Source organism: Salvelinus namaycush, chromosome 8 (genome assembly GCF_016432855.1).
Source record: "Salvelinus namaycush isolate Seneca chromosome 8, SaNama_1.0, whole genome shotgun sequence".
Taxonomy (NCBI): Eukaryota; Metazoa; Chordata; class Actinopteri; order Salmoniformes; family Salmonidae; genus Salvelinus; species Salvelinus namaycush.
In genome coordinates, this window is record NC_052314.1 from 5,278,812 (window position 1) to 5,350,900 (window position 72,089).

Here is a 72,089-nt window from a genome sequence, read left to right on the forward strand (position 1 = left end):
TTAATTGTCTAAATATGGCAACTCCTCTCTTGCTGTGACAAAAAATTGGGGTAGTTTTCAAGCCTTTTGGGCGGGGTTTGAGCCGACAAGAACCAAAGATTTTGCCTCACTACACTGGCTACCAACATGTTTCAAGCAGACCACCGTAGTCCCTATGCCCAAGAACACTAAGGTAACCTGCCTAAATGACTACCAACCCGTATCACTCACATCTGTAGCCATGAAGTGCTTAGAAAGGCTGGTCATAGCTAACATCAACACCATTATCCCAGAAACCCTAGACCCACTCCAATTTGCATACCGCCCCAACAGATCCACAGATGATGCAATCTATATTGCACTCCACACTGCCATTTCCCACCTGGACAAAAGGAACACCTACGTGAGAATGCTATTCATTGACTACAGCTCAGCGTTCAACACCATAGTGCCTCAAAGCTCATAACTAAGCTAAGGACCCTGGGACTAAACACCTCCCTCTGCAACTGTATCCTGCACTTCCTGAAGGGCCGCCCCCAGGTGGTAAGGGTAGGTAACAACACATCTGCCACTCTGATCCTCAACATGGGGGCCCCTCTGGGGGGCGTGCTCAGTCCCCTCCTGTACTCCCTGTTCACTCATGACTGCACGGCCAGACTCCAACACCATCATTAAGTTTGCCGATGACACAACAGTGGTAGGCCTGATCACCAACAACGACGAGACAGCATTAAATGAGGAGGTCAGAGACCTGGCCATGTGGTGCCAGGACAACAACCTCTCCCTCAACGTGATCAAGACTAAGGAGATGATTGTGGACTACAGGAAAAGGAGGACCGAGCACATCCCCATTCTCATCAACTGGGCTGTAAGTGGAGCAGGTTGAGAGCTTCAAGTTCCTTGGTGTCCACATCACCAACAAACTAACATGGTCCAAGCACACAAAGACAGTCGTGAATGACTAAACCTATTCCCCCTCAGGAGACTGAAAAGATTTGGCATGGGTACTCAGATCCTCAAAAGGTTCTACAGCTGCACCAAGGCACTACAGAGGGTAGTGCGAACGGCCCAGTACATCACTGGGGCCAAGCTTCCTGCCATCCCGGACCTCTATACCAGGCGGTGTCAGAGGAAGGCCCTACAAATTGTCATAGACTCCAGCTCCCTAGTCATAGACTGTTCTCTCTGCTACCGCACGGCAAGCTGTACCAGAGCGCAAAGTCTAGGTCCAAGAGGCTTCTAAACAGCTTCTACCCACAAGCCATAAGACTACTGAACATCTAATCAAATGGCTACCCAGACTATTTGCATTGCCCCCTCCTCTTTTATGCTGCTGCTACTCTCTGGTATTATCTATGCAAAAGTGACTTTAATATCTCTACCTACATGTATATATTACCGCAATTACCTCGACTAACCGGTGCCCCCACACATTGACTCTGTACACCGGTACCCCCTGTATATAGCCACGGCAAGGCACTGGAGTGACGAACCACCCTTGTTGCATCTGCCTGGCCAGCTCCTCTCTCTCCACTGGGATTCTCTACCTCTGACCCTATTACGGGGGTTGAGTCACTGGCTTACTAGTGCTCTTCCATGCCGCCCCTAGGAGGGGTGTGTCACGTCCTGCCAGGCTTTTTTTCACTATACTCCACTTGAGTGGGTCGAGTCACTGACGTGATCTTCCTGTCTGGTTCTGCGCCCCCTCAGGCTCGTGCGGTGGAGGAGATCTTCGTGGGCTATACTCAGCCTTGTCTCAGGGTAGTAAGTTGATGGTCTGTTGATATCCCTCTAGTGGTGTGGGGGATGTGCTTGTCAAAGTGGGTGGAGTTATATCTTGCCTGGTTTCCCCCAACCCCTGTCTCAGCCTCCAGTATCTATGCTGCAATAATCTATGTGCGGGGGGGGCTAGGGTCAGTCTGTCATATCTGGTGAAATTCTCCTGTCTTCTCTGGTGTCCTGTATGACTCCTGGCTGTCCCCAATCTACCTGGTCGTGCTGCTGATCCAGTTTCTGCTATTTTGCCTGTGGCTATCCTGACTGAACCCTGACCCTGAACCCTGAACCCTGACCCCCCCCCCCCCCCCCCCCCCCCTCTCTCTACCACACCTGCTGTCTCGACCTCTGAATGCTTGGCTATGAAAAGCCAACTGACATTTACTCCTGAGGTGCTGACCTGTTGCACCCTCTACAACCACTGTGATTATTATTTGAACCTGCTGGTCATCTATGAAGTTTTGAACATCTTGAAGAACGATCTGGCCTTAATGGCCATGTACTCTTATAATCTCCACCTGGCACAGCGAGAAGAGGACTGGCCACCCCTCAGAGACTTGTTCCTCTCTAGGTTTCTTCCTAGGTTCCTGCCTTTCTAGAGAGTTTTTACAAGCCACCATGCTTCTACATCTGTATTGCTTTCTGTTTGGGGTTTTAGGCTGGGTTTCTGTATAATCACTTTGTGACATCTGCTGATGTAAAAAGGGCTTTATAAATTAATTTGATTTGTTGTGGATGTTTGCTAAAGTGGATCTGATTGTCCAGGTCCAGAAGGCTTCATAACACCTTGAAGTTCCTTGGGGTCCACATCACCAACAAACTATCATGGTCCACACTACGACAGTCGTGAAGAGGGCACGACAAAGCCTATTCCCCCTCAGCAGACTGAAAAGATTTGTCATGGGTCCTCAGTTCCTCAAAAGAATTATACAGCTGCACCATCGAGAGCATCCTGACTGGTTGTATCACTGCCTGGTATGGCAACTGCTCGGCCTCCGACCGCAAGGCACTACAGAGGGTAGTGCGAACGGTCCAGTACATCACTGGGGTCAAGCTTCCTGCCATCCAGGACCTCTATACCAGGTGGTGTCAGAGGAAGGAGTCATAGACTGTTCTCTCTGCTACAGCATGGCAAATGGTACCGGAGCGCCAAGTCTAGGTCCAAAAGGCTTCTACCCCCAAGCCATAAGACTGCTGAACAGCTAATTAAAGGGATACCCAAGACCCCTCTTTTACGCTGCTGCTACTCTCTGTTTATTATCTATGCATAGTCACTTTAATTCTACCTACATGTACAAATTACCTTGACTAACCTGTGCCCCCGCACATTTTACTGCTGCTGTTTAATTATTTGTTACTTTTATTTTCAATTTTTTTTTACTTAACACTTATTTTTTCTTAAAACTTCTTAAAGCATTGTTGGTTAAGGGCTTGTAAAGTACACATTTCACTGTAAGGTGTTGTACTCAGCGCACGTGACAAAATACAATTTGATTTGATTGAATTAAGCCCTATTTCAATCCACATCGCCGAAGTCCAGCTCTACGGCCTGATGGAAATGTAAAGGCAGTGTTCCCGCATTAGCGGAGACTGCATTCAAGGTAAACGCTGCGTTCAAGGTAACCGCTGCGTTCAAGGTAACCGCTGCGTTCAAGGTAACCGCTGCGTTCAAGGTAAACGCTGCGTTCAAGGTAAACGCTGCGTTCAAGGTAAACGCTGCGTTCAAGGTAACCGCTGCGTTCAAGGTAAACGCTGCGTTCAAGGTAAACGCTGCGTTCAAGGTAAACTCTGCGTTCAAGGTAACCGCTGCGTTCAAGGTAACCGCTGCGTTCAAGGTAACCGCTGCGTTCAAGGTAACCGCTGCGTTCAAGGTAAACGCTGCGTTCAAGGTAAACGCTGCGTTCAAGGTAAACGCTGCGTTCAAGGTAAACGCTGCGTTCAAGGTAACCGCTGCGTTCAAGGTAACCGCTGCGTTCAAGGTAAACGCTGCGTTCAAGGTAACCGCTGCGTTCAAGGTAAACGCTGCGTTCAAGGTAACCGCTGCGTTCAAGGTAACCGCTGCGTTCAAGGTAACCGCTGCGTTCAAGGTAACCGCTGCGTTCAAGGTAAACGCTGCGTTCAAGGTAAACGCTGCGTTCAAGGTAAACTCTGCGTTCAAGGTAAACTCTGCGTTCAAGGTAACCGCTGCGTTCAAGGTAACCGCTGCGTTCAAGGTAACCGCTGCGTTCAAGGTAAACGCTGCGTTCAAGGTAAACGCTGCGTTCAAGGTAAACGCTGCGTTCAAGGTAAACGCTGCGTTCAAGGTAAACGCTGCGTTCAAGGTAAACGCTGCGTTCAAGGTAAACGCTGCGTTCAAGGTAACCGCTGCGTTCAAGGTAAACGCTGCATTCAAGGTAAACGCTGCATTCAAGGTAAACGCTGCATTCAAGGTAAACGCTGCTTATGTCGGCGCGCAATCGGAAAATGACCTTTACATTTCTATCATGGAATCTGTAATGCTTCAGCTTGAATAGGTGGGTCGGAAAGTAGCCTATTGGGGCGGCAAGTAGCCTAGTGGTTAGAGCGTTGGACTAGTAACCGAAAGGTTGCAAGAACGAATCCCCCGAGCTGACAAGGTAAAAATCTGTCATTCTGTCCCTGAACAAGGCAGTTAACCCACTGTTTCTAGGCCGTCATTGAAAATAAGAATGTGTTCTTTATTTAACTAGGCAAGTCAGTTAAGGTAAAACACATTTTAAAAATATATAGAGCCCTTCGTCTGTGTCCGGGAAACCTGACCCAATACTTTCACAGCAAGATATTGCAGTTGCTTTGATATTATGGAGTGATATTAGCAGAAACAGAAATGGAATTCAAATTCAATCATTTAGAATATGTATTGAGAAGCTCACCTTGCTCTATGTATTGAGAAGCTCTACGTATTGAGAAGCTCTACGTATTGAGAAGCTCACCTTGCTCTATGTATTGAGAAGCTCACCTTGCTCTATGTATTGAGAAGCTCTATGTATTGAGAAGCTCACCTTGCTCTATGTATTGAGAAGCTCTACGTATTGAGAAGCTCACCTTGCTCTATGTATTGAGAAGCTCACCTTGCTCTATGTATTGAGAAGCTCTATGTATTGAGAAGCTCACCTTGCTCTATGTATTGAGAAGCTCTACGTATTGAGAAGCTCACCTTGCTCTATGTATTGAGAAGCTCACCTTGCTCTATGTATTGAGAAGCTCTATGTATTGAGAAGCTCTATGTATTGAGAAGCTCTACGTATTGAGAAGCTCACCTTGCTCTATGTATTGAGAAGCTCTACGTATTGAGAAGCTCACCTTGCTCTATGTATTGAGAAGCTCTACGTATTGAGAAGCTCACCTTGCTCTATGTATTGAGAAGCTCTATGTATTGAGAAGCTCTACGTATTGAGAAGCTCACCTTGCTCTATGTATTGAGAAACTCACCTTGCTCTATGTATTGCGAAGCTCTACGTATTGAGAAGCTCTACGTATTGAGAAGCTCACCTTGCTCTCACAGTTCTGGAACATCTCCATGGCCTCCTCCACCTGAGCCTCTTCGTAGCCCAGCCCACACAGACGGTCACTGGCAACCAGGTAACTCAGGATCTGTGGGAAAAACAGGACCATAGAGGTGAATATGACAAAAGGGGTGAACAAGTACAATATAAAAACATGGTCTCCATAAATCTATTTAGATCTCTGGGTTAAGTGTCTTTCTGAAGGGCAATAGGTAGGTGGCACCGCCAATATTTTTTCCTGTCAGCCCTGGAATTCAACCATCTGATTACTCTCTGACCTCAAGACTGCCACTGGGGTTGTCATGTCACAGGATGGGTAAGTCATCTGATTACTCTCTGACCTCAAGACTGCCACTGGGGTTGTCATGTCACAGGATGGGTAAGTCATCTGATTACTCTCTGACCTCAAGACTGCCACTGGGGTTGTCATGTCACAGGATGGGTAAGTCATCTGATTACTCTCTGACCTCAAGACTGCCACTGGGGTTGTCATGTCACAGGATGGGTAAGTCATCTGATTACTCTCTGACCTCAAGACTGCCACTGGGGTTGTCATGTCACAGGATGGGTAAGTCATCTGATTACTCTCTGACCTCAAGACTGCCACTGGGGTTGTCATGTCACAGGATGGGTAAGTCATCTGATTACTCTCTGACCTCAAGACTGCCACTGGGGTTGTCATGTCACAGGATGGGTAAGTCATCTGATTACTCTCTGACCTCAAGACTGCCACTGGGGTTGTCATGTCACAGGATGGGTAAGTCATCTGATTACTCTCTGACCTCAAGACTGCCACTGGGGTTGTCATGTCACAGGATGGGTAAGTCATCTGATTACTCTCTGACCTCAAGACTGCCACTGGGGTTGTCATGTCACAGGATGGGTAAGTCATCTGATTACTCTCTGACCTCAAGACTGCCACTGGGGTTGTCATGTCACAGGATGGGTAAGTCATCTGATTACTCTCTGACCTCAAGACTGCCACTGGGGTTGTCATGTCACAGGATGGGTAAGTCATCTGATTACTCTCTGACCTCAAGACTGCCACTGGGGTTGTCATGTCACAGGATGGGTAAGTCATCTGATTACTCTCTGACCTCAAGACTGCCACTGGGGTTGTCATGTCACAGGATGGGTAAGTCATCTGATTACTCTCTGACCTCAAGACTGCCACTGGGGTTGTCATGTCACAGGATGGGTAAGTCATCTGATTACTCTCTGACCTCAAGACTGTCACTGGGGTTGTCATGTCACAGGATGGGTAAGTCATCTGATTACTCTCTGACCTCAAGACTGCCACTGGGGTTGTCATGTCACAGGATGGGTAAGTCATCTGATTACTCTCTGACCTCAAGACTGCCACTGGGGTTGTCATGTCACAGGATGGGTAAGCCATCTGATTACTCTCTGACCTCAAGACTGCCACTGGGGTTGTCATGTCACAGGATGGGTAAGCCATCTGATTACTCTCTGACCTCAAGACTGCCACTGGGGTTGTCATGTCACAGGATGGGTAAGCCATCTGATTACTCTCTGACCTCAAGACTGCCACTGGGGTTGTCATGTCACAGGATGGGTAAGCCATCTGATTACTCTCTGACCTCAAGACTGCCACTGGGGTTGTCATGTCACAGGATGGGTAAGCCATCTGATTACTCTCTGACCTCAAGACTGCCACTGGGGTTGTCATGTCACAGGATGGGTAAGTCATCTGATTACTCTCTGACCTCAAGACTGCCACTGGGGTTGTCATGTCACAGGATGGGTAAGTCATCTGATTACTCTCTGACCTCAAGACTGCCACTGGGGTTGTCATGTCACAGGATGGGTAAGTCATCTGATTACTCTCTGACCTCAAGACTGCCACTGGGGTTGTCATGTCACAGGATGGGTAAGTCATCTGATTACTCTCTGACCTCAAGACTGCCACTGGGGTTGTCATGTCACAGGATGGGTAAGTCATCTGATTACTCTCTGACCTCAAGACTGCCACTGGGGTTGTCATGTCACAGGATGGGTAAGTCATCTGATTACTCTCTGACCTCAAGACTGCCACTGGGGTTGTCATGTCACAGGATGGGTAAGTCATCTGATTACTCTCTGACCTCAAGACTGCCACTGGGGTTGTCATGTCACAGGATGGGTAAGTCCATCTGATTACTCTCTGACCTCAAGACTGCCACTGGGGTTGTCATGTCACAGGATGGGTAAGCCATCTGATTACTCTCTGACCTCAAGACTGCCACTGGGGTTGTCATGTCACAGGATGGGTAAGCCATCTGATTACTCTCTGACCTCAAGACTGCCACTGGGGTTGTCATGTCACAGGATGGGTAAGCCATCTGATTACTCTCTGACCTCAAGACTGCCACTGGGGTTGTCATGTCACAGGATGGGTAAGCCATCTGATTACTCTCTGACCTCAAGACTGCCACTGGGGTTGTCATGTCACAGGATGGGTAAGTCATCTGATTACTCTCTGACCTCAAGACTGCCACTGGGGTTGTCATGTCACAGGATGGGTAAGTCATCTGATTACTCTCTGACCTCAAGACTGCCACTGGGGTTGTCATGTCACAGGATGGGTAAGTCATCTGATTACTCTCTGACCTCAAGACTGCCACTGGGGTTGTCATGTCACAGGATGGGTAAGTCATCTGATTACTCTCTGACCTCAAGACTGCCACTGGGGTTGTCATGTCACAGGATGGGTAAGTCATCTGATTACTCTCTGACCTCAAGACTGCCACTGGGGTTGTCATGTCACAGGATGGGTAAGTCATCTGATTACTCTCTGACCTCAAGACTGCCACTGGGGTTGTCATGTCACAGGATGGGTAAGTCATCTGATTACTCTCTGACCTCAAGACTGCCACTGGGGTTGTCATGTCACAGGATGGGTAAGTCATCTGATTACTCTCTGACCTCAAGACTGCCACTGGGGTTGTCATGTCACAGGATGGGTAAGTCATCTGATTACTCTCTGACCTCAAGACTGCCACTGGGTTGTCATGTCACAGGATGGGTAAGTCATCTGATTACTCTCTGACCTCAAGACTGCCACTGGGGTTGTCATGTCACAGGATGGGTAAGTCATCTGATTACTCTCTGACCTCAAGACTGCCACTGGGGTTGTCATGTCACAGGATGGGTAAGTCATCTGATTACTCTCTGACCTCAAGACTGCCACTGGGGTTGTCATGTCACAGGATGGGTAAGTCATCTGATTACTCTCTGACCTCAAGACTGCCACTGGGGTTGTCATGTCACAGGATGGGTAAGTCATCTGATTACTCTCTGACCTCAAGACTGCCACTGGGGTTGTCATGTCACAGGATGGGTAAGTCATCTGATTACTCTCTGACCTCAAGACTGCCACTGGGGTTGTCATGTCACAGGATGGGTAAGTCATCTGATTACTCTCTGACCTCAAGACTGCCACTGGGGTTGTCATGTCACAGGATGGGTAAGCCATCTGATTACTCTCTGACCTCAAGACTGCCACTGGGGTTGTCATGTCACAGGATGGGTAAGCCATCTGATTACTCTCTGACCTCAAGACTGCCACTGGGGTTGTCATGTCACAGGATGGGTAAGTCATCTGATTACTCTCTGACCTCAAGACTGCCACTGGGGTTGTCATGTCACAGGATGGGTAAGTCATCTGATTACTCTCTGACCTCAAGACTGCCACTGGGGTTGTCATGTCACAGGATGGGTAAGTCATCTGATTACTCTCTGACCTCAAGACTGCCACTGGGGTTGTCATGTCACAGGATGGGTAAGTCATCTGATTACTCTCTGACCTCAAGACTGCCACTGGGGTTGTCATGTCACAGGATGGGTAAGTCATCTGATTACTCTCTGACCTCAAGACTGCCACTGGGGTTGTCATGTCACAGGATGGGTAAGTCATCTGATTACTCTCTGACCTCAAGACTGCCACTGGGGTTGTCATGTCACAGGATGGGTAAGTCATCTGATTACTCTCTGACCTCAAGACTGCCACTGGGGTTGTCATGTCACAGGATGGGTAAGTCATCTGATTACTCTCTGACCTCAAGACTGCCACTGGGGTTGTCATGTCACAGGATGGGTAAGTCATCTGATTACTCTCTGACCTCAAGACTGCCACTGGGGTTGTCATGTCACAGGATGGGTAAGTCATCTGATTACTCTCTGACCTCAAGACTGCCACTGGGGTTGTCATGTCACAGGATGGGTAAGTCATCTGATTACTCTCTGACCTCAAGACTGCCACTGGGGTTGTCATGTCACAGGATGGGTAAGTCATCTGATTACTCTCTGACCTCAAGACTGCCACTGGGGTTGTCATGTCACAGGATGGGTAAGCCATCTGATTACTCTCTGACCTCAAGACTGCCACTGGGGTTGTCATGTCACAGGATGGGTAAGCCATCTGATTACTCTCTGACCTCAAGACTGCCACTGGGGTTGTCATGTCACAGGATGGGTAAGTCATCTGATTACTCTCTGACCTCAAGACTGCCACTGGGGTTGTCATGTCACAGGATGGGTAAGTCATCTGATTACTCTCTGACCTCAAGACTGCCACTGGGGTTGTCATGTCACAGGATGGGTAAGTCATCTGATTACTCTCTGACCTCAAGACTGCCACTGGGGTTGTCATGTCACAGGATGGGTAAGTCATCTGATTACTCTCTGACCTCAAGACTGCCACTGGGGTTGTCATGTCACAGGATGGGTAAGTCATCTGATTACTCTCTGACCTCAAGACTGCCACTGGGGTTGTCATGTCACAGGATGGGTAAGTCATCTGATTACTCTCTGACCTCAAGACTGCCACTGGGGTTGTCATGTCACAGGATGGGTAAGTCATCTGATTACTCTCTGACCTCAAGACTGCCACTGGGGTTGTCATGTCACAGGATGGGTAAGTCATCTGATTACTCTCTGACCTCAAGACTGCCACTGGGGTTGTCATGTCACAGGATGGGTAAGTCATCTGATTACTCTCTGACCTCAAGACTGCCACTGGGGTTGTCATGTCACAGGATGGGTAAGTCATCTGATTACTCTCTGACCTCAAGACTGCCACTGGGGTTGTCATGTCACAGGATGGGTAAGTCATCTGATTACTCTCTGACCTCAAGACTGCCACTGGGGTTGTCATGTCACAGGATGGGTAAGTCATCTGATTACTCTCTGACCTCAAGACTGCCACTGGGGTTGTCATGTCACAGGATGGGTAGGTCATCTGATTACTCTCTGACCTCAAGACTGCCACTGGGGTTGTCATGTCACAGGATGGGTAAGTCATCTGATTACTCTCTGACCTCAAGACTGCCACTGGGGTTGTCATGTCACAGGATGGGTAAGTCATCTGATTACTCTCTGACCTCAAGACTGCCACTGGGGTTGTCATGTCACAGGATGGGTAAGTCATCTGATTACTCTCTGACCTCAAGACTGCCACTGGGGTTGTCATGTCACAGGATGGGTAAGTCATCTGATTACTCTCTGACCTCAAGACTGCCACTGGGGTTGTCATGTCACAGGATGGGTAAGTCATCTGATTACTCTCTGACCTCAAGACTGCCACTGGGGTTGTCATGTCACAGGATGGGTAAGTCATCTGATTACTCTCTGACCTCAAGACTGCCACTGGGGTTGTCATGTCACAGGATGGGTAAGTCATCTGATTACTCTCTGACCTCAAGACTGCCACTGGGGTTGTCATGTCACAGGATGGGTAAGTCATCTGATTACTCTCTGACCTCAAGACTGCCACTGGGGTTGTCATGTCACAGGATGGGTAAGTCATCTGATTACTCTCTGACCTCAAGACTGCCACTGGGGTTGTCATGTCACAGGATGGGTAAGTCATCTGATTACTCTCTGACCTCAAGACTGCCACTGGGGTTGTCATGTCACAGGATGGGTAAGTCATCTGATTACTCTCTGACCTCAAGACTGCCACTGGGGTTGTCATGTCACAGGATGGGTAAGTCATCTGATTACTCTCTGACCTCAAGACTGCCACTGGGGTTGTCATGTCACAGGATGGGTAAGTCATCTGATTACTCTCTGACCTCAAGACTGCCACTGGGGTTGTCATGTCACAGGATGGGTAAGTCATCTGATTACTCTCTGACCTCAAGACTGCCACTGGGGTTGTCATGTCACAGGATGGGTAAGTCATCTGATTACTCTCTGACCTCAAGACTGCCACTGGGGTTGTCATGTCACAGGATGGGTAAGTCATCTGATTACTCTCTGACCTCAAGACTGCCACTGGGGTTGTCATGTCACAGGATGGGTAAGTCATCTGATTACTCTCTGACCTCAAGACTGCCACTGGGGTTGTCATGTCACAGGATGGGTAAGTCATCTGATTACTCTCTGACCTCAAGACTGCCACTGGGGTTGTCATGTCACAGGATGGGTAAGTCATCTGATTACTCTCTGACCTCAAGACTGCCACTGGGGTTGTCATGTCACAGGATGGGTAAGTCATCTGATTACTCTCTGACCTCAAGACTGCCACTGGGGTTGTCATGTCACAGGATGGGTAAGCCATCTGATTACTCTCTGACCTCAAGACTGCCACTGGGGTTGTCATGTCACAGGATGGGTAAGCCATCTGATTACTCTCTGACCTCAAGACTGCCACTGGGGTTGTCATGTCACAGGATGGGTAAGTCATCTGATTACTCTCTGACCTCAAGACTGCCACTGGGGTTGTCATGTCACAGGATGGGTAAGTCATCTGATTACTCTCTGACCTCAAGACTGCCACTGGGGTTGTCATGTCACAGGATGGGTAAGCCATCTGATTACTCTCTGACCTCAAGACTGCCACTGGGGTTGTCATGTCACAGGATGGGTAAGTCATCTGATTACTCTCTGACCTCAAGACTGCCACTGGGGTTGTCATGTCACAGGATGGGTAAGTCATCTGATTACTCTCTGACCTCAAGACTGCCACTGGGGTTGTCATGTCACAGGATGGGTAAGTCATCTGATTACTCTCTGACCTCAAGACTGCCACTGGGGTTGTCATGTCACAGGATGGGTAAGTCATCTGATTACTCTCTGACCTCAAGACTGCCACTGGGGTTGTCATGTCACAGGATGGGTAAGTCATCTGATTACTCTCTGACCTCAAGACTGCCACTGGGGTTGTCATGTCACAGGATGGGTAAGTCATCTGATTACTCTCTGACCTCAAGACTGCCACTGGGGTTGTCATGTCACAGGATGGGTAAGTCATCTGATTACTCTCTGACCTCAAGACTGCCACTGGGGTTGTCATGTCACAGGATGGGTAAGTCATCTGATTACTCTCTGACCTCAAGACTGCCACTGGGGTTGTCATGTCACAGGATGGGTAAGTCATCTGATTACTCTCTGACCTCAAGACTGCCACTGGGGTTGTCATGTCACAGGATGGGTAAGTCATCTGATTACTCTCTGACCTCAAGACTGCCACTGGGGTTGTCATGTCACAGGATGGGTAAGTCATCTGATTACTCTCTGACCTCAAGACTGCCACTGGGGTTGTCATGTCACAGGATGGGTAAGTCATCTGATTACTCTCTGACCTCAAGACTGCCACTGGGGTTGTCATGTCACAGGATGGGTAAGTCATCTGATTACTCTCTGACCTCAAGACTGCCACTGGGGTTGTCATGTCACAGGATGGGTAAGTCATCTGATTACTCTCTGACCTCAAGACTGCCACTGGGGTTGTCATGTCACAGGATGGGTAAGTCATCTGATTACTCTCTGACCTCAAGACTGCCACTGGGGTTGTCATGTCACAGGATGGGTAAGTCATCTGATTACTCTCTGACCTCAAGACTGCCACTGGGGTTGTCATGTCACAGGATGGGTAAGTCATCTGATTACTCTCTGACCTCAAGACTGCCACTGGGGTTGTCATGTCACAGGATGGGTAAGTCATCTGATTACTCTCTGACCTCAAGACTGCCACTGGGGTTGTCATGTCACAGGATGGGTAAGTCATCTGATTACTCTCTGACCTCAAGACTGCCACTGGGGTTGTCATGTCACAGGATGGGTAAGTCAAACCTACCTGTTGTGGGCTGCGGCGTCCAGTCTTCTGCAGAGCCAGGATGGCAGTGTGTAGAGGGTAGCCCTGCTCAGTGATGGCCTCCAGTAGCTCTCTCTCTTCCTGACTTAGGGCCGTCAGCAACTCTGCAGATGTGTCACAGCCAATGCCGTGTGAGCTACGTGGACGCAGAGCCTAAAAGGAAGAATAGTGACAGGCTAGAGTAAGATTAAGTAGCCTGGGTTGGGTTTTAGTTTACTTCCTGAATTGACCCCAAAAACACTCACACTTGTCTTTCCATAATAGCACTGACTTGATGTTAACTACTATATTGAGGGAAAAAAGTACTTACTATAACTTGTGATATGTTACACGTATGTTGATAACCAACTAAGTTGATTTGGATAAGAACGTCTGCTAAAATGTAAAATGTAGCCCAAAGTGTAATTGAAATGGAATTGATCCCCTAATACAACCGTATAAGGTGTCTGTCCAGTCTATCACAGAGCAGAGGAGTGTCATGTTTTGACATAACAACAACACTAGCCACACAGACCTGGGAACAAGGCTATACTTACAGTCTGCCTGTTGTTCTTGATTTCAGGGCCAGCTGAAGAGGGTCGTTGTGGCTGCTGTGGAGTCGCAGAGTTTTTCCTTCCCGTTGACCACAAAGAGTGCTGCCTCTTTCTGCCATAGTGCCTCTGGCCACCATGGCACTGGGGACTGCTGGCCTGACCATGGCACTGGGAACTGCTGGCATGGCCATGGCACTGGGAACTGCTGGCATGGCCATGGCACTGGGAACTGCTGGCATGGCCATGGCACTGGGAACTGCTGGCATGGCCATGGCACTGAGGGCTACCGGCCCGCACAAAAGACTCTTCCAGGCCAGAGGACGATGACGCCTGCTGCTGGCTTCTGAAATCCTTCCTGCAGGGCCTCTGATCGCCATGGCACTGGGCACTGCTGGCCTGACCATGGCAAAGTGGGCTGATGGTACGCCCCTGCTCCTGCTTGAGCCCAGTGAATGACCCTTGCCTCCTGCAGTCCAGGGCGGAGGAAGAGTTGGACCTCCTGTTGCGACCCTGGTAATCTCGGCCTCTAGTGGAAGGCTGGTTAGAGTGGTGATGAACCGAGTTGGAGCCTGAAGATCCAAGATGGTGGTCTTTGACTCTGGATAGTGGGTGTTTTGGTGCAGAGCTTTGCGACCGTGGCCGTTCACCACCAGTGGAAGGCAGGTTAGAGTGGTGATGAGCCGAGGAAGAGCCTGAAGATCCAAGATGGTGGTCTTTGACTCTGGATAATGGGTGTTTTGGTGCAGAGCTTTGCAGCCGAGGCCGTTCACCACCGTGATAGGCTCCACGGTGTGTCTTTGAGTCTGAGGCGTTATCTTCAGTGGAGGAGCCCTCGTCGTCTTCTGAGTAGCCAGCTTCGTCTTCCGAGTCCGAGACCATTAACTTGATTTTGCGGTGGCTATGCTGGCAGCGGCGAAGGGGGTGGGGTTGAGGGTGGTGGTTAAGGTGACGTGTGTCCACAGAGCTTAGGCTGTGGCTCCTTGGTCGGAGGGCAGAGCCCCGCAGATTACTGTTCCACCTTAAATCAAATCAAACTTTATTTAAAGTGCATTTAAAACTACAACACACTTTACAGTAAAACGATACAATAAAGACAGCACAAACAAATCTGGGACCCAGGCTAAATTCATGTGATTAACATACATTTCATTATTTTAGACAATAGAAGAGTTAAAAGAAGAACATAAAAACACCTGCTGGCCGAGAGACTCTCCTGGGGACTGGAGAACATGAGCCAGTACGGAGGACAAGATGGGGACGAGGCATCCCTGGGTCGGTAGCATCCTCCATGGAGCGCAGACATCACCCAGTTCTCTAAGGTGAACTCATACTGAAGAAGAACACTTTTTTTGTCCATTGTCAGTTTAAGTGTCTTGCTCAAAAGGTACAACGGCAGGAGATTTTAAAATAGGCTACCTAGAATCCCACCAAATATTATTTTTTGGGACTCGGCAATCGAACGCGGCGCTTCAGTTGCTGGCCCAACTATAATATTTTTTATTTATTTATTTAACTAGGCAACTCAAGTAAGAACAAATTGTTATTTACAATGACGGCCTACCCCAGTAAAACCCTAACCCCGGCGACACTGGGCCAATTGTGAGCCGCCTTATGGGACTCCCAATTACGGCCGGTTGTGATACAGCCTGGAATCGAACCAGGGTCTGTAATGACGCCTCTAGCACTGAGATGCAGTGCCTTAGATCGCTGCGCCACTTGGGAGCCCCGAGCCCCAATATCTAGGGTACCTGCCAGCATTATCACAAAACAATATCACATAGCCTGCCATAGCCATGTAACTAACCTCAGTGTCTTGTAGGATCTGGAGGCGGTCTGGTATGGTGAACTCTGGGGCCGTAACCAGCTCTCTCTCTCCTCCCAGGGGCCCCAGCTCCTGTAATGGCCCCAGTGGTAGTGGCCCCAGAGGGCTGTTAAAGGGAACCTCCTCTAGACTGGTCATCCTGTCTGTATACCCAGAACAAGAAAACCCCCACACACACACAGCATAGGGCAAAGCTAGAGTAGTACTCTATTCCTTGGTGAAATTAATTGAAATAGCAAATTCTGTCAGGTGAATGTTATGACAGTGAAGGCAGCTGTGTCATATCTACAAACATGAACGGATCACAATCGATATTAATAGATGGCAGTTATCTTAATTTATTGATCACACACGCACATTCTTTGCATTTTTCACAGGCAGTACTCACTCACCTCCCCTTTTGAGAAGTGTCCTCTCGCCAGTCCACCGTGTGTGTGAAGTGTTGACAGGACAGGTGTACGCTGAATGACTTATATCTGGATAAATAGCCTAAGTATCAACACACAAGCTAATTCTCTTAATCACTTATAAGCCCCTGCCCTGTCTGACATCATCAGATGTGCTGTTGTTGACACCACATTACTAATAACTACCCGTGGATGGAGTGGAACCCATGAAGGGCAAGGGAAATTGGGATACCTAGTCAGTTGTACGCATGAATGTATTCAACTGAAATGTGTCTTCCGCATTTAACCCAAGCACTCTGAATCAGAGAGGTGTGTGTGTGTGGGGGGGGGGCTGCCTTTAATGATGTACAGGGCATTCGGAAAGTATCAAGACTCCTTCCCTTTTTACACATTTTATTACGTTGCAGCCTTATTCTGAAATGGATTAAATTGTTATTTCCCCCCCTCACCAATCTACACACAATACCCCATAATGACAAAGCAAATGCAGGTTTAGATTTTTTTTTTTAATTGCTAATTTATAAAAAAAAATATATATATATATATATAATTACATTTACATAAGTATTCAGACCCTTTTGGAGTGGAACCCAGGATGTATATCTATGGTGGTTTATTTTCCAGGGAGGGGTTACACAAGATCTCTTTGGTAACTATTCTTATTTAACCAACCTGGTAACAGTATGTGTGCATTGTGTGACATTTGAGAGATTTTTCAACATTTACTGGAAGTCAACATAGTTTAAAAGGGATTTTAATTCCTTCTCAGCAGAACACCATTTTCACACTATAGGCCGGTTTCCTGTAATCTCCATTTAACATGCTGTTTAGTCTAGAACTAAAAGGCAAGTCTGGGGAAACCAACCCCATCGACTTACGCAACCTCCAGTTCTTGGCAATGTCTTCCTGGAAAGTAACAGGGAGTCCGAGGGAAGGAGAGGATTAGAGAAATGCTGATGTGTTGAGAAACAGGAACGTGTTGTACAAAACACTTTCAACACAGAGATTACACATGAGCTGCTTATGAGCTACATGGCCAGTTCTGCTCTCTAACGTGGAGGTAAACGATGGTAGTCATGGTGCCCCTCAGTGGTGCCATAGCGATGGTAGTCATGGTACTACATGGCCAGTTCTGCTCTCTAAATGTGGAGGTAGAGCGATGGTAGTCATGGGGCCCCTCAGTGGTGCCATAGCGATGGTAGTCATGGTACTACATGGCCAGTTCTGCTCTCTAAATGTGGAGGTAGAGCGATGGTAGTCATGGTGCCATAGCGATGGTAGTCATGGTACTACATGGCCAGTTCTGCTCTCTAACGTGGAGGTAGAGCGATGGTTGTCAAGGTGCCATAGCGATGGTAGTCATGGTGCCATAGCGATGGTAGTCATGGTGCCCCTCAGTGGTGTCACATAGCAGAGTGTTAAAAACATGTAAGACAACAAATCATTCTGTACAGAGATATACATTTTATTTATAATATTTAAACAATCACATCAATAAATTGAGATTTTACATGTTATTATGATTGACCGTTGAGAATAGAAGCATAAAAGGAACTGAAAAGGAACACAAACAATTGTATTATGATGATGATGATGATTGTATTATAACAGCAAATACCAGCATTACACGACATAGAACAGCCATGGTTCAGTATGGATAGAAATAGTTAAAAGGCTTAATTGAGGAAGAAGTGCCTAGTGATGGGATTGAGGGACCATTTTAGTAACACGACGTACTGGAGTATTACTACAGGTGAGGTGGGGCGGTTGTGAAGCTTGACCCAGCCAGAGCAAAGTAAAACATTCAGAAAGAATATCAGAGTAAGAATGTTGAATCTATGATCAGTTTATCCTTTATAGAACATAATGAATACAATTACATGGACCGGGAGCACCTGATCCAAGGTCAGCAACTCTGAAACCTTATTGAATATCAAGCCCCTTTGCCTTGCTTGATATCGATCTAACAGTTTGTAACCCTGTGAGGTTAGAGAGAGCTGACAGATTCATTCCCTAGAGAGCGGGTTTCTAGAAGGGGGGGGGTACAACACTACAGAAATAAACATTTTCAACGTTTAAAACAACAAAAAAAGCCACTACTACGATCAAACGGTCAGCGTCTGAAAAAGCAGCCTATTCCTTATTTAGTGCAGTATTTTTAACCAGAGGTCCTGGTCGAATAGGGTGCCATTTTGGACGCACCTCCGCTCTGTTGAGTGTGCCGGAGTAGGGTGTAGTACGTTGCTATGTTGTCCCTAACGACAGGTGTGTTGCTGTGATACAAATGGATTCTAAACTCAGCACTGAAGCTTTTAATACCAACATTTACAGCCCAGTTATGTTCATTATGAATTCCGTTAAAATAGTAGATAGGAGGAAATATGGAGTTAAATTACTGCCAGAAAAGGTTTTGGCACCAATTTAACTCCATAGAAAAACATCACAATAATGATGTGCTCATTATGGAATATCATACATCTAGGAGACCAGGGTTCAAATACTACTTGAAATCATCTCAAATACTTTAGCTGGGCTCAATTGAACTAACAGCATATTACCAAAAGTACAAATCCCGCCCACCTGGCACTCTAAGCAGGCCAGAGAAAACACTCCAAAGTATGTATATATGTATGTATGTATGCATATGCATGTATGTATATATATATATGTATGTATTTATGTATGTATGTATATATATATATATATATGAACAATTTCAAATAGTATTTAAACCCCGGTCTGCTGGTGACAGTCAGGGCATTAGTTGTATATTGATGTTATAACCATATCTACATACTACCTCAATCAGCCTGACTAACCGGTGTCTGTATGTAGCCTTGATACTTTTATAGCCTCGCTACTGTATATAGCCTGTCTTTTTACTGTTGTTTTATTTCTTTACCTACCTATTGTTCACCTAATACCTTTTTTGCACTATTGGTTAGAGCCTGTAAGTAAGCATTTCACTGTAAGGTCTATATATACACCTGTTGTATTCGGCACACGTGACAAATAAACTTTGATTTGATAGTAAAACGGAACATTCCTAGCCCTGGTTAAGTCTTCAAGTGTACCATATGATCCCAGTCATGTTATATTTGTTTCCATTGTCATTTCAATCTGTCATCACCACAACACAAGAGGAAAGAAAACACAAAAATCACCTATTTAAATCAGTTTTTAAAGAATAAAAATTACACTACCTACCCCAACTATTTTTTAAATATATACACTATAGCAGGTACATCTTAATTTTCTAACTTAAAGAATTAGCCTACTGTCCAATTCACAGGACCAAAAAAAAGGTACTCCAATCCGTGTTGTTCATTATGAAAACACTTCCTCAGAGAAAGGGTTTTATGGTGTGGTTTTAGTAGTGGTCTACAGAGCCTGACGGAGGTCTGTTTAGATGACTCAAGGGGCTGGAATTCCAGGAACCTACAGTTGGCTTCCAAATGTTTTAGAAGGTGTTCTAATGATTGTAGATGTAACAGTTGTTGAAATGAGTGACTGGATGGGGGGAGGGAGGGGGCGGGGGGGTCCGATCAGTTGTTAGCTGCTGCATCCACCTGTCTGGGCCAGTTCTCCTCTTCAAGACCAGAGTCATAGTCCTCCTCTGCTGCCTTCGCTGGAGCTCTGGAAATATATTTACATCACATTTTAGTCATTTAGGAGACGCTCTTAGTTTTAGTTATGCAGAGACAGAGAGACAGAGAAAACGAGGTAGGGTTAGTTATGCAGAGAGAGAGAGAGAACGAGGTAGGGTTAGTTATGCAGAGAGAGAGAGAGAACGAGGTAGGGTTAGTTATGCAGAGAGAGAGAGAGAGAACGAGGTAGGGTTAGTTATGCAGAGAGAGAGAGAGAGAACGAGGTAGGGTTAGTTATGCAGAGAGAGAGAGAGAGAACGAGGTAGGGTTAGTTATGCAGAGAGAGAGAGAGAGAACGAGGTAGGGTTAGTTATGCAGAGAGAGAGAGAGAGAACGAGGTAGGGTTAGTTATGCAGAGAGAGAGAGAGAGAACGAGGTAGGGTTAGTTATGCAGAGAGAGAGAGAGAGAACGAGGTAGGGTTAGTTATGCAGAGAGAGAGAGAGAGAACGAGGTAGGGTTAGTTATGCAGAGAGAGAGAGAGAGAACGAGGTAGGGTTAGTTATGCAGAGAGAGAGAGAGAGAACGAGGTAGGGTTAGTTATGCAGAGAGACAGAGAGAACGAGGTAGGGTTAGTTATGCAGAGAGAGAGAGAGAGAGACAGAGAGAACGAGGTAGGGTTAGTTATGCAGAGAGAGAGAGAGAGACAGAGAGAACGAGGTAGGGTTAGTTATGCAGAGAGAGAGAGAGAGACAGAGAGAACGAGGTAGGGTTAGTTATGCAGAGAGAGAGAGAGAGACAGAGAGAACGAGGTAGGGTTAGTTATGCAGAGAGAGAGAGAGAGACAGAGAGAACGAGGTAGGGTTAGTTATGCAGAGAGAGAGAGAGAGACAGAGAGAACGAGGTAGGGTTAGTTATGCAGAGAGAGAGAGAGAGACAGAGAGAACGAGGTAGGGTTAGTTATGCAGAGAGAGAGAGAGAGACAGAGAGAACGAGGTAGGGTTAGTTATGCAGAGAGAGAGAGAGAGACAGAGAGAACGAGGTAGGGTTAGTTATGCAGAGAGAGAGAGAGAGAGACAGAGAGAACGAGGTAGGGTTAGTTATGCAGAGAGAGAGAGAGACAGAACGAGGTAGGGTTAGTTATGCAGAGAGAGAGAGAGACAGAGAGAACGAGGTAGGGTTAGTTATGCAGAGAGAGAGAGAGACAGAGAGAACGAGGTAGGGTTAGTTATGCAGAGAGAGAGAGAGACAGAGAGAACGAGGTAGGGTTAGTTATGCAGAGAGAGAGAGAGAGAGAGAACGAGGTAGGGTTAGTTATGCAGAGAGAGAGAGAGACAGAGAGAACGAGGTAGGGTTAGTTATGCAGAGAGAGAGAGAGACAGAGAGAACGAGGTAGGGTTAGTTATGCAGAGAGAGAGAGAGACAGAGAGAACGAGGTAGGGTTAGTTATGCAGAGAGAGAGAGAGAACAAGGTAGGGTTAGTTATGCAGAGAGAGAGAGAGAGAACGAGGTAGGGTTAGTTATGCAGAGAGAGAGAGACAGAGAGAACGAGGTAGGGTTAGTTATGCAGAGAGAGAGAGAGACAGAGAGAACGAGGTAGGGTTAGTTATGCAGAGAGAGAGAGAGAACAAGGTAGGGTTAGTTATGCAGAGAGAGAGAGAGAGAACGAGGTAGGGTTAGTTATGCAGAGAGAGAGAGACAGAGAGAACGAGGTAGGGTTAGTTATGCAGAGAGAGAGAGACAGAGAGAACGAGGTAGGGTTAGTTATGCAGAGAGAGAGAGAGAGAACGAGGTAGGGTTAGTTATGCAGAGAGAGAGAGAGAGAGAGAGAGAGAATGAGGTAGGGTTAGTTATGCAGAGAGAGAGAGAGAGAGAGAACGAGGTAGGGTTAGTTATGCAGAGAGAGAGAGAGAGAATGAGGTAGGGTTAGTTATGCAGAGAGAGAGAACGAGGTAGGGTTAGTTATGCAGAGAGAGAGAGAGAACGAGGTAGGGTTAGTTATGCAGAGAGAGAGAGAGAGAGAGAGAGAGAGAGAGAGAGAGAATGAGGTAGGGTTAGTTATGCAGAGAGAGAGAGAACGAGGTAGGGTTAGTTATGCAGAGAGAGAGAGAGAGAGAGAACGAGGTAGGGTTAGTTATGCAGAGAGAGAGAGAGAGAGAGAACGAGGTAGGGTTAGTTATGCAGAGAGAGAGAGAGAGAGAACGAGGTAGGGTTAGTTATGCAGAGAGAGAGACAGAGAGAACGAGGTAGGGTTAGTTATGCAGAGAAAGAGAGGGTCAGTATTAGTGGCAGGGTTAGTTATTTGGTCCTGTGTGGCTCAGTTGGTAGAGCATGGTGCTTGCAACGCCTGGGTTGTGGGTTTGATTCCCACAGGGGACCCGTATGAAAATGTATGAACTCACTACTGTGAGTCGCTCTGGATAAGTGTTAGTTAGTGGTAAACGAGCCGAGGTAGGATTTGATGAGATGCGTTTTCACTTGGGCACATTACACGGGAACATGACACGGGAACATGACACGGGAACATCACGTCAGGGTTCTGTTCTTAATATACCTCTGACATGATGACACCAACAGGTAGGACCTGCATGACTGATGGGGTTGATGTTTACCTCTTCTTTCACCAGGCGAGTCAGTGAACAAGTCATTGTTATTTCCAATGACGGCCTGTTTCCCCCCCGCCCCCCCTACGTTCTTTAGTGTAAAGTATGTTTCTCTTCTTTTTCAGCCTAACACAAAAAAAAACACTTGCCATTGTATAACAATGATTTGAGAAGTGAGAATTAGAACCAAACAGGTGCTGACTAACCTGACGTATTGTGGTTCTGATTTGCCCAGGACGACGTCCTTGGTTAACTCCACAGCCACGATGTCTGAACATGGCACCTCGAACATGGGCTCCAGAAGAAGCTTCTCCTGTGTTCAAAAAAAAAGAGAGACATTTCACACAGCAAACTGAAACAGGACATGGAAATGAAATAATTAATTTAACCTTCATTACAACGTCACAGAAATCACTCACCATAATAGAAATATCACTTATATTTATCATCATCAATTGAAGCCATTGTGTGTATATTGTGACTGCTGATAAAAGACTCAACTACCCAACCTATAGGAATTGAGCACATTGTTATTGTGCATCATTTTCTGTACTGACTGACCATGATGGACCTCAGGCCACGGGCTCCAGTCTTTCTCTCCAGAGCCAGCCTGGCGATGGCTCTCAGAGCATCTGTCGTTACATTCAGTTCACACTGAAACACAATGACAGAGAGAGGAACACACTGGAGGTTAAAACAGGAACCGAGACACAGGAAGAGTGAATGTGATATGCACATCCAAAGACCCCCCCCCAAAAAATATGTTTTATTGTCACATACACTGGATAGGTGCAATGAAATGTGTTGTTTTACAGCGTCAGCCATAGTTGTACGGCGCCCCTGGAGCAAATTAGGGTTAAGTGCCTTGCTTAACGGTGCATCGGCTAATTTTTCACCTTGTCAGCTTGGGTATTCGAACCAGCGACCTTTCAGTTACTGGTCCAATGCTCTAATCACTAGGATACCTGCCACACTAGACTAAACATGACAAAAACACATCCATGATATTGACAATATTATCTGTGTGTTTGCTAAGTAGCCAGCAGTCCTTGTATGTGAGATGTAGGTAGCCAGTAGATTCTCAGCAGGGCAGATGTGGTTCCAGCCCCGAGAAAGAAGGCCTTTCCTTCCTCACCGTGTCCATGCTGAACAGGGCCTGCTGCTGCTGCTACTACCTTGTGTTACTACTACAGTGGTTCTTCCTGTAAAAGTTGCGCCATACTACAGCACACCTAGCGGGCTGCCGCAGAATTCTATGGCACGTTATTTAATTGTCAGCCATTGTTGCCGTTAGTGCTAGTTTGACCACCAGAGGGCATCTTTGAGAAGCATTTGACTTTTTGTAATATTGGCTGGACTAGAGAATTTAAAACCTTTTTTAGTAAGAACATAGTATATGGGATTGATTTTAAAATTTAGCTTAATTAATTTGATTAATATTATGGTGTTTCTATTCCAAGAAAAACAAAACCCTCAGGGTTTCCGTTAAAGAAATACAACGTGACCGTTTCCACACTCCAATTGTAGGCTAACCAATACCCAAACGGAGATTCAGTGAAAATAACAAATCTCATTGATTTAACACATATGATTAGTACATAATAAATTCAGTGACAATAAGATAATCATTTATCTGATTACGCTCATAAAATCACTGTCTCTAATTAAATTATTATTTTTGTTTATTTCTCTGTGCGTTGATTGGTGGGGAAAAACAAGTCTACGTAGCCTACTACTTTTTTTAATGTCAACATTCGTTCAGAACAATTAGCTTGATAGCAAGAGAACATGTCCCTCTCAAAAAGTATCAAGAAGGAAGGCGGATAATGAAAATCGAAGTTTCAGAGAAGAATGTATTGAGAGACATGCTTTCATCTCTCCATCTTTTCCCAATGCCAAGCCAGTGTGTCTCATTTGCAATGAAAATATCGCTGTTTGCAAACAATTAAAATCTCAGACTAATTATGAATATAAGCATAGAACTTCAGTGGCCGCCCCATATAGAGGCCCGACGCAGAAACATTGAATTGGTAACTGCAAGCTGCACACACTGCTTTTTTTGCGGACATATTCCGTAACTTAAACGGGTTAAATCTGCAGTTACAAGGAAGAGGGAAAACAGTCGTGAACATGGTGGAAAGGCCTTTACTAGGAAGCTTGAGTTGTTGGATTTGGACTTGTCCTCTGGAAGGCTACTGCACTTCAGCACACTGAAGAAACGACAGGCGGAGGGACCTGCATTGTCACAGAGGTGATGGAACATTTCATCAAGCAGCTGAGGGACAACTTCTCCACCAGATTTGAAGACTACAGCATGCCCAAGGATATATTTGTGTTTGTATGTGATCCTTTCACAGTCCGCCCAGGTAGGGAATTCTCCTCCCTTGCTAAGAAAACGATACCCTCGGTGGATGATTTTTTTAAATATATTTTTTAAATATAACCTTTATTTTAAAAAATGCTTCCAGCTGTCCATCACTACTGTAAATAAAAACAGAATATCTAAAGGGGCTTTTATATAATTATAATGCAGGGTTATTAATAATAATACATTATCCTTCTTCTAAAAGAACACGGACACAGACACAAATACTGACGCTCCAGATACTCAACTAGTCTAAAGAAGGCTCGTTTTAATGCTTCTTTTAAAATCAGTGCAACAGTTTTTAGCTGTGCTAACATAATTGCAAAAAAAAAGCGTTTTCTAATAATCAATTAGCCGTTTAAAGATGATAAACTTGGATTAACTAACACAACGTGCCATTGGAACACAGGAGTGATGGTTGCTGATAATGGGCCTCTGTACGCCTATGTAGATCTTCATTTTTATTTTATTTAAATCAGCCGTTTCCAGCTACAATAGTCATTTACAGCATTAACAATGTCTACACTGTATTTCTGATCAATTTGCTGTTATTTTACTGGACAAAGAAATGTGCTTTTCTTTCTAAAACAAGGACATTTCTAAGTGACCCCAAACTTTTGAACGGTGGTGTACTTGTTCCCCTTGCTCTGCAAGAGCCGCGGCTTTTGTGGAGCGATAGGTAACGATGCTTCGAGGGTGACTGTTGTTGATGTATGCAGAGGATCCCTGGTTCGAGCCCAGGTAGGGGCGAGGAGAGGGATGGAAGCAAAGCTGTTACACAAGCCCAAACTATGAAAAACAGCCCCAGACCTCCACCAAACTTTACATTTTGTAATATGCATTCGGGCAGGTAGCGTTCTCTTGGCATCCGCCAAACCCAGATTCGTCCGTCGGACTGCCAGATGGTGAAGCGTGATTCATCACGAGAGAACACGTTTCCACTGCTCCAGAGTCCAATAGCGGTGAGCTTTACACCACTTTAGCCAACACTTGGCATTGCGCATGGTGATCTTAGGTTTCTGTGCGGAAGCTCCCGACGAACAGTTATTGTGCTGACGTTGCTTCCAGAGGCAGTTTGGAACTCGGTACTGAGTGTTGCAACCGAGGACAGATGATTTTGGCGCCCTACGCGCTTCAGCACTCGGCAGTCCCTTTCTGTGAGCTTGTCTGGCATTTCACTTCGCGGCTGAGCCGTTGTTGCTCCTAGACATTTCCACATCACAATGACAGTGCTTACAGCTGACCAGGGCAGCTCTAGCAGGGCAGCTCTAGCAGGGCAGCTCTACCAGGGCAGAAATTTGACAAACTGACTTGTTGGTGACGGTGCCACGTTGAAAGTCACTGAGCTCTTCAGTAAGGCCATTTTACTGCCAATGTTTATGGAGATTTCATGGCTGTGTGTGCTCGATTTTATAAGGGTGTCCAGATACATTTGTGTATATTTTTTTAACGGTTTTGACAGTTATTTTAGTTTCATGACGGTTATTTTAGTTTCCTGACGGTCTTCATCCATAACCATGGGTTACACAATTATACGGGAATTGTGCCAGCCCTAACTACTACTAATTACCTTGTCCATGCTGAACCGGGCCTGGTATTGGGGTATGATGGCATTAGGTGGTTCTACTACTAATTACCTTGTCCATGTTGAACAGGGCCTGGTACTGTGGCATTAGGTGGTTCTACTACTAATTACCTTGTCCATGCTGAACCGGGCCTGGTACTGTGGTATGACGGCATTAGGTGGTTCCATTACTAATTACCTTGTCCATGTTGAACAGGGCCTGGTACTGTGGTATGACGGCATTAGGTGGTTCCATTACTAATTACCTTGTCCATGTTGAACCGGGCCTGGTACTGTGGTATGACGGCATTAGGTGGTTCCATTACTAATTACCTTGTCCATGTTGAACAGGGCCTGGTACTGTGGCATTAGGTGGTTCTACTACTAATTACCTTGTCCATGTTGAACAGGGCCTGGTACTGTGGCATTAGGTGGTTCTACTACTAATTACCTTGTCCATGTTGAACCGGGTCTGGTACTGTGGTATGACGGCATTAGGTGGTTCCATTACTAATTACCTTGTCCATGTTGAACCGGGCCTGGTACTGTGGTATGACGGCATTAGGTGGTTCCATTACTAATTACCTTGTCCATGTTGAACAGGGCCTGGTACTGTGGTATGACGGCGTTGCGTGGTTCTGTCAGGATGCGGACCAGCGTCTCTTCATCCAGACTGTGTAGAGGCACCACCACAGGCAGACGCCCTACAAACTCCGGGATCATCCCAAACTCAATGAGGTCCCGGGCCTCCACGAGCTTCAGCAGACGGTCCTTCTCCTCCATCTCTGCCACCATGTCCGTCTGTTCACTGCTGTTAGCCAGATCGGCTGCTGCCGCCGCACGACGACCCTTACCCATGTTGGAGGGCGTGCCAAAGCCCAGGTACTAGAAGGAGAAGAAGATTAGTGCGTGTGTTGAAGTCCAGCTACTAGATAAAAGAACGGTTGGGGGGGGGGGGGGGGGGGGGTAAGTAAGCTACAGGAAGTGATAACACTAAAACACTGAAGAAATTAGACATCTGGGGAAGATCGCCAGGTCTAGACATTCATGTTACATTCCTGAAAAGAATACATTAAAATGGACAAATAACTAAACTGCTCAGATAAGAGACACTCTTTGTTGACCAAGTATTTTAGAACAGTGATAAGACAGGAACTAATCAGAGGACTACAGTCTTTTTACAGGTCTGGGTGGATACACGGAGGACTACAGCTTTTTTACAGGTCTGGGTGGATACATAGAGGGAAAATAATAATTATATTTCTTACTCACCTTTTCATTCTTCCGTCTGCTGACGATTCTGTCGAGTCCGTTGAAGGCCCCTGACGCTACGAACAGGATGTTAGTGGTGTCCACCTGCACAGTCTCTCCCCTCAACTTCCTGGAGTTCTTCTCTGGAACGCTCACTATCGTGCCCTCCAAGAGTTTGAGCAGACCCTGCAAACAAAATGGTTGTCAAACACTACTGCCTCCCATACCATATAAAATGCATTCAGAAAGAATTCCACACCTCGTGACTTTTTACACATTTTGGTATGTTACAAAGTGAGATTCCAATGGATTTGTCTTTTTTTTTGTCAACCATCAACAAAATTATATATATATATATATATAATTCTTTTTTTTTAATGAATGGAAAATAAAACTCATATCTTGATTAGATAAGTATCGAGTCAATACAATACACCCTTGAGTCAATACATGTTAGAATCACCTTTGGCAGCGATTACAGCTGAGACAGAGGGAGTTAGGGAGAGAGCGGGTGGGGAGAGAAGGGAGGGAGACAGGGAGAGAGGGGTGTGGAGAAGAGGAAGGAGACAGAGACAAAGAGAGAGATATCCCATTTAGGCCCCCTTAGATCAGACCTGTATGTAGCCTCGCTACTTTTATAGCCTTGCTACTGTATATAGCCTGTCTTTTTACTGTTGTTTTATTTCTTTACTTACCTATTGTTCACCTAATACCTGTTTTGCACTATTGGTTAGAGCCTGTAAGTAAGCATTTCACTGTTGTATTCAGCGCACATGACAAATACACTTTGATTTAAGATGCTCAGCAGGCTCTGCTCACACTTACTGGCCTGAGGCCAAACCACACAACCAACATTGGACACTTTATGGAACACAAAGCCTTCACCATCTCATCCTGGAATATCCAAGGCCCGAGGTCATCTGCCTTTGGACTAAAGAGCAGGAACCTGGACTTCAAAGAAATCGGAAATACAGACATTGTCATCCTACAAGAAACCTGGTATAGAGACGGACCCACTGGTTGCCCTCTAGGTTACAGAAAGCTGGTAGTCCCATCCACTAAACTACCAGGTGTGAAACAGGGAAGGGACTCAGGGGGTATGCTAATTTGGTATAGAGCAGATGTAACTCACTCTATTAAATTAATCAGAACAGGAACATTTTACATTTGGCTAGAAATTCAAAAGGAAATGATCTTAACAGTTAAAAATGTCCTCTTGTGTGCTACCTATATCCCCCCAATAGAATCCCCATACTTTAATGAAGACAGCTTCTCCATCCTGGAGGGGGAAATCAATCATTTCCAGGCCCAGGGACAGGTACTAGTCTGTGGCGACCTAAATGCCAGAACCGGACAGCCTCAGCACACAGGGGGACAAACACCTGCCTGGAGGTGACAGCATTCCTTCCCCCATATGCCCCCCTAGGCACAACTATGACAACATAACCAACAAAAACAGGTCACAACTCCTGCAGCTCTGTCGCACGCTGGGTATGTACATAGTCAATGGTAGGCACACCTATAGCTCATCTCTTGGCAGTAGTACTGTAAACTACTTAATCACTGACCTCAACCTAGAGTCTCTCAGATAAGGGTATCAGTGGGCTGACTGTGAACTATCAGATCACATCAAAATCACAGTCTACTTGAACAGAGCAATGCTCAATACTCATGAGGCATCAAAGCCAAAGGAACTGAGTAATATTAAGAAATGCTGTAGATGGAAGGAATGTAGTGTGGAAATCCACCAAAAAACTATTAGGCAACAACAAATTCAATCCCTTCTAGACAACTTCCTGGACAAAATGTTCCACTGTAATAGTGAAGGTGTACATTTGGCAGTAGAAAATGTTAACAGTATATTTGACCCCTCAGCTTCCCTATCTAATCTAAAAAATTCAAACTGAAAACCGAAGAAAATTAACAACAATGACAAATGGTTTAACTTCTTATGGCTGGGTGGCAGTATTGAGTAGCTTGGATGAAAAGGTGCCCAGACACACTGAAGTTTCTAAAACTGTTTGAATGACATCTGTGAGTATAACAGAACTCATATGGCAGGCAAAAACCTGAGAAAAAATTCAACCAGGAAGTGGGAAATCTGAGGTTTGTAGGTTTGCCTATCCAATATACAGTGGGATATTGGTCATTTTGCACTTCCTAAGGCTTCCACTAAATGTCAACAATCTTCAGAACCTTGTTTGATGCTTCTACTGTGAAGAATGAGGGAAGGAGAGCTCTTTGAGTCAGGTGTCTGGCACGAGCTGAACATGCGCGCTCACGTGAGAGCGACCTGCTTTCCATCGCATTTCTGAAGACAAAGGAATTCTCCGGTTGAAACATTATTGAAGATTTATGTTAAAAACATCCTAAAGATTGATTCTATACATCGTTTGACATGTTTCTACGAACTGTAATGGAATTGTTTGACTTTTCGTCTGACCTGCGCGTCATGAATGTGGATTACTGGACTGAACGCGCAAAAACAAAAAGAAGGTATTTGGACATAAATGATGGACTATATCGAACAAAACAAAAATTTATTGTTGAACTGGGATTCCTGGGAGTGCATTCTGATGAAGATCATCAAAGGTAAGTGAATATTTATAATGCTATTTCTGACCTCTGTTGACTCCAAAACATGGCGGATATCTTTATGGCTTATTTGGGCTCTGAGCGCTGTACTCAGATTATAGCATGGTGTGCTTTTTCCGTAAAGTTTTTTGAAATCTGACACAGCGGTTGCATTAAGGAGAAGTTTATCTAAAGTTCCATGTTTAATAGTTGTATCTTTTATCAATGTTTATTATGAGTATTTCTGTAAATTGATGTGGCTCTCTGCAAAATCACAGGATGTTTTGGAGGCAAAACATTACTGAACATAACACGCCAATGTAAACTAACTAACTTTATCGAACAAAACATACATGTATTGTGTAACATGAAGTCCTATGAGTGTCATCTGATGAAGATCATCAAAGGTTAGGGATTAATTCTCTCTCTATTTCTGATTTTTGTGACTCCTCTCTTTGGCTGGAAAAATGGCTGTGTTTTCTGTGACTTGGCTCTGACCTAACATAATCGTTTGTGGTGCTTTCGCTGAAAAGCCTATTTGAAATCGGACACTGTGGTGGGATTAACAAGAAGAGTATCTTTAAAATTGTGTAAAATACTTGTATGTCTGAGGAATTTTGATTATGAGATTTCTGTTGTTTTGAATTTGGCGCCCTGCACTTTCACTGGCTGTTATCATATCAGAAGTTAACTTTTCAGGGATAGGGGGCAGCATTTTCACTTTGGATGAATAGCGTGCCCAGAGTGAACTGCCTCCTACTCTGTCCCAGATGCTAATATATGCATATTATTATTACTATTGGATAGAAAACACTGAAGTTTCTAAAACTGATTGAATGATGTCTGTGAGTATAACAGAACTCATATGGCAGGCAAAAACCTGAGAAAAAATCCAAACAGGAAGTGGGAATTCTGAGGCTGGTCGATTTTCAACTCATCGCCTATTGAAATCCCAGTGGGATATGGATCTGTTTGCACTTCCTACGGCTTCTACTAGATGTCAACAGTCCGTAGAACATTGAATGAAGCTTCTACTGTGATGTTGAGCCGGATGGGAGCTGTTTGAGTCAGTGGTCTGGCAGAGAGCCAGGTCCTGGTCACGCGCATTCCACATGATATCGACTTGCGTTCCATTACTTCTATAGACACAAAGGAATTCTCCGGTTGGCACGTTATTGAATATTGATGATAACATCCTAAAGTTTGATTCTATACTTAGTTTGACAAGTTTATTCGACCTGTAATATAACTTTTTGAAGTTTTCGTCCGAAGTTCGCCTGGACCTGCACGAGCGTTTGGATATGTGTACTAAACGTGCTAACAAAAGTAGCTACTTGGACATAAATAATGGACATTATCGAACAAAACAACAATTTATTGTGAAACTAGGATTCCTGGGAGTGCATTCTGATGAAGATCAAAGGTAAGGGAATATTTATAATGTATTTTCGTATTTCTGTTGACTCCAACATGGCGGAGAAATGTTGTTTCTATCTGAGCGCCGTCTCAGATTATTGCATGGTTTGCTTTTTCTGTAAAGTTTTTTTGAAATCTGACACAGCGGTTGCATTAAGAACAAGTGTATCTTTAATTCTATGTAAAACATGTATCTTTCATCAAAGTTTATGATGAGTATTTCTGTTATTTGATGTGGCTCTCTGCAATTTCTCCGGTATATTTTGGAGGCATTTCTGAACATGGCGCCAATGTAAACTGAGATTTTGGGATATAAATATGCACATTATCGAGCAAAACATACATGTATTGTGTAACATGATGTCCTATGAGTGTCATCTGATGAAGATCATCAAAGGTTAGTGATTAATTTTATCTCTATTTCTGCTTTTTGTGACTCCTATCTTTTGCTGGGAAAATGGCTGTGTGTTTTTTGGACTTGGCGGTGATCTAACATAATCATATGTTGTGTTTTCGCTGTAAAGCATTTTTAAAATCGGACACGATGGGTAGATTAACAAGATGTTTATCTTTCATTTACTGTATTGGACTTGTTAATGTGTGAAAGTTACATATTTCTGAAAAATATTTTTGAATTTCCCGCGCTGCCTTTTCAGCGGAATGTAGTCGAGGGGTTCCGCTAGCGGAACGTGTGTCCTAGAAAGGTTAATGAAGAATGCAAAAACCTAAGAAAGAAATTGAGAAACCTATCCAACCAAAAACATAGAGACCCAGAAAACCTGAGTCTACGCCTTCACTACGGTGAATCACTAAAACAATAACAGAAATACACTACGGAAAAAGAAGGAACAGCACGTCAGAAATCAGCTCAATGTAATTGAAGAATCCATAGAATCTAACCACTTCTGGGAAAATTGGATAACACTAAACAAACAACACAAATAATTATCTATCCAAAATGGAGATGTATGTGTAAACCACTTCTCTAATCTTTTTGGCTCTATAACACAGAACAAACAGCAAAAACATATACATGATCAAATACAAATCTTAGATTCAACTATTAAAGACTATCAGAACCCACTGGATTCTCCAATTACCTTGAATGAACTACAGGACAAAATAAAAACCCTCCAACCCAAAAAGGCCTGTGGTGTTGACGGTATCCTCAATGAAATGATAAAATATACAGACCACAAATTCCAATTGGCTAAACTTAAACTCTTTAACATCATCCTCATCTCTGACATCAATAACTACTGTGGGATATGCGTCAACAGCAACCTTGGGAAAATCCTCTGCATTATCATTAACAGCACACGTATACATTTCCTCAGTGAAAACAATGTACTGAGCAAATGTCAAATTGGCTTTTTACCAAATTATCGTACAACAGACCACATATTCACCCTGCACACCCTAATTGACAAACAAACAAATCAAAACAAAGGCAAAGTCTTCTCATGCTTTGTTGATTTAAAAAAAGCCTTTGACTCAATTTGGCATGAGGGTCCGCTATACAAATTGATGGACAGTGGTGTTGGAGGAAAAACATACAACATTATAAAATCCATGTATACAAACAAAAAGTGTGCGGTTAAAATAGGCAAAAAACACATTTCTTCCCACAGGGCCGTGGGGTGAGACAGGGATGCAGCTTAAGCCCCACCCTCTTCAACATATATATCAACAAATTGGCGAGGGCACTAGAAAAGTCTGCAGCACCCGGCCTCACCCTACTAGAATCTGAAGTCAAATGTCTACTGTTTGCTGATGATCTGGTGCTTCTGTCACCAACCAAGGAGGGCCTACAGCAGCACCTAGATCTTCTGCACAGATTCTGCCAGACCTGGGCCCTGACAGTAAATCTCAGTAAGACAAAAATAATGGTGTTCCAAAAAAGGTCCAGTCTCCAGGACCAAAAATACAAATTCCATCTAGACACCGTTGCCCTAGAGCACACAAAAAACTATACATACCTTGGCCTAAACATCAGCGCCACAGGTAACTTCCACAAAGCTGTGAATGATCTGAGAGACAAGGCAAGAAGGGCATTCAAAAGGAACATACAATTTGACATACCAATTAGGATCTGGCTAAGAATACTTGACTCAGTTATAGAACCCATTGCCCTTTATGGTTGTGAGGTCTGTGGTCCACTCACCAACCAAGAATTCACAAAATGGGACAAACACCAAATTGAGACTTTACATGCAGAATTATGCAAAAATATCCTCCTGGTACAACGTAAAACACCAAATAATGCATGCAGAGCAGAATTAGGCCGATACCCGCTAATTATCAAAATCCAGAAAAGAGACGTTACATTCTACAACCACCTATAAGGAAGCGATTCCCAAACCTTCCATAAAGCCATCACCTACAGAGAAATTAACCTGGAGAAGAGTGCCCTAAGCAAGCTGGTCATGGGGCTCTGTTCACAAACACAAACAGACCCCACAGAGCCACAGGCCACCAACACAATTAGACACAACCAAATCATGAGAAAACAAAAAGATTACTCGACACATTGGAAAGAATTCACAACAAAACAGAGCCAACTAGAATGCTATTTGGCCCTAAACAGAGAGTACACAGTGGCAGAAGACCTGACCACTGTGACTGACCCAAACTTAAGGAAAGCTTTGACTATGTACAGACTCAGTGAGCATAGCCTTGCTATTGAGAAAGGCCGCCGTAGGCAGACCTGGCTCTCAAGAGAAGACAGGCTGTTCACACTGCCCACAAAATGAGGAGGAAACTGAGCTGCACTTCCTGCCAAATGTTTGACCATATTAGAGACACATATTTCCCTCAGATTACACAGATCCACAAAGAATTCGAAAACAAACACGATTTTGATAAACTCCCATATCTACTGGGTGAAATTCCACAGTGTGCCATCACAGCAGCAAGATTCGTGACCTGTTGCCACAAGAAAAGGGCAGAAGAACAAACACCATTGTAAATACAACCCATATTTATGTTTATTTATTTTCCCTTTTGTACTTTAACCATTTGCACATTGTTACAGCACTGTATATATACATAATATGACATTTGTAATAGAGCCATGCCGATTAATTAGGGCAGATTTCAAGTTTTCATAACGCTCGTAAGCATTCATTCAAACAGCACTTTCCTGCGTTTGCCAGCTGCTCTTAGCAATGCTTGAAGCACAGCGCTGTTTATGACTTCAAGCCTATCAACTCCCGAGATTAGGCTGGCAATACTATAGTGCCTATAAGAACATCCAATAGTCAAAGGTATATGAAATACAAATGGTATAGAGAAAAATAGTCAACCCGGCTGAACTTGAAAGGGGTTCCTTCGTTATTTTACTGTTCATGTCTTCCATAGGGAATGTCTTGATCTACTTCAAATAAGGTCTGTTTCGTGTAGGCTTACACCACCTTGCCAATTTGATAACTGTGTAGATATCCATAGGACAAGGTAACTCTGATCAATATTGGCTAAATATAAGCAAAGGGGGGGGAAATGTAGAGTGGATTTATGAAAATATGTTGACAACCGTTACCTTATCCTAGTGAGATTTACACGGGTATCAAAACGTCGAGGCGGTTTAAGCCTGCACGAAACACAGACCTTATTTGAAGTCAATCTAAGAATATCCTATGGAATAAATGAATGAAGGAACTGCTTTTCAGATTTTGCTGGATGGTGTCATGGGAATTATGACTCACACTTGGTAGTCAATTCTTACCATGCCCATTATTAAAATAGGATTTCCTGCATATAGAAATGACAGTTTTTGGTTTTCAACATTCATCACAGGTAACTTAAACTCTATTTTTATTATTCAAACAGTTGAGAGTATTTGTGTCGCATAAGCACTCTTCAGTATCCTTGTCACTTCAGAGAGCTGTATGTGCGAAACGATTATATACATTTTACAGATGGCAGAGAAAAGCAGTGGGACTATTACATTGAATTGGCACCAGGGAAAGCAAGGTGTCTTATTTGTGATAAAGATGTAAGCATGGGGTCAGCAACAACAAAATCTAAAAATACCCCTAACCTGTGGAATCACCATAAGAACACCCATCCAAAAGCCCATAAGGAAGCAATGATGAAAAAAAAGCAAACGCAAATTATTCACAAGGAAAAAGTGATACGGACAGTTCACAGACATCGCAGGCTATAATCTTACAACTTTTTAATAAACAAGCAAAATGGCAGGACAAAGACCCAAGAAGATGGATGATGCAATTATTAAGATGATTGCCACTGACAACCAGCCATTCACAGTGGTGTCTGACGTTGGTTTTCAGCGGCTGGCGACTCTTGCTGAACCCCGGTACAGGATTAAAGACGAAAAATTCCTTCGCACGGAAATACTAGATAAAAACACATGAAAGAGTTGTGATGAAAGTGAAGAATCTGGTGCCACCAGTCAACGCTCCACACATGGCATTCACAACTGACTGCTGGTCAGGCACTACAAAGTCCCTGATGAGCCTTACTGGACATTTCATTGACAATGTTTGGACAAGAAAGCAGGTTGTGCTGAATGTCAAGACTATCACTGGATCACACACAGGAAACTACATCAGAGAGATGTTTTTGACCATGTTGGAATACTGGGAAATCCACACAGAACGTGTAGTGCTGGTCCTCAGGGACAGTGGGGCAAACATGGTGAAAGGTATGAGACTGGCAGAGCTTCCAGACTTCAGCTGCAGTGCACACACCCTACAGCTTGTAATCAATGACAGCCTATCCAGTAAGAGAGCTGTGCATCTTACTTTGATCACTCTGTACTGGCCAAACAGAGGCTGAGGGCCATTCAGGAAGAGCTTGGCCTTTCCAAACACAGCATCATCCAAGCAGTTCAAACTCGCTGGAACTCAACACTACACATGTTGCAGAAGATGTTTGAACAGAGGCACTGAATGTGTATGCAGGTGAATACGGACACATCAGCAGTTTGTCTGCTGCACAGTGGGACATTGTCTCTAACCTAATTGAGACTCTGGCCCCTATGGAGGAGGTGACACTGGAGATGAGCCACTCCAACTCTACAGCCGCATGCCTCATCCCCAGTGTGTCGGTGCTGAAGCTGATGCTACAGCAGGAGGGTTCTTCTACTCAAGGCATCAAAACAACACGGAAGACCATGTTGGACAGTCTGAGAAGGAGGTTCTCCAAGGCCGAGGAGACAAAGTGCCTGGTGCTGACAACTGTCCTGGATCCACGTTACAAGAGCTACGCCTTCACCTCAGGGACAGCACTAGAGAATGCAAAAGAGTGGCTGAAGGAGGAGTCTGACCTACTAAGGAAACCAAATCCCAGAGCCACAGCAGATGGGACGAGTAAAGAGGAGAACACAGATCCAGGTGCAAAAAAAGCAGAGAGTCCGGATAGATCAGCCACCCAGTCTGGTGGACAGCCTCTACGCTAGAATCCTTGGAAGCCAAGAGGGCAGGGCTGAAGTCCAGTGCAGTTTTGAAATTGAGTTTGAGCGTTACCTCACAGAGCCTGTCATTGACAGAAAAAGCGGCTTGCCTTTGGAGTGGTGGAAGCATAATGAGGACAGATTTCAATCACTCGCTCCACTGGCAAAGAAGTTACCTCTGTCCCTCACCGTCTTCGGTCCCAAGCAGAGAGAGTGTTCAGTGAGGTGGGAATACTTTATGATAAGCAGAGGAGCTGACTGACAGGAGAGCATGCAGACAAGCTCTGCTTTCTGCACTACAACATTAAACTTCTTAACTGGGAATATTGAAGACCCACGAAAGCTGGTGGTTCCTTTTAACATATGTTCTCATGTTCTGAGCAAGGAACTTAAACGTTAGCTTTTTTGAAGAAAAAAATGTACATGGCACATATTGCACATTTACTTTCTTGTCCAGCACTGTTTTTTTGCATTATTTAAACCAAATTGAACATGTTTCATTATTTATTTGAGACTAAATTGATTTTATTTATGTATTAAGTGACAATAAAAGTGTTCATTCAGTATTGTTGTAATTGTCACTATTACAAATGGGCTTTTTTTGGTCCTCCAATAAATCGGTATCGGTGTTGAAAAATCATTATCGGTAGACCTCTAATTTGTAATGTCTTTATTCTTTTGGAACTTCTGTGAGTGTAACAGTAATTTTTACTGTTCATTTTTAATTGTTTATTTCACTTTTGTATATTATCTACTTCACTTGCTTTGGCAATGTTAACATAATGTTTCCCATGCCAATAAAGCCCCTTGAATTGAATTCTGAGAGGGAGACAGAGGGAGAGAGACAGAGAGGGAGAGAGAGGGAGGGAGACAGAGAGGGAGAGAGAGGGAGGGAGACAGAGAGGGAGAGAGAGGGAGGGAGACAGAGGGAGGGAGACAGAGGGAGGGAGACAGAGGGAGGGAGACAGAGAGGGAGACAGAGAGGGAGACAGAGAGGGAGGGAGACAGAGAGGGAGGGAGACAGAGAGGGAGGGAGACAGAGAGGGAGGGAGACAGAGAGGGAGGGAGACAGAGAGGGAGGGAGACAGAGAGGGAGGGAGACAGAGAGGGAGGGAGACAGAGGGAGGGAGAGAGAGGGAGGGAGAGAGAGGGAGGGAGAGAGAGGGAGGGAGACAGAGAGGGAGAGAGAGGGAGGGAGACAGAGAGGGAGGGAGACAGAGAGGGAGGTGGGAAGTGAATCCTTTCTCAAGTCACTGTATAACATTAGGTCTATAACATTAGGTCTATAACATTAGGTCTATAACATCAGGTCTATAACATCAGGTCTATAACATTAGGTCTATAACATTAGGTCTATAACAAGGTAACAGGACCTACAAACATACATTGACATCAAGGACTCTGGCTGTGAGGTTAAAAACCAAAACCACCCAGCCAGAACATTGAACTGCAGTAGCTGTTAATATAGGCCATTTAGCAGACATTTTTATCAAACGGCATTATTACAATAGGACTATCGTTACAATAGGACTATCACCACAATAGGACTATCACTACAATAGGACTATCACTACAGTAAGACTATCACTACAGTAAGACTATCACTACAGTAAGACTAATAGGACTAATACAGTTGAAGTCGGAAGTTTACATACACTTAGGTTGGACTCATTAAAACTAGTTTTTCAAACACTCCACTAATTTCTTGTTAACAAACTATAGTTTTGGGAAGTCGGATAGGACATCTACTTTGTACATGACACAAGTAATTTTTCCAACAATTGTTTACAGACAGATTATTTCACTTAATCACAATTCCAGTGGGTCAGAAGTTTACATACACTAAGTTGACTGTGCCTTTAAACAGCTTGGAAAATTCCAGAAAATTATGTCATGGCTTTAGAAGTTTCTGATAGGCTAATTGACATCATTTGAGTCAATTGGAGGTGAGGGCCCAAAAACGTTTTTTTGTTGCATCAAAACATGCAATAAATCCCTGCTAGGGGAAAATGCAGGTTAACTAAGAATATGATCTACATGATCAGTCTGTGTGTGTAAAATAAAAAGTGGTTAATGTGAACCTAACTCACAGCTAAACATTTTTAAAGCAAGCAATCCAATGTTATTTGTTGCCTAGACTTTACTGCAAATAACACTCAAGTCAAACAATACACTAATATTGCAGTTAGCCATGACAGCCTTTATAATAGAAGGCTTGTGGCCACACACATCTAAATATTTCACTTGGGGGAGAAAAAAACAAACAAACATCTTAAAGTAGAAATAGAATGAAACAAACAGGCATTCTATGTTTGCTCTATTATAGTGGCCATTATAGTAGACATCGATCAAGTGCACAACACTACAAGTGTGCAAAAATAACATTCACAGAGTTAAAAATGTAATAATCGTCCCTCACTCACATATGTGTTACTGTCAAGTTCAACACAACAAAAGCAATATCTTTGGGCTACACTTCAGGTTATTACATTGTACACTTTCTGCCTGTGGACACCTGTTCTACAATGTGCCAGCAGAGCATGATACCCTTTGTTGGCATAATTGATCTCTTTCAGGCAGAGAGTACACCTGGCATACCCCTTTTATCCACTGTATTGAATAAGTGAGAAAGAGGGAAAGTGTGTGGTGTTCCTTTCACCTCTATAGTGGCATCCAGCTTAAGCCAGGCCCAGCTCCAGCTACACTTGATCCCTGAATCCACTTGTTCAACAAGCAACACCTCATTTTCACCTAATTCTCTCATTCTGAAAATTAACCACATACTGTAGAGGGAAAACATTAGTTCACAGACAGTTAGTTAGTTCTTTAGCGATTTAACTAGTTAACATTTCACAGATTGCCAGGGTCCAGTAAGCAACTAACGCGCTATAACTTGAGGAAGGGCAAGGAGTCGTATACCAGTTAATACTATAGCGAATTGGTTAGGTTACTAATGTTAGCTTATCTGATGTTGTAACGTTAGCTAGCTAACGTTAGCTGTGACTTTATTAGAATGTTGCTCAACCTTTCTCTGGCTAGCTAACGGTGAATTCCATCCAGCTAGCAAGATAACATTACTTAAAAACACTAACAATACTTGTTCCACCACACTTTCCAAATGCCAGTTGTTTTTCGGTTACAGCTCATGAAGTACGCTTCCTCACCTTCTCACCCCCGTCTCCGTGGTCAGGCTTCTCACCTACCTCTTCGTTATCGTCCAGGGGACGCGCTGCTGTAACTGTCAAACTGCCTTTCTACTCTCTGCTGTCTTCCCAGAGCGCACGCTGATGCTGTAACTAGCAAATTGGTTGTCTTGGATGCAGACAGTATAGCGGCAAACGTGCATCACTTGTTCGCTTACAGCCAGTAGTGATCCAAAGCACCCCGACCAAACTTTTTCCCATCGGATATACACTAATCAGGTAGGTCCCCTATTTTGGATTAAAAACGGCAATTTTCTCCTAAAGGTGACTCGTTTGCATCCCTGATCATTATTAGAGGTACGTAGAAGACGGCAGGGCGAGTGTTTGAACATTAACTAAAGTATCATTATTAGAGGTATGTAGTGTTAAGGATAGTGTTGAATACCTCTCTCTACACAATAGAGGTATCTACTCGATTTGTGGACAGTGTAGCAGATTCTACACACACTAGAGGTATCTACTAGACTTGTGGACAGTGTAGAATATTCTATACACACTAGATGTATCTAGTAGATTTGTGGACAGTGTAGAACAGTACTGACCTGTTGTACACCCTCTCCTCCTACATCTCTGAGCTGGTGGATCCCAGGAACACTGCCGATCTTGTCCACCTCATCAAGAAACACTATGCCTATTGTACAGGGAAACCACGGAATAAAACACAACTTTATCGTCTAATGGGAATCAGAAATGGGTCTTTTTGCTGTCCTAGATTATTCCCAACTCCCAAGAGACGGACACACAGAGACGGACACACAGAGACGGACACACAGAGACGGACACACAGAGACGGACACACAGAGACGGACACACAGAGACGGACACACAGAGACGGACACACAGAGACGGACACACAGAGACAGACACACAGAGACAGACACACAGAGACAGACACACAGAGACAGACACACAGAGACAGACACACAGAGACAGACACACAGAGACAGACACACAGACAGACACACAGAGACAGACACACAGAGACAGACACACAGAGACAGACACAGTACAAGAGGCAGGAAACAGCACAGGGTCAGCTGTAGAACAACACCCTGGAGCAGGTTAGCTCAGTAAAAAAGTAGTTGTGATGTTCAGTTGAAAGAGCTCTTTGCATACTGTTCCAAAAGAGCAAAATGAGCGGTTAGAGAGATGAGCCAGCAACCACAGGGTTGCCCGTTCGAATCCCGGGTCTGACAAGCAAAAATCTGTCGGGAAGTGACCTGGCAACCGAAGGGTTGCTGGTATCAACTTCTAGATGCCATTGCCTGCCATTGTGCCCATTGAGCAAGGCACTTTACCCACCACAATAACTGCTCCACGGGCACCCAGTAACTCTCCAACCTGTATGTGTCTCTTTCGGAGGGGTAAGGACAAAACCATATATTGTTCAAAGGGGCTTATGTAATTAGGAAGTTGCATAATAACATTAGAGAACACAGTCCAAATGTAGTTCCTGTTTCATCATACTAGTGCTTGTAAAACAGAGGTCTATTAAAGAGATTATCCGGTACTTTTGTATACTTTTAGCCAGTAGATCTGAAAGTAGCATACTACGTCACATATGTGCAGATATATGCACCACGTCATTGCTCTCTCTCTCTCTGCTGTGTCCACTGAGCCGTTGGGCCCGCCCTGCAACCTCATTGGATAACGCTGGGCAGGACTCTTGCTAGCTGTCACTGCAATGCGAGGGGCCGAAGCTCATTGGCTAGAACTCGAATTGCTAGGGGACTGGCCCACGCGGGGGGAAATGTAGGGAAAATTGCACATCTTCAAGAATACAGTTACTTTTAAACTAGGGATTTGGTGGCTAATTGAGGTAAAACAGTAATTCTCCTCATAGATTATCCATGAACTACACATTGACACATCCAGCCCCAAAAGCGAGATATTTTCTTAGTCGCCATAGTACCGGAGCATGTCTTTAAACAGTCCTAAAGAACCCAGAAAACAGAGTTTGTGATTCACCCACCTTGCTGTGCTTTATCCACAGAGTAGTTGGCATCCTGCAGCAGCTTGGCAATAACAGACTCAATATCCTCCCCCACATAGCCAGCCTGGGTCAGGGTGGTACAATCACAGATGGCAAAGGGTACATCTAGACACTTGGCCAGGGTCTGGGCCAACAATGTCTTGCCTGGGAAAGTATAGTAAAGAATGTGTAAGGACACTGTCCACAGCACAAGGTGCACCTGTGTAATGATCATGCTGTTTAATCAGCGTCGTGATATGCCACACCTGTCAGTTGGATGGATTATCTTGGCAAAGGAGAAATGCTCACTAACAGGGATGTAAACAAATTTGTGCACAACATTATTTAGAGAAATACGATTTTAGTGCGTACGGAACATTTCTGGGATCTTTTATTTCAGCTCATGAAACCAACATTTTACATGTTGCATTTATATTTTTGTTCAGTGTAGATAGATAGATGACAGCCAGACAACCCAGTGCATGAATCAAATGGATTTGCATATGAATGGAGTGGAAATTAGCTGCCTTTGAATCTGTAAGGTAAATCACTTTAATGTTTCAAGCAGATTACACATCTTCTCGCAAACGTCCTGCCTGGTTGGCCCTGTCCGGGGGTATCTTCGGACGTGGCCGCTGTGTCCCCCGACTCTCTCAGCCTCCAGTATCTATACTGCAATAGCCTATGTGGCGTGGGGCTAGGGTCAGACCGATTAATCTGGTGAAATTCTCCTGTCTTATCTGGTGTCCTATGTGAATTTAAGTATGCTCCCTCTAATTCTCGCTCTCCCTAGGACCATGTCTCAGGACTACCTGGCCTGACGACTCATGGCTGTCTCCAGTCCATCTGGTCGTGCTGCTGATCCAGTTTCAACTGTCCTGCCTTTGGCTGTGACCAAATCTCGCTTAAGGCCCTCAAAATGCTGAACACTACCCAAATCAAATCAAATGTTATTGGTCACATACACATGGTCAGCAGATGTTATTGGTCACATACACATGGTTAGCAGATGTTAATGCGAGTGTAGCAAAATGCTTGTGCTTCTAGTTCCGACAATGCAGTAATGTCTAACAATGAATCTAACAATTTCACAACAACTACCTTGTACACACAAGTGTAAAGGAATGAATAAGAATATGTACATATAAATATATGGATGAGCAATGGCCGAACGGCATAGGCAAGATGCAGTAGATGGTATAGAGCACAGTATATACATATGAGATGAGTAATGTACCCTGTCTGTAACTAAAAATAAATGGTATCAAAAATGAATTAGAAGTGCCTTGGCTTTTTGTCCCAGGATATTGAAGGTACGAGCCACAACGCATTTAGTTCTTCTCACACTGATGCCAGAACTGGTTTGATGACGTCACGAGTAGTCTACTAACCTGATCCGGTGGGGCCTAGCAGCACGATGTTGCTCTTCTCCAGTTTAATGTCGGTGTGTGTGGAGTCTAACACGTCCCCGCCTCTCCTCTCCTGAGGAGCCTGCTGAGTGGCCTGTTGCTGCATGGAGGCTCCCAGAGCGTTGCCATGGGGACTGATCCCTGCTATTTGAAGGAGTTCTATAATGACAAATGTAAACAAACAGTCGTATTGTATATTTGGGTTCAGATTTGGCAGCAGGACAGTGGTGAATTCTAACCTGGTCCCAGATCGGTTTGTTCTCTTGCCAAATGTCAACTCCAACTGTCATCCTTGTCAAGCTTCTTCGGCATGACTGGTTCCATAAGGAGTTGGCGAGAGTGCAGAAAAAGACTGGCACTCATGCTAGAGGAATCCATTTTGGGTCAATGTTTCCCATCTCGCATGGCAATGACCAGGCGATAAAATGTAACTTTTCCAAACAGGCTATGCAATGTTGACCTACTCTCTGAGATCTGGAAACTTAAGTTGTATTAAAAGTTTGTAATGTATTAATGAATTGTGTTATAAATGTATAATAAGTTTGTGTCTTGTTTTTTAAAAAGTTTTCCAGGCATGATATTGCATAATCTAGGCTCTCTAGTTATAATGTGAAGTATCAGTAGTGGTGCTGCCTGCTGCATTACAGCAATAGGTCCAAGTTCAATCTAAAAATACATGCACCCTGCACTGCTCAACTGAACTGGGAGCCAGTGTGGCGTTACCGAAATGAAGAAACGCAGACCTGGGTTCAAATAGTATTCAAAATAATTTCAAATACTTTATATGTGCTTGATTGAGCTTGCCTGGTTCAATGGAACCAATAGAATAGTCTTAAAACTGCAAACCCCTCCCATCTGGCACTCCAGGTAGGCTAAAGCAAACGCTCAAAGTATTTGAAAGATCTCAAATAATATTTGAACCCTGGTGTGAATGAGGAGAGCAGGGCCGAAGGCTGGGATAGATAGCAAGACTACAAATGTATTGTCTGGGTCATTGGGACACTTTATCTGTCCAGCATGGCGACTAGCTACACCGAGTTCACAACGTGCACACAGATTATATATTACGAGGGCTGGGAATTGCCAGGGACCTCACAACACTATATGATCACCATACTGAGGGTCCTCACCATACTATATTATCACCATACCATAGTATCACCATACCATATTATCACCATACCATAGTATCACCATACCATATTATCACCATACTGAGAGACCTCACCATACCATATTATCACCATACCATAGTATCACCATACCATATTATCACCATACCATATTATCACCACACTGAGGGACCTCACCATACCATATTATCACCATACCATATTATCACCATACCATATTATCACCATACTGAGGGACCTCACCATACCATATTATCACCATACTGAGGGACCTCACCATACCATATTATCACCATACCATATTATCACCATACTGAGGGACCTCACCATACCATATTATCACCATACTGAGGGACCTCACCATACCATATTATCACCATACCATATTATCACCATACCATATTATCACCATACTGAGGGACCTCACCATACCATATTATCACCATACTGAGGGACCTCACCATACCATATTATCACCATACCATAGTATCACCATACCATATTATCACCATACTATATTATCACCATACTATATTATCACCATACTGAGGGACCTCACCATATCATATTATCACCATACTGAGAGACCTCACCATACCATATTAACACCATACCATATTATCACCATACTGAGGTACATCACCATACCATATTATCACCATACTGAGAGACCTCACTATACCATATTATCACCATACCATTATATCACCATACCATATTATCACCATATCATATTATCACCATATTGAGGGACCTCACCATACCATATTATCACCATACTGAGGGATCTCACCATATCATATTATCACCATATTGAGGGACCTCACCATACCATATCACCATACTGAGATATTATCACCATACCATATCATCACTGTGCTGTGCTTTGGCAAAGTGGGTGGGGTTATATCCTTCCTGTTTGGCCCTGTCGGGGGATATCATCGGATGGGGTCACAGTGTCTCCTGACCCCTCCTGTTTCAGCCTCCAGTATGCTGCAGTAGTTTATGTGTCGGGGGGCTAGGGTCAGTTTGTTATATCTGGAGTACTTCTCCTGTCTTATCCGGTGTCCTGTGTGAATTTAAGTATGCTCTCTCTCATTCTCTCTTTCTCAGAGGACCTGAGCCCTAGGACCATGCCTCAGGACTACCTGGCATGATGACTCCTTGCTGTCCCCAGTCCACCTGGCCGTGCTGCTGCTCCAGTTTCAACTGTTCTACCTGCGGCTATGGAACCCTGACCTGTTCACCGGACGTGCTACCTGTCCCAGACATGCTGTTTTCAACTCTCTAGAGACCGCAGGAGCGGTAGAGATACTCTTAATGATCGGCTATGAAAAGCCAACTGACATTTACTCCTGAGGTGCTGACTTGCTGCACCCTCGACAACTACTGTGATTATTATTATTTGACCATGCTGGTCATTTATGAACATTTGAACATCCTGGCCATGTTCTGTTATAATCTCCACCCGGTACAGCCAGAAGAGGACTGGCCACCCCTCATAGCCTGGTTCCTCTCTAGGTTTCTTCCTAGGTTTTGGCCTTTCTAGGGAGTTTTTCCTAGCCACCGTGCTTCTACACCTGCATTGCTTGCTGTTTGGGGTTTTAGGCTGGGTTTCTGTACAGCACTTTGAGATATCAGCTGATGTAAGAAGGGCTATATAAATAAATTTGATTACCACACCATTCTATATGTATTGCGATTCGATGTTCCAAACATATTGGTCATCATATTATGTCTGTTGCAGAGGGACAAGAGAGAGTCATGGAAATAAAAGTGCTGAAATCTAATTGGCTCCCTATTTCAAAAGATGGAGAACATGTTATGAAGATTTGGTGCAGGTATAGCCAACTAGTGCAAAAATAATATTGCGATATTGTCAAAAAAAACAATAAGATATAGTATATCATTAAAACAATATCCCGATATGTAACTATCGATTTTTTCCACCACCACTATTTATTACCGTAAAATCATAAAATGGCAAATCATTTATGAAATAATTCATCTAACACACCCGCAAAACGACAAGTCATTGACAAGAAGATACTATAAGTTTGTCTGTAAACTTTGGCATTTGAGCAATTCTTGAAAATCAAAAAGTGACATGTTTAAAATAGCCAATGATACGGAGAAAGCTATGTAAGGAGGACCAATCAAATCACTTACTTGTGAATCTGTACTCATCCTCCCGTCTTCTGGTCTCTAGTTCTACAGAGGATGACATCATCATTATTATCACTAAAGGCCTGTAAGAGAGTATCAGATTCCACTGTTGATTCTTGTCGTTATCATCTTGTTAAATCCATTATCATCGTCCATTTAAGATGTTGAGCGTGGGTATAAAAGTAAATCATTAAACAAATGCCAAATTATACAGACGAGAGCACCTTGGGAGGTGACTGACATCTGAACAGGAGTTTCAGCACATTCTAGAAAACAGTGGTTGGTTCTTTGTTCATAATAATGAAAGTATAACACTGTTGCCTAATGAAATTCTACTATTCTGATGTAAGCAAACTTAAAAATTAGACCGGTCTACTTTTTCTGGAAACCCTGGAGGGGGGAGGGGTGATTTACTATTTTACCAAGTGTTCAACCAAATGACTGTAGCTGACTGACCTCATGGTGTGAACGAGGCCTGTTTCTAACCAACAGTAAACTGTACTACTGACCTCGTGGAGTGAGCGAGGCCTGTTTCTAACAGTAGACTGTACTACTGACCTCGTGGAGTGAGCGAGGCCTGTTTCTAACTAACAATAGACTGTACTACTGACCTCATGGTGTGAACGAGGCCTGTTTCTAACTAACAGTAGTCTGTACTACTGACCTCATGGTGTGAACGAGGCCTGTTTCTAACAGTAGTCTGTACTACTGACCTCATGGTGTGAACGAGGCCTGTTTCTAACTAACAGTAGTCTGTACTACTGACCTCATGGTGTGAACGAGGCCTGTTTCTAACTAACAGTAGTCTGTACTACTGACCTCATGGTGTGAACGAGGCCTGTTTCTAACAATAGACTGTACTACTGACCTCGTGGAGTGAGCGAGGCCTGTTTCTCCACCTCCACCTGTCTGCTCCCAGCAGGGATGTTGTTGTAGATTCTCTTGTAGTGATTATACACAGCTACCGCCAGCACCTTCTTAGCATAGGACTGACCCACTACGTACTTGTCCAGGTAGGCATAGATCTGAAAGGCAGGTTCATCGACTATAAGACAATATTACGTGGTCATACTTGCTCTTCATGACAAGTCTAACAATACATGAACTGTATCATAATGCATTATAAACTGGGTGGTTCGTGCCTAGAATGCTGATTGGCTGGCAGCTGTGGTATATCAGACCATATACCACAGGTATGACAAAACATATATTTGAACTGCTCTAATTATGTTGGTTACCAGTTTATAATAGCAATAAGACACCTGAGGGGTTTGTGGTATATGGCCAATGTACTCCACGTTGCGTCGTCGTACCTAAGAACAGCCCTTAGCCGTGGTATATTGGCCATATACCACACCTCCTCGGGCCTTATTGCTTAATGACAGCACAAGGTATACATGGAGCATTACCATAGTCATTCCTGTTAAAAGATAATCATTACATCATAGAAACTAGAACCAGTTGTTGCTTGTTGTCGTTGGTGCTCGTACCTTTTTGGGTGGCGGGGGAGGTTTTTGGGTGGTGGGGGAGAATTTCTGGGTGGCGGGGGAGGGTTTGGTGAGGCGGGGGAGGTTTCTGTGCGGCGGGGGAGGTTTCTGTGCGGCAGGGGAGAGTCCCTGGGTGGCGGGGGAGGGTTTCTGGGAGGCGGGGGAGAATTTCTGGGTGGCGGGGGAGGGTTTCTGGGTGGCGGGGGAGGGTTTCTGGGAGGCGGGGGAGAATTTCTGGGTGGCGGGGGAGGGTTTCTGGGTGGCGGGGGAGGGTTTCTGGGTGGCGGGGGAGGGTTTCTGGGTGGCGGGGGAGGGTTTCTGGGTGGCGGGGGAGAGTCCCTGGGTGGCGGGGGAGAGTCCCTGGGTGGCGGGGGAGGGTTTCTGGGTGGCGGGGGAGGGTTTCTGGGTGGCGGGGGAGGGTTTCTGGGTGGCGGGGGAGGGTTTCTGGGTGGCGGGGGAGGGTTTCTGGGTGGCGGGGGAGGGTTTCTGGGTGGCGGGGGAGGGTTTCTGGGTGGCGGGGGAGGGTTTCTGGGTGGCGGGGGAGGGTTTCTGGGTGGCGGGGGAGGGTTTCTGGGTGGCGGGGGAGGGTTTCTGGGTGGCGGGGGAGGGTTTCTGGGTGGCGGGGGAGGGTTTCTGGGTGGCGGGGGAGAATTTCTGGGTGGCGGGGGAGGTTTCGGTGCGGCGGGGGAGGTTTCGGTGCGGCGGGGGAGGTTTCAGTGCGGCGGGGGAGGTTTCAGTGCGGCGGGGGAGGTTTCAGTGCGGCGGGGGAGGTTTCAGTGCGGCGGGGGAGGTTTCAGTGCGGCGGGGGAGGTTTCAGTGCGGCGGGGGAGGTTTCAGTGCGGCGGGGGAGGTTTCAGTGCGGCGGGGGAGGTTTCAGTGCGGCGGGGGAGGTTTCAGTGCGGCGGGGGAGGTTTCTGTGCGGCGGGGGAGGTTTCTGTGCGGCGGGGGAGGTTTCTGTGCGGCGGGGGAGGTTTCTGTGCGGCGGGGGAGGTTTCTGTGCGGCGGGGGAGGTTTCTGTGCGGCGGGGGAGGTTTCAGTGCGGCGGGGGAGGTTTCTGTGCTCGTACCTTTTTGGGTGGCGGGGGAGGTTTCTGTGCGAATGCCATTTTGACAGCCTCAGCGGGCGACTCTGCTTCTTTATTCAGACCCTTCTTAGAGTCCGTCTCAGAGAGAACCACGAAGAAGTGATGGCATTTCTCACACTTCACAAAACGTGTTGACGCTGAAAAGAAACAAACAAAAGTGAGAATATTGAAATGTTTCTTTATGGCGTTTCTGATTTAATAAAAACAGTAGTGACTGTGTGGACAAGTCAATCATTTATACGGCTGCTTTTTCTGCAACTGGAGTCTTTAGAAAACACAGCCTATGTGAATGGAGTATCTTTAAGGTCCTCACATACAAAGGTCTCCACATGTGTACACGGGTCTCCACATTTGGGACAGTGCAGCTGGTTACCCCCCTTCCCTGATCCACCAGAAGAGCCCGACAATCTCTTTCCTTCACTGATGCTCTTCTGCATATATGATGAACACAAAAGAAAGAGAGAGATTGTTTCATGAATGTAACACAGCAGAAAAACATAATTTAGACACAGAGGAAGCTTGTTTCTGTGTACAGTAGCTATCACTTATTGAAACCACTGGGGTTATAGCATGTATTACACTGACTCTATGCACACTCCAACACACTACACTGACTCTCCAGCACACCACACTGACTCTATGCACACTCCGACACACCACACTGACTCACCACACTGACTCTATGCACACTCCGACACACTACACTGACTCTCCGCGACACACCAGACTGACTCTCCGACACACCAGACTGACTCTCCGACACACCACACTGACTCTCCCCGACACACCACACTGACTCTCCCCGACACACCACACTGACTCTCCCCGACACACCACACTGACTCTCCCCGACACACCACACTGACTCTCCCCGACACACCACACTGACTCTCCCCGACACACCACACTGACTCTCCCCGACACACCACACTGACTCTCCCCGACACACCACACTGACTCTCCCCGACACACCACACTGACTCTCCCCGACACACCACACTGACTCTCCCGACACACCACACTGACTCTCCCCGACACACCACACTGACTCTCCCCGACACACCACACTGACTCTCCCCGACACACCAGACCGACTCTCCCCGACACACCAGACCGACTCTCCCCGACACACCAGACCGACTCTCCGACACACCAGACCGACTCTCCGACACACCAGACCGACTCTCCGACACACCAGACCGACTCTCCGACACACCAGACCGACTCTCCGACACACCAGACCGACTCTCCGACACACCAGACTGATTCTCCGACACACCAGACTGACTCTTCGACACACCAATACATTACACTGACACTCCAACACTCTTCACATACGCTGCTGCTACTCTTTATTATCTATCCTGATTGCCTAGTCATTTTTACCCCTACCTACATGTACATATTACCGCAATCACTTCGTGCCCCTGCCCATTGACTCGGTACTGGTACTCCTTGTATAATGCATTGTTCTTTTATTGTGTTCCCATTTCCTTTTCCTAATTTTCTTACTTTAAAACTCTGCGTTGTTGGGAAAAGGCTCCTAAGAAAGCATTTCACGGTAATGTCTATCTACAGTTGTTGTATTCGCCACATTTTATTTATTAGAAAGTCTATTCTTGTGTCGTGTCAGGGTTTAATTCCATTTCAGTTCAGTCATTCAATTATGGCTGTCATCACTTAGCTTGTTCCCAGATCTGTTTATGCTGTCCTTCCACGTTGTTACGCCATGTTTGGAAATGACCATAGCAGTTCGAAAGAGAGCACAAACTGATCTGGGTCCAAGCTAGTCACCAGTGTGTGATTCATTCTTTAAAAATTTAAAAAAAAAAGTTTTTAAAAGAGTCAAACAGACATGTCACAATCCAGTGGAATCAAGTTTACCTTTCCACCATCGCTGGATCCATCCTTAGTCGTTCCATCTTTAGAGGCAAAACATACTGCAGTTTCATGGAAGGATCTCACTTGGACTATGCGAGGAAGAGGAGCTTCACGAAAACCCCAACCAGGTCTGCTCAAAGCATAGAGCTGAACCCGAGAACAAGACAGCCCTGTTACGACAGAAACACAATGCAACCAAAAGTTTAGGCCGCTGTTATAATCCATCAACTTTGACATTTCAAAAACAAACTCGCCCAATGTCAAAATCAACAATTGGTATTATGGAAATATAGCTAGCTGCCACCTCATGAACACTGCATTTGTGATGTCGCACAAAATTTTCTCACACCACATGTATCATAAATAAATGCAACAGGTGACCTGTTTTCAAAACTTGTGCTGCGTCCACGTGCTAGTCGGAACTAGGAAAGTCTGACATTTCCGACTTGCTAACTGGTTGTAGTTATACAACATGCCGCGTTCAACCAGTTATCAAGTCGGAGAATTCAGTTCCCTAGTTCCGACTATCACGTGAACGCGGCATAGTTCACGAGGTCAACATCACATAACGTTCACGCCATAACTTTTTCCACATTGTTGTTACAGCATGAATTTAAAATCGATTACATTTTGATATTTTCTGTCACTGATATACACTCAATACCCCACAATGTCAGGGTGGAATTAAGTTTAGACATTTTTATAAATTAATAAAAAATGAAAAGCTGAAATGGCTCAAGACAATAAGTATTCAACCCCTTTGTTATGACAAGCCTAAATAAGTTCAGGAGTAAAAATGTGCTTAACAAGTCACATAATAAGTTGCATGGGCCCACTCTGTGTGCAATAATAGCGTTTAACATGTTTTTTTAAATGACATCGCCATCTCTGTACCCCACACATACAGATAATTGTAAGGTCCCTCAGTCGAGCAGTGAATTTCGAGCACAGATTCAACCACAAAAACCAGGGAGGTTTTCCAATGGTTCGCAAAGAAGGTAGATGGGTAAAAAAATAAAAATAAGCACACATTGAATGTCCCTTTGAGCATGGTTAAGTTATTAATTACACTTTGGATGGTGCATCAATACACCCAGTCACTACAAAGTTACAGACGCCCTTCCTAACACAGGAAGGAAACCACTCAGGGATTTCACCAAGAGGCCAATGGTGATTTTAAAACAATTAGAGTTTAAGGCTGTGGTATGAGATAACTGAGCATGTATCAATGACACTGTAGTTACTCCACAATACTAACATAAATGACAGAGTGAAAAGAAAGAATACATCCTGTTTGCAAAAAGGCACTAAGGTAAAACTGCAAAAAAATGTAGCAAAGAAATTAACTTTATGTCCTGAATACAAAGCATTATGTTTGGGCCAAATCCAACACAACACATCCACTCTTCATATGTTCAAGCCTGGTGGTAGCTGCATCATGTTATGGATATGCTTGTCATCGGCAAGGACTAGGGAGTTTTTTTTAAGGATAAAAAGAAACTGAATAGAGCTAAGCACAGGCAAACAGACACTGGGAGACAAATTCAACTTTCAGCAGGACAATAACCTAAAACACAAGGCCAAATATACACTGGAGTTGCTTACCAACACAACATTGAATGTTTCTGAGTGGCCTAGTTACAGTGTAGACTTAAATTGTCTTGAAAATCTATGGCAAGACTTGAAAATGGCTGTCGAGCAATAAAAAACAACCCACTTGACCGAGCTTAAATAATTTTTAAAAGAATAAATGGACAAATATTACACAATCCAGGTGTGCAAAGCTCTTGGAGACTTACCCAGAAAGACACACAGCTGTAATCGCTGTCAAAGGTGATTCTAACATGTATTGACTAAGAGGGTTGAATACTTATCTAATCAAGGTTAGTGTTTAATTTTCCATATTTTAAAAAACAAGTTAGAATTTTTCTTTCTATTTTGTGTAGATAATTGACCAAAAAAATTACAATTCAATCCATTTTAATCTCACACTGTAACAACAAAATGTGGGAAAAGTAAAGTTGTGAATACTTTGCGAAGGCACTGTAATTTGCAGGTTAGCAAGTTAGCTAGCTAGCAGAAGCGTTTAAAATGTAATGCGAATAAGTAACTTTAGATATTACAAATTCTCAATATTTCAATCTGTTCTTACCTCTCTGTGCTGAATTCAAGAATATCCTCGCGGCCGATGTGCATGGGCAAGACATACTTTAGTCAAGGTCTAGCAAATAAAAACAGTGAAGCAGGATTAGCTAGCATGGATCCTCTCCGACAGCTGCTAAATTTCACAGGCCACAGCTACAGTACCTAGCAAAGTTAAACAAATTTGACAAACTAAACTCCTTACTTACAATACAGTTAGCTAGCCATTCAAATTCACCTGTCAACAGGTAGCTGGCGTAGCTACGTGCTAACTAGCTATTTATTAAACAAAATGAACACCCCCTAGAGCTGGTAGGCCTGGCAATGCCTGATTTGGATTGGAGTGGGGCAGCTAGCTAGCTAGCAAACGGGGCTAGCGACAGAAAAACAAGTGAGCATTCCGGAAGAGAGATATAGTTAGCTAACGTTAGTTAGAAGGTCAACGATAACTAAACCGTTAAACTGGCTAACTATGTGACATGTTTAAGACGCAAAATGTGTCTTGACAAAAATAATATGGTTTGCTAACCAGCTAACGTTACCTGTCGACTCGTAAAAGAGCACGATGGAACCAAAACAAGTCTTGACAGTTTCTTCCGGAGTACAATTCCGTTGACTCTGTAACTGTGTATGGTCGCAGGCCAACGGTGTCATACCAATGTCACTGTCCAGATAGCATGTATAACCCGCTTCAACTCGGACCGATATTACCCCCGTTGGACGACTGGACCCCTGTGTGATATAACGTTTGATGTTAGTAGGTCAGGCAAATTGCAAGACCGAGGCCAGCAATTCCCCCCTGTGTTATTACGTATTCCAGAACAGTGTTGTTGTCTGTCTGCGTCAGATATATCCAAGCCAAGGGGAAGTGTACAATTATTATTCCCTTGGATTGGTTTGAGGTCATTTCGTCACATAGGGTCATCTGCTGCCATCTACCGTGAAGGTGATTATTAATTTACTTAACCAGTCAGGACTGGACCGTCACAAATTCTAGGCCTACTCTCTTCTATAATGTACTGTAGTGTGTTCTATTCTGAATTGTAGAGGAAATAAATGTGGCAGACTACTGTGCTGTTGTGGTGCACACTATCAGCTGAGCCTAAAGGGATTGTAGTACTCTGTCTGCATGAAACATGCTTATGGTGACATTTCTCAGTTGTCATCATGCATTATGTCATTTTTGACTAGATACGGTCTTAGTATCGCATTGTCAAACCTTGAAGGGTGGATTTACAGCTGTACAAATTAGAGGATTACAGTAAAAGATGAAAAAGAAAAAAACATGTTTATTGGTAATTGTACAACATGAATGAGAAAACATATCACATTGGATGCTACATATTGTACAAAAAATATATATTTAATGACAAACAGACACTTCATTAATAAGCTCAAGGCATAGGCAGAATGTTTCATATTTTTCTACCACATCCATTAAACAATTTGGGTAGTTTCTTTAATACCATTAGGTTTATGACTATACATTTTGTTTTATGATAATATGACAAAATACCCATAATACCATTCATTGGCTGGTCTGAGATCCAAATTTACAGCGTCTTCAGAAAGTATTCACACGCCTTGACATTTTCCACATTTTGTTGTGTTACAGCCTGAATTTAAAATTGATTAAATTGAGATTTTGTGTCACTGGCCTACACACAATACCCCATAATCATAATGTCAAAGTGGAATTATGTTTTTTGAGATTTTTACAAATTAATAATAAATGAAAAGCTGAAATGTCTTGAGTCAATAACTATTCAACCCTTTTGTTATGGCAAGCCTAAATAAGTTCAGGAGTAACAATATGCTTAACAAGTCACATAATAAGTTGGACTCTGTGTGCAATAATAGTGTATAACATGATTTTTTAATGACTATCTCATCTCTGTACCCCACACATGAAATTGTCTGTAAATCGAGAAGTGAATTTCGAACACAGATTCAACCACAAAGACCAGGGAGGTTTTCCGATGCCTCGCAAAGAAGGGCACCTATTGGTAAATGGGTAAAACATTTTTACCCATTTGACCATGGTGAAGTTATTACTAACACTTTGGATGGTGTATAAATACAGCCAGTCACTACAAAGATACAGATGTCCTTCCTCATAGTTGCCAGAGAGGAAGGAAACCGCTCAGAGATTTCACCATGAGGCCAATGGTGACTTTAAAACAGTTACATAGTTTAATGGCTTGGATAGGACAACACTGAGGATGGATCAACAACATTGTAGTTACTCCACAATACTAACTGTTATGTATGGTACGACGTGCTGTTGGTCGTACCGTACGTTGTTATGGTTTACGACAGTGTGCTGCTTTACGGATGAATGAGTTGTCAGAATGAGTGTCAAATGTAATTTAACGACATTGTGATGTACAATGTGAAACTGTGCAGATGTGCCTTCTTTGACAGCTAAGCTAGATATAACATTGGCGACAAAGATGGCTGAATTCAGCTTACCACCACCAGCACCATTCCTCGCCATGTCTGGCGAACCTCCAGTCCCCGTGGAATAACTGGCTTGAAAGTTTTAACACTTATCTCGAAACTATGGACTTTTCTAGAATCTCCGACAAGCGGAGGACAGCGCTGCTCCATCACTGCCTCGGTAAAGAGGATTTTCAGAGTGCTTGGATCTGTCCTACATTCACCGCTGCAGTCAGCCTTATACGGAACCACTTTGCCGGGAAAGAGCGAGTGCTCCTCCTACGCTACCGGTTACGGAAAAGACACCAATGCCCGGGTGAGTCCATTCAAAGCTACATGGCTAATCTGAGAGATTTGGCTAACTCTTGTAACTGCGGAACACTTCAGGACGAGATCAGCTGATAGAGGGAACGTTATGTGAAAAGACAAGGGAGAAATGCTTTTTAGAATTGGTTAATTTACAACTTGATGGAGCTTTTAAAATAGCACTGCAGGTTGAACCGGCTTTGGAATGGTCTAATATGCTAACAGACAGCTCTGCAGCATACACTCGGCCCCCAGCCATTCTCACACAGCAGCTTCAGCCCGAGCAGGTGCACTACAAAGATCACACGCTAAGCACGCCCTCCCAAGTGGATAGCTGCATGGACACAAACACCGGCATACCCGTGCAGCAGGCACACTGACAAACAAACAGAAGTAGCTGTGGCAACTGTGGGGCTAGCTCTCACAGTTCAAGGGCTTCAAACTGCCCAGCCCGTGGGAAAATATGCAAGAACTGTTCAAAATACTTTGCTAAAGTGTGTCGTTCTGCCCCAGCTACTAGCTCCACCCAGAACAGGCCCTTATTTTCATCTCGCTCTCAACATGAACACACTGAGTTCTGATCCATCTCCACTAACCATGTGTCATTCAAGACATGCACTGTGCAGCTGGGCGAGGTGGGTTTGCCTTTGCTACTGGATACTGGCACTGCGGTGTTGTTGCTCAACCTTGCCAGTTACTACAAGTGTTTCAGTCATCTACCACTCCCAACAGCCCTCCATTGCCCTGTGTGGGTATGGTAGATCCAAGCCCTCCACAGCCCTGTGTGGGTATGGTAGATCCAAGATAGACATTTGCAGGCGCCCTCCAGGTCCCAGTGCACTACAGCGCCAAGCACCTGCCATCATTCACATTTCACGTTGCAAAGCGGAATGCCAACCTCCTGGAACTGGCCAACTCTGATGGACTGGGCTGCCTCGCAGTTTTTACTCACAGGCCCCTAGTGTACCCGGACGTGACCGCAGTCATGCAGCCCCTGCGGCGCATTCCCTTTGCACTGCGTGATGACGTCACAAAATATCTCCAGTCACAGTTGGAGGCAGGCATCATTGAGCCAGTCAACGCTGCCCCCTGGATTTCAAACTTGGTCATCGCAACCAAAAAGTCTGGTGGAATCCGGACCTGTGTAGGGATAAGTATCCCTTGCCTACAGCTGAGGAGCTGACCGCACAATTCCATGGCTCCACAGGCTTCACAAAGCTCGACCTGCGTCAGGGTTATCTTCAGGTGCCCCTCCACCCAGCCAGCAGAGACCTCAAAGCCTTTGTCATCACATGGTGGTGTGTTCAGATATACACGCATACCTTTTGGACTTAGCTCCGCCCCCAGCTGCTTCCAGAAGGTGATGAGCACCATCCTCGCTGGAATACCCAGGGTGGCAGTCTATCTGGACGACATCGTCGTCCACGGCCCTGACCTCCACATCAAATCACCATCGACTCCACAGAGTATTCAGTGCTCTACTGCGGAACAACCTGACCCTGAACTGTGGAAAGTGCACCTTTGCAGCTCCAGCCGTCGAGTTTGTAGGGTTCCGCCTGTCGCCCAAAGGCATTGCCCCACTCATGTCGAGCATTGAAGTCGTCCTCCGCATCCCGGAACCGACCTCAGCCTCTTAGGTGGCCTCATTCTTGGGCATGATAGCCTACTACCTCCGGTTTATGCCCCACTACTTTCAGACCACAGCGCCCCTTCGCCAGCTCCTCAAGAAGGACGAGCCATGGCCCTGGACAGCAGCCTGCTCAGACGCGGTCCACTCACTGAAGAGCCAGCTCACCACAACCCCAGTCTTGGCTCACTTTGACCCCGTCTGCCCCACCATTGTCACCTGTGACGCCTCAGCTGGAGCACTAGGAGCTGTACTCTCACAGCTGCAGAATGGCTAGACAGCCTGTTCACAAGATCGGGCCTATCCCTCACCCTCACCACGGACAATGGGCTCCAGCTAACCTCTGTCGAGTTCTCCTCCTATCTCAGCGACAAGGGAATCAAACACATCCGCACGGCCGACTACAACCCTCAAGCTAACGGAGGGGTGGAAAGCTTCAACCAAACGCTGAAGAACGGCATCAGAGCGCACCTGGTCCAGGGGTGCACGTTCCAAACTGCTTTGGACCAAATTCTAATGCACTAATGCAAATTTCTAGAGAAAGCAAACACACAACAACACAGGTCTCCCTGGCAGCCTCTGTGGGCTCCCCAAGGGCCAGAGCCACAAGTGGGGGGCGGCTGCAGAACAGCCTATGAGGGCACGAACTCGCCCTGCTCATCTGGGGGACTACTTAACCTCCTTTCATTCTTAGGCTCCGTTTGGTGTCTTAGTCCAACCTCCAGGTTAATGGACGGACTGAACTGGCTAGTTCAGAGAGCCGTTATTTACCTCTTCCGTTTTATAAGGGTTAATGTTTCTTTCTTACGGGTATCACTCTAGGTTCTTGCCCTACGGACATTTTTATATATGGTATCAGTCCCTGGTTTTGGAAAGAGGGGGGGGGGGGGTGTTATGTATGGTACGACGTGCTGTTGGTCGTACTGTACATTGTTATGGTTTACGACAGTGTGCTGCTTTACGGATGAATGAGTTGTCAGAATGAGTGGCACATGTCATTAAACAACAGAGTTGTGATGTACAATGTGAAACTGTGCAGATGTGCCTTCTTTGACAGCTAAGCTAGATATAACACTAACCTAATTGACAGAGTGAAAAGAAGGAAGCCTACACAAAATAAAAAATATTCCAAAACATGCATGCTGTTTGCAATAATGCACTAAAGTAATATTGCAAAACAATTTACTTTTTATCCTGAATACAAAGTGTTATGTTTGGGGCAAATTCAACACAACACATCCACTCTTCATATTTCCAAGCCTGGTGCTGGCTGCATCATGTTATTGGTATGCTTGTAATTGTTAAGTTCTGGGGATTTTTTCAGGATAAAAAAGAATGGAGCTAAGCACAGGCAAATTCCTAGAGAAAAACCTGGTTCAGTCTGCTTTCCAGCAGACACTGAGAGAATTCACCTTGCAGCAGGACAATAACCGAAAACACAAGGCCAAATCTACTGTACACTTGAGTTGCTTACCAAGAAGACAGTGGCCAATTTACAGTTTTGACTTAAATCTACTTGAAAAACTATGGCAAGACCTGAAAATGGTTGTCTAGCAATGATCAACAACACATTTGACAGAGCTTGAAATGTTGCACAATCCAGGTGTGGAAAGCTCTTAGAAACTTACCCCGAAAGACTCACAGCTGTAATCTCTGCTAAAGGTGATTCTAACATGTACTGACTCAGGGGTGTGAATACTTATGGGAATTAGATATATATATATATTTTTTTTTTAAGTATAAAAAAAATAAATAGATACAAAAAAAAAAAGATTTAAAAAAAAAAGACTCACAGCTGTAATCGCTGCCAAAGGTGCTACTAAATATTGACCCAGGGGTGTGAATGTAAATCGCAGTGGTTAATTTGAGCCGCATCTTGCCAGAACAGGATCCGGTACCTATCAGTTTTGGACTGTTTTGTTCCAGAACCTATTTACCAGGATCCAGTACCGCTCGTGGCATGACAGTTAATTTCCACTGTTTGCAATGTAAAACTTTGAATAAAAGTGATAAGAGTTCATTCGAGTTGCCTCCTCTGTAATTTGTGAAGCCCGTGGAGCCATAGTAGCCTATGCCTGATATTCTAAGAATTGACTTGGGTTTGGCCAGTCCGTGTTTATGATTTGCTCAACATTGTAGCCTATAGAGACCAACTCGTAGCAGTTGCTGTGACGGGAGAGAGAGAGAGAGAGAAGCGTGCCTGTATCTCTCTGTCACGTTCCTGACCTGTTTTTCCTTTTTCTTGCATTTATTTAGTTGGTCAGGGCGTGAGTTGGGGTGGGTTGTCTATGTGTTATTTTCTATGTTGGGATGTTTGTGTTCGGCCGGGTATGATTCTCAATCAGAGACAGCTGTCAATCGTTGTCCCTGATTGAGAATCATACTTAGGCAGCCTGGGATTCACATGTGTTTTGTGGGTGTTTGTATCTCGTGTCTGTATTCGTGCCACACGGGACTGTTTGTCGGTTCGTTTCTCTTTTGTCATTTTGTTTCATTAGTGTTCCGGTTATTTTTGTTAATAAATAATCATGGACACAAACCACTCCGCATATTGGTCTGATCCTTCTCGCCTCTCGTCCGAGGAGGAGGATTACGACGACCGTTACACTCTCACAGAACCAGAATGAGATTCACTTTCTTTCTACGATCTCTTTCCCTCTCTCTGCTCTGATAGACATGAGCCTGCAACACTCATCTCTCCAGAGTTGTAGTTCATCATTTATTTCCTGAAAGAGTCATAGCCATGGGAAGGGTAGTGGTAGTGCAGCAGCAACCGGGATACATTGAAATAAATTTGCCAAAATTATAGAATAACTGCCGTCTGTTCAGAAATAAAATGAAATAATTCAGAAGACTACACGATGACTATAATTTAGCCACAGAGGATCAATAGCTTTTTTTTTTTTTTTTTTTTTAATAGCCTAGCTGTGGATTGTGTGTAACCTAATCACAAGGCATTGCCTACAGTCGGGAATGCTTGGCAAATCTGTCAGTGAACAGCATGCAGCCAAAACAGGCCTTTCGCAATATTTCTAATACAATCTTGGGATAGCACAGGTTGGAAAGCAAATGGCTCCAGCTGAAATTAAAAATACTTATCTGTCTGTAGGCTATGAAAATATTTTATAAACTTCCAAATAGGCCTGTTGAGCGAACCAGAGAAATAGGCTTTTGGCACGAGCGCATTGGCCATCATTGGGTGAGTCATTGGAACTTTAAAGGTTTTTTAGGACTGTAATTTCCTCCTCGTATCGTACAATATGTGTGTCTCCTCCAGACAACAAGGCCAAGGTTATTGATGGATTCAAGATGAGGTCCCAGCTTTTAGTATAAGATAGGACGTGTTATTAATAACACACATAGATCATCTGTTATGGTCTAACTTGGCAACCATAATGGTTTCATCGATATCCGAAGACATTTCGACCCACACTTCATTCTCGTCTGCGGAAAACTTGAAATATATCTTGGAGTTATTGAAAGAGATGGGTCAGATTGTGGTAGAGGGCATTCTCAATGGCCAGTGTCTGTAAGATCTTAGTTTTCAACTTACATCTGCCAAATAAAATGAATAAAATATAGGTCCAGTTATAACAACTTATATAATGCATTATACCTGTAAGCTTTAAGTAAAGTGTTACCCATATCTTATGTCAACATTGACATATCTAAAAAAGAAGTGCTTACATTTCACAACTTTGGAGTTCCTTGCATTGTGGCAATACATTGATCCATATTGTAAACGGTATGTCCACAGCCCTGGTGTCAATGGTCTTGCTGCTCGGTAAGGATGTAATACTCTTGTACTCTTGGACAACCCGACCTGAAGCACAAATGCAAATGGATAAATGGCACTAAATAAACACATTTATATCACTATATTCCCCCCCCCCCAAAACAAAATCTAAATTAAGATTTGCCAAAGGTACCTGAAATGTGTTCAGCCATCCAAATATGGTAATCATTCACCTGGACTGCATCTTGCATCCAAACACCCAAATGTAGTTTCCATTTTAGTTACATTTCTAGAGCATGTTATGTTTTTTGATAATGCATTCTATGGGTATGAAATGAAAATATGGATAGAATAGAACTACAATTTAGATGCAATGTTTGAAATGGCATGAAACACCTTTAAATATACACTTCAATATTTTCTGCTGGGGGGGGGGTGCGCGTGAGCAAAAGTTTCAAGGTAAACACAAACTAGTGCAGTCAGGGAGGGCCTACAGAACAAGGTCACCACAGTCAGGGAGGGCCTCCAGAACAAGGTCACCACAGTCAGGGAGGGCCTCCAGAACAAGGTCACCACAGTCAGGGAGGGCCTCCAGAACAAGGTCACCACAGTCAGGGAGGGCCTCCAGAACAAGGTCACCACAGTCAGGGAGGGCCTCCAGAACAAGGTCACCACAGTCAGGGAGGGCCTACAGAACAAGGTCACCACAGTCAGGGAGGGCCTCCAGAAAAAGGTCAACATAGTCAGGGAGGGCCTCCAGAACAAGGTCACCACAGTCAGGGAGGGCCTCCAGAACAAGGTCAACATAGTCAGGGAGGGCCTCCAGAACAAGGTCACCACAGTCAGGGAGGGCCTCCAGAACAAGGTCACCACAGTCAGGGAGGGCCTCCAGAACAAGGTCACCACAGTCAGGGAGGGCCTACAGAACAAGGTCACCACAGTCAGGGAGGGCCTACAGAACAAGGTCACCACAGTCAGGGAGGGCCTCCAGAACAAGGTCACCACAGTCAGGGAGGGCCTCCAGAACAAGGTCACCACAGTCAGGGAGGGCCTCCAGAACAGGGTCAACACAGTCAGGGAGGGCCTCCAGAACAAGGTCACCACAGTCAAGGAGGGCCTCCAGAACAAGGTCACCACAGTCAGGGAGGGCCTCCAGAACAAGGTCACCACAGTCAGGGAGGGCCTCCAGAACAAGGTCACCACAGTCAGGGAGGGCCTACAGAACAAGGTCACCACAGTCAGGGAGGGCCTCCAGAACAGGGTCAACACAGTCAGGGAGGGCCTCCAGAACAAGGTCACCACAGTCAGGGAGGGCCTCCAGAACAAGGTCACCACAGTCAGGGAGGGCCTCCAGAACAAGGTCACCACAGTCAGGGAGGGCCTCCAGAACAAGGTCACCACAGTCAGGGAGGGCCTCCAGAACAAGGTCAACACAGTCAGGGAGGGCCTCCAGAACAAGGTCACCACAGTCAGGGAGGGCCTCCAGAACAAGGTCACCACAGTCAGGGAGGGCCTCCAGAACAAGGTCACCACAGTCAGGGAGGGCCTCCAAAACAAGGTCACCACAGTCAGGGTGGGCCTCCAGAACAAGGTCACCACAGTCAGGGAGGGCCTCCAGAACAAGGTCACCACAGTCAGGGAGGACCTCCAGAACAAGGTCACCACAGTCAGGGAGGGCCTCCAGAACAAGGTCACCACAGTCAGGGAGGGCCTCCAGAACAAGGTCACCACAGTCAGGGAGGGCCTCCAGAACAAGGTCACCACAGTCAGGGAGGGCCTCCAGAACAAGGTCACCACAGTCAGGGAGGGCCTACAGAACAAGGTCACCACAGTCAGGGAGGGCCTACAGAACAAGGTCACCACAGTCAGGGAGGGCCTCCAGAACAAGGTCACCACAGTCAGGGAGGACCTCCAGAACAAGGTCACCACAGTCAGGGAGGGCCTCCAGAACAAGGTCACCACAGTCAGGGAGGGCCTACAGAACAAGGTCACCACAGTCAGGGAGGGCCTCCAGAACAAGGTCACCACAGTCAGGGAGGGCCTCCAGAACAAGGTCACCACAGTCAGGGAGGGCCTACAGAACAAGGTCACCACAGTCAGGGAGGACCTCCAGAACAAGGTCACCACAGTCAGGGAGGGCCTCCAGAACAAGGTCACCACAGTCAGGGAGGGCCTACAGAACAAGGTCACCACAGTCAGGGAGGGCCTACAGAACAAGGTCACCACAGTCAGGGAGGGCCTCCAGAACAAGGTCACCACAGTCAGGGAGGACCTCCAGAACAAGGTCACCACAGTCAGGGAGGGCTTACAGAACAAGGTCATCACAGTCAGGGAGGGCCTCCAGAACAAGGTCACCACAGTCAGGGAGGGCCTACAGAACAAGGTCACCACAGTCAGGGAGGGCCTACAGAACAAGGTCACCACAGTCAGGGAGGGCCTACAGAACAAGGTCACCACAGTCAGGGAGGGCCTACAGAACAAGGTCACCACAGTCAGGGAGGGCCTACAGAACAAGGTCACCACAGTCAGGGAGGGCCTCCAGAACAAGGTTACCACAGTCAGGGAGGGCCTCCAGAACAAGATCACCACAGTCAGGGAAGGCCTCCAGAACAAGGTCACCACAGTCAGGGAGGGCCTCCAGAACAAGGTCACCACAGTCAGGGAGGGCCTCCAGAACAAGGTCACCACAGTCAGGGAGGGCCTCCAGAACATGTCTGGGAAGGCTGATTACCTGGATGGAGAATCCAGGAGAAATCATCTTGTAATAGATGGTATCCAGGAGAGCCGATGTTGAGACATGGGCTGAATCTGAGGACAAAGTTCGAAAGCTGTTTTCTGAGGAGCTACAATTGGATCGACAGGTTGAGCTGGAACGTGCTGACCGGTCTTGGAAACCAGGGGTCACTAGTGGTGCCAATGGTGGTGCCAATGGAACCAGACCCAGGCCAATTGTAGTGAAATTCCTCAGGTTCAAGGATAAGCTTGCAGTCCTTGAAAAATCCAATCGCCTTAAAAGGGTCCTTCATCTTCATCAATGAGGATTTTCTCAGATGCAGTCCGTCCAAGAAGAAAGGAACTAATCCCAGCCATGAAGGCTGCAAGAGAACGAGGTGACATAGGATATCTGAGGTATGACAAACTGATTGTTCACAGTCCCTCCCAAGGAGTTAGGAGGAGCGACAGACACAAGTCTTTCCAGCCCCCGCCCCCTCCCCCCCAACACACACACACACACACACACACACACACACACACACACACACACACACAGCTTGAGTTTGTCTCTCTCAGACTACAACTGCCGATTCATGTTTGAACATATAAATACTTATATTTACCAAAGAAAGGTCTGTTCATTACTCACTTGAATATATGCAGTTTAAGGAATAAAATACATGAAATATGCTGTCTAGTGCAGTCAAACAATATTCATGTATTGGCAATATGAGCGACTCACCTGGACTCTTCTTTTGAGGATGCTGAGATCTCTTTACATGGAGACAATCTGTTCAGGAGGGACAGACATAGATATGGGAGGTGGAGTTGTAGTTTACATCCAGAATCATATTCCAACAAAACAACGTCAAGACTTAATGTTGAATGGATTAGAGGCACTATGGGTACAGGTGCATTGACCACATTTGAAACCAATACTAGTTGGTTTCTGCTATAGGCCACCTAGTGCTGATGTGAAATATTTTGATGGAATTTGTGAAATGTTGTTTAAGGTATGTGATGAATTATAGGGAAATATATTTTTGGGGCGATGTGAATATTATTATTTTTTTAACACCAACTGTCCAATGAGAAATAAACTTTAGTTCTGTTACATACTGTAGATCCAACAGGAACCAATTCATTTAGTTCTGTTACATACTGTAGATCCAACAAGACCCAATTCATTTACATACTGTAGATCCAATTAATTTACATACTGTAGATCCAACAGGACCCAATTCATTTACATTCTGTAGATCCAACAGGACCCAATTCATTTACATTCTGTAGATCCAACAGGACCCAATTCATTTACATTCTGTAGATCCAACAGGACCCAATTCATTTACATACTGTAGATCCAATTAATTTACATACTGTAGATCCAACAGGACCCAATTCATTTACATACTGTAGATCCAACAGGACCCAATTCATTTACATACTGTAGATCCAATTAATTTACATACTGTAGATCCAACAGGACCCAATTCATTTACATACTGTAGATCCAACAGGACCCAATTCATTTACATTCTGTAGATCCAACAGGACCCAATTCATTTACATTCTGTAGATCCAACAAGACCCAATTCATTTACATACTGTAGATCCAATTAATTTACATACTGTAGATCCAACAGGACCCAATTCATTTACATACTGTAGATCCAACAGGACCCAATTCATGTACATACTGTAGATCCAACAGGACCCAATTCATTTACATACTGTAGATCCAACAGGACCCAATTCATTTACATACTGTAGATCCAACAAGACCCAATTCATTTACATTCTGTAGATCCAACAGGACCCAATTCATTTACATTCTGTAGATCCAACAGGACCCAATTCATTTACATTCTGTAGATCCAACAGGACCCAATTCATTTACATTCTGTAGATCCAACAGGACCCAATTCATTTACATTCTGTAGATCCAACAGGACCCAATTCCTTTCGTTCTGTTACATACTGTAGATCCAACAGGACCCAAATCATTTACATACTGTAGATCCAACAGGATCCAATTCCTTTACATTCTGTAGATCCAACAGGATCCAATTCCTTTACATTCTGTAGATCCAACAGGACCTTGATCTAAAAGACAGAAAGAAAATAGGAAAAGCGGGATCAAATTACAATAACAACTTAACCATTAGATCCAGTTCACTTTCTAAAGGGTAATCATTTCCCACTGGGCAAAAACTGGTTGAATCGACGTTGTTTCCACGTCATTTCAACCCCCAAAAATCTGTGTGAACGTTGAATCAATGTGGAAAACTGATTGGATTTGCAAAAAGTTGTCAACGTTAAGGGCATTTCGTCTTTCTTTCACTGAGCTTTTAAATCTAAATCCAATGAGATGGTGAAATTTTTATGTTGATTTATTTTACATTGACTTTCTGTTCATGTTCAGTGGTTTGACTATAATTTCCTGAGTCACTCAGAATATATATATATTTTTTTATATACATTTCTTCAGCCAAGTAGGTCCCTCTGTAGTTGAGCCAAGGCCCAGGGGATAGGATATGAGTATGGCAGAGAGAACCAAGCCACTGAATGAGTTCCAAATGACACCCTACTCCCTATATAGGGCACTACTTTTGATCAGAGCCCTATGGACCCTGGTCAAAAGTAGTGCACTATTTATGAAATAGGGTGTCATTGAGCACCACTGCACATAGTTTCCCCATGACATACCGTTTAGAAAAATGCTCCGGCTGTGAATGGAACCCTATTCCCTATAGTGCAATTTGGATTGAGATTACTCTTGGCATAGGCCCGGACATTTTTATAGGCTGGACAACTCTATAATAACTGGAAGTTCGGTAATTAGTTTGAAATTTCCTGATCTCCTATCCTTTTCATTTGCATTCACAGTTGGACATAGATGATCTACACACATAAGAAAATCCTATACTCAATCCATGACCCCCCCCTCCCCCAAGTCGACACCGCGATGGCTCTCAAGGAACAACACTGGACTATGTGGAAACTGGAAATCGCATATCCTGAGGCAGTATTTATTGTAGCTGGGGACTTTAATAAAGGAAATCTGAGGAAAATGCTCCTAAAATTCTATCAACACATCTCCTGTGCTACACGTGCATCATGGACTCTGGATCATTGCTACTCTTCCTTCCCGGACGGCTACAAGGACCTACCCCGCCCTCCCTTTGGCAAATCAGATAACGCCTATATTCTGCTCCTCTACACCTATAGGCTGAAACTTAAGCAGGAAGCACCCGAGGTAAGGACTGTTCAACGTTGGTCTGACCAATTGGAATCTATGCTTCCAAATTGTTTTGATCACGACTGGGAAATGTTCCGGGTCGCCTCTGAGAATTATATCGACGCAAACCCTGACTCGGTGACTGGGTTCATCAGGACGTGCATAGAGGATGTTGTTCCCACTGTGATGATTAGAACTTATCCAAATCAAAAAGCAGCCACATTCGCGCAAAACTGAAAGCACGAACCACCGCATTTAACCACGGCAAGGTGACTGGGAACATGGCCATGTACAAACAGACCAGTTATGACCTCCTTAAGGCAATCAAAGAGGCAAAACGAATAGTACAGGGACAAAGTAAAGTTGCAATTCAATGGCTCAGACACGAGACGTATGTGGCAGGGAATCCAGACAATCACAGATTCTAAACGGAAAGCCAGCCACGTCGATGGCAATGACACTACGCTCCCGGACAAGTTAAACACCATCATCCACTTCAAGGAAAACAACATTGAGCTGCCGGGTCTCCCGGGTTTTTCTTAATTTTTTACTATGTTCTACATTGTAGAATAATAGTGAAGACATCAAAACTGTGAAATAACACACATGGAATGTCATGCAATAAAATGCAAATTAATGACTTAAAAATCATACAATGTGATTTTCTGGATTTTTGTTTTAGATTCCGTCTCTCACAGTTGAAGTGTACCTATGATAAAAATTACAGACCTCTACATGCTTTGTAAGTAGGAAAACCTGCAAAATCGGCAGTGTATCAAATACTTGTTCTCCCCACTGTATATATAAATATATCAGTGGAGGCTGCTGATGGAAGGACGGCTCATAGTAGTGGTTGGAACACGTGTTTGCTGTATTTGAACACCTTCTCAGTGTTTTTAGATTATATGTATTGGTTAGTATGCTACACTGAATGTACAAAACATTAGGAACACCTTCCTAATATTGAGTTGCACCCACCCACTTTTTTTGCCCTCAGAACAGCCTCAATTTGTCGAGGCATGGACTCTGGTGTCGAAAGCGTTCCACAGGAATACTGTCCCATGTTGACTCCAACGCTTCCCACAGTTGTGTCAAGTTGTTTGGATGTCCTTTGGGTGGTTGACCATTCTTGATACACACAGGAAACTGTTGACCGTGAAAAAACAGTGCACCTGGCACCTACTACCATACCCCATTCAAAAGCACTTAAATCTTTTGTCTTGTCCATTCACCCTCTGAATGCCCCCCACCACAATCCATGTCTCAACTTTCTCAAGGCTTAAAAATCCTTCTTTAACATGTCTCCTCCCCTTCATCAACATGGATTGAAGTGGATTTAACAAGTGACATCAATACGGGATCATGGCCCGGTTGCATAAAATACTGTAAGTTAATTTTCCTCTTATCTTTTCCCTTAAAGTTTCCTTAACTTTAAGTCAGTTGCACAAAGCATTTTTATGTGAATTTCCCTCTTAAATTAAGTGAAAAAGTTAAGGATGCCAATGAGGTCCCTTAACTTCTTCATTCAGCATGGATATCAATGTAAACAGCATTTGTGGAGGTGAATGTTGCTTTCATCTGTTCTGGTTACCAAAGGAAAACATCAACCAGCTAGCTACTTAGCTAAACAATGTAAGGTGCACAATCCATGGCTAGAAAGCTAACTGGCTAGTTAGCTATAGCTACTCTGTAAGTTAGCTTGACATACTAGAAAGTAATAGAAACAAGTTGTGGAAAAATTGACTATCTTCTGAAGCAATTTGGTTATCCTGTCTGGATTGTAGAAGTTCTATTTTGCTATATCACAAAATATGATAGGGGATATGATCAATTTAGCCTCAGATTATATTAAATACGATTATATCAGCACTCCTACCTTTGAGAAGCTTTGTGAATACGGGCCAAGAATTATAGGAACTTTCTTAAGTGTATTCTCTCAAGAAGCCCTCTCCCTCTCTAAGTTGATGCCTAGTCTCTATGGCAACCAGGAAGATGCCAAATACCTTTTCCCTCTCCACCATTGTGCCATGTCTGGCCATGACACAAAAGCCTCCAGCATCATTAAGACCATGTCTTAATCAGTGACAGAATCAGGCATTCAGAGGGAGTGAACTGGAATGACCCTGCAGGTTAGACTACATGGATCTCTCTGTCTCTCTCGCTCTCTGTTTAACTGTGTTTTACTTTCAATTGACTGTCTCTGTGCCCTGCTGTATATACAAAATGAGAAACAAAAAATCCAGAACATCACATTGTAGGATTTTTAATGAATTTATTTGCAAATTATGGTGGAAAATAAGTATTTGGTCAATAACAAAAGTTTATCTCAATACTTTGTTATATACCCTTTGTTGGCAATGACAGAGGTCAAACGTTTTCTGTAAGTCTTCACACACTGTTGCTGGTATTTTGGCCCATTCCTCCATGCAGATCTCCTCTAGAGCAGTGATGTTTTGGGGCTGTTGCTGGGCAACACGGACTTTCAACTCCCTCCAAAGATTTTCTATGGGGTTGAGATCTGGAGACTGGCTAGGCCACTCCAGGACCTTGAAATGCTTCTTACGAAGCCACTCCTTCGTTGCCCGGGCGGTGTGTTTGGGATCATTGTCATGCTGAAAGACCCAGCCACGTTTCATCTTCAATGCCCTTGCTGATGGAAGGAGGTTTTCACTCAATCTCACGATACATGGCCCCATTCATTCTGTCCTTTACACGGATCAGTCGTCCTGGTCCCTTTGCAGAAAAACAGCCCCAAAGCATGATGTTTCCACCCCCATGCTTCACAGTAGGTACGGTGTTCTTTGGATGCAACTCAGCATTCATTAGAGTTCATTAGAGACCGTGTGCAATGTAACTCAAATAATGACAATATAATATCCTAAATAAACACGACGAGTTGAGTTTTTACCAAAAAGTTCTATTTTGGTTTCATCTGACCATATGACATTCTCCCAATCTTCTTCTGGATCATCCAAATGCTCTCTAGCAAACTTCAGACGGGCCTGGACATGTACTGGCTTAAGCAGGGGGACACGTCTGGCACTGCAGGATTTGAGTCCCTGGCGGCGTAGTGTGCTACTGATGGTAGGCTTTGTTACTTTGGTCCCAGTTCTCTGCAGGTCATTCACTAGGTCCCCCCGTGTGGTTCTGGGATTTTTGCTCACCGTTCTTGTGATCATTTTGACCCCACAGGGTGAGATCTTGCGTGGAGCCCCAGATCGAGGGAGATTATCAGTGGTCTTGTATGTCTTCCATTTCCTAATAATTGCTCCCACAGTTGATTTCTTCAAACCAAGCTGCTTACCTATTGCAGATTCAGTCTTCCCAGCCTGGTGCAGGTCTACAATTCTGTTTCTGGTGTCCTTTGACAGCTCTTTGGTCTTGGCCATAGTGGAGTTTGGAGTGTGACTGTTTGAGGTTGTGGACAGGTGTCGTTTATACTGATAACAAGTTCAAACAGGTGCCATTAATACAGGTAACGAGTGGAGGACAGAGGAGCCTCTTAAAGAAGAAGTTACAGGTCTGTGAGAGCCAGAAATCTTGCTTGTTTGTAGGTGACCAAATACTTATTTTCCACCATAATTTGCAAATAAATTCATTCAAAATCCTACAATGTGATTTTCTGGATTTTTTTTTCTCATTTTGTCTGTCATAGTTGAAGTGTACCTATGATGAAAATTACAGGCCTCTCATCTTTTTAAGTGGGAGAACTTGCACAATTGGTGGCTGACTAAATACTTTTTTGCCCCACTGAAGCTTGTAAATCACCGCTGAGTAACTATCAACATATAAGGGCGGCAGGTAGCCTAGTGGTTAGAGCACTGGGCCTGTACCTGGAATGTTGCTGGATCAAATCCCCGAGCTGACAAGGTAAACATCTGTAGTTCTGCCAATGAACAAGGCAGTTAACCCACTGTTCTCTGGGTGCTGAAAGACGGCCCCCTGCACCTTTCTGACCCACAAGGGATTGGGTTAAATGCGCAAGACACATTTCAGTTGAATGCATTCAGTTGTACAACTGACTAGGTCTTTCCCTTCTCCAACTTATTGACAGACAGGGGCAAATGTATTCTTAACATTTCTTCTGTTGTAAATTTGCTGGATAAAAGCCCTATTCTTATCCTCAAATTAGCTGGGTCAGTCTGACCTGTTTAATTTATTTATTTCTTCAGATGATGAATTATACGGTGGTTTACTTTCTTTTGAAGGTTAAGTGAGCCTGTTTCAATCAAAATGAAAGACCTACGGTCATACTTGAGAGACCAGGTCTACTCTATAATCTCCAACATTAAGTCTTTTTTTGTTCATTTTGGGGTATACTGTTCCAGTTAAAAGGTAGCCAGGCCCTTCACTATAGCTCTATTGTTTTTCTTTGGCAGTCTTTTGGTGAGAAGTTCAGGCATTTAACGGCACTTGAGGGCCTAAATTGGTAGTGTAACCAAGCAACCGGTAAGTTGATATTCAAAAGCTTGGATGTCTGTGATTTATCAGATAAAAGAATGCTGATCATCTTTAAAACCAACCAGGAGAAGAAACAGGGGCACAGCAGTGGCGACACAGGAGACGGACACAAACTGTAGCCAGGCTAGAGGCAGACTACTCTGGCGCAGTCCAGGATGAGAACGGTGAGTATTA

General features: G+C 44.7%; 1 protein-coding gene across 3 annotated transcripts; it reads right to left on the reverse strand.

Moving 5' to 3' along the window:
- Nucleotides 1-19,068: 19,068 nt before the first annotated feature.
- LOC120052324 (ATP-dependent Clp protease ATP-binding subunit clpX-like, mitochondrial) lies at nucleotides 19,069-54,232 on the reverse strand. Of its 3 annotated transcripts, none has more exons than XM_038999167.1 (15): nucleotides 53,933-54,232; nucleotides 53,401-53,469; nucleotides 51,252-51,418; nucleotides 49,681-49,798; nucleotides 49,350-49,504; nucleotides 47,665-47,821; nucleotides 46,800-46,841; nucleotides 43,480-43,656; nucleotides 42,089-42,253; nucleotides 40,659-40,747; nucleotides 27,529-27,693; nucleotides 26,842-27,141; nucleotides 22,889-22,981; nucleotides 22,534-22,640; nucleotides 19,069-19,775 (listed from the first exon to the last, which is right to left on the reverse strand). In XM_038999167.1, exons 2-15 carry the CDS (start codon nucleotides 53,453-53,455, stop codon nucleotides 19,685-19,687), a joined length of 1,881 nt encoding a protein of 626 aa, XP_038855095.1. In that variant the 5' UTR covers nucleotides 53,456-53,469; nucleotides 53,933-54,232; the 3' UTR covers nucleotides 19,069-19,684. The 3 variants fall into 3 exon arrangements, with proteins under 3 accessions (XP_038855095.1, XP_038855096.1, XP_038855097.1); XM_038999168.1 differs by having other exon boundaries at nucleotides 53,920-54,232; XM_038999169.1 differs by lacking the exon at nucleotides 53,933-54,232 and adding an exon at nucleotides 53,600-53,715.
- Nucleotides 54,233-72,089: the final 17,857 nt, after the last annotated feature.

Coding starts and splice junctions, on each gene's coding strand:
- LOC120052324 (XM_038999167.1), bottom strand. CDS start 53,455: ATGTCTTGCCCATGCACATCGGCCGCGAGGATATTCTTGAATTCAGCA. Junction 46,842..47,664: donor GGCCTCGCTCACTCCACGAG/GTCAGTAGTACA, acceptor CATCCTCTGTAG/AACTAGAGACCAGAAGACGG. Junction 43,657..46,799: donor GGATGAGTACAGATTCACAA/GTAAGTGATTTG, acceptor TTGTCATTATAG/AACTCCTTCAAATAGCAGGG.